The sequence below is a fragment of the Notothenia rossii genome (assembly GCF_949606895.1).
Source record: "Notothenia rossii genome assembly, chromosome: 3".
NCBI classification, from domain to species: Eukaryota; Metazoa; Chordata; class Actinopteri; order Perciformes; family Nototheniidae; genus Notothenia; species Notothenia rossii.
The window spans coordinates 26,570,854-26,641,562 of NC_136901.1; the positions used below are offsets into that span (position 1 = coordinate 26,570,854).

A 70,709-nucleotide genomic window follows, 5' to 3' on the forward strand; every position below is an offset into this window, starting at 1 on the left:
TTTAGACTATTTGAACAAAACAAGCCACTTGAATCTAGGGATGCACCGAATATTCGGCCGCCGAAAATTATCGGCCGAAAATGGTTAAAAAGGCCCTTTCGGCCGAAAGGGTTTTAGCACCGAAGAAATATCACCGAATGTCAGAGAACAGGGTTACGTTGGTAAGCTAACGTGTTGTTGTGATGCCGTAATCAAAACGCGGCGACAAGCACAGCGCGCGACCATGCTCGCGGCTGGCTCACAGCCAACATGTCTGGCGCTTGGAGATATTTAAAAATATCAGAGAAAGTGGTGCGGATTGCGATTTGTAAAACGTGTTCAGCTGATATTTCTCGAGGGGGTGTAACTGCAAAGACTTTCACCACTTCGGGATTACTCCACCACTTGAAATCAAAACACCCGGACAAATATGCGGAGTAAGATCAAATCACAAGCACTGATAGCGAGAGACTGTTCAGCGCTGCCTCTCATGTGCTTGATGAGTAGAGGAACAGACTTATGGCTGATAAAGCAGAGAAGCTACTGTTCATTAAAAAGAACCTCCCACTTTTCCTTAATAAGTAGACAAGGCTGGCTTATCATACGCTTATCTAGTTCTACATGTCTACTCTATACCCACTTTCCTGAACAATTTTCATTGTGAGTTATAATTCACCATCTCAGGTTATCATTAGGGGGAAATGACAGCAGCACAGTGTTCAATATATTGTACTTTCGGTATCTAAATGATACAATGTTGTTTACATTGCTCATGAGGACAGACCACCTTATTTGCAGATTCTTGAAATTGTAATTTAATTTGTAATTGATTGTGGATTTTGTGTTTTCACTTTATGTATCTTTATACAATGTTTACTACTTTGCTTATGAGGACAGACAGCCTTATTTACAGATTCTTGAAATTCAATTGTAATTTCATTTGTAAATAGTTACATTCATGTGGATTTATCCAGTTTGCACATTTGTGTGCATTTGTTGTTGTTGAAGGCCTGGCTGTTAGAGTCTTTATTTACACTATTTTGTTGTAGGCCTACTGGCCTAGATGTTTATGTAGTTTTAAAGCACCTTGGCTTTGTTCTGAATGCACTTTGTTGTAGTTATCCTACAGAGAAAAGAAAATGCACTTGACTTGGAATTAATGTACTGTATGCATTCAAAAGTGCTGAATAAATGTTTTATGGACCCATAATAGTGATTATTATTTAAGTTAAGTTTTGCCATAATCATGTCTTTTTCCATAATCAGGTAGCTGAACAACATTGGTTAAAAAATGTATACATTATATATATATATATATTTTATTTATTTTTTAAATCATTTTCGGCCTTTCGGCATTCGGTTTTTGGCCACCTGTTTCCTATTTTCGGTATCGGTTTCGGCCAAGAATTTTCCATTCGGTGCACCCCTACTCATCACCATGGGTTTGTCGTAAAAGGAAATCATCATTATTTTCTGACAAGTTATAGATTACACCATAAAGGCCTTAGCTGCTAAAAAATAGGATCAGTATTAAGAGGAATAAGAAATGGGGTGCAGCCCTATTATAGACTACAAAAAAGTATGAATCCATAATGATTAAGAATGACCATGTGATTCACCTTGTGAAATCAATTCCAAAAATTGAGTCACTGTAAACAAGCCTCTGCTCAGGGGACATAAGTGAAGATTGCGCAGCGTGTGAAACAGCATGAACAAGGAAAAGTGGAGATAGAGAGCACAGTGCCATTATGTACCGCATGTAGCACTTAACATGTTCATGTTGCATAACCATGTGTCGGTCACCATGTAATATTTAGTTAGCGGGTCCTAGCGTCTTCCATGCCTGGGAGCAGAGTGTGATCCAAACCGATTTGATGAGGGTGAAGGATACACAATGGAAAGGTAAAATGCTGCTCAGCAGTAATAGAAAGATAAACATAATTCAGAATATCAACAAATGGTGATGCGATTAAACACTAGTACCGAGTCAAATGGCATTGTCTTATTTAGCAAAAATATGTTTCTTGTGCATTTTGTTGCGAGCAGTTCATGTTTTTCTAATTGACACAGGTACAAACTATGCACTGACATTAGATTACAATAAAAGACATTCGTATTTTGATAACAAATTTGAGGTGTCTTTTGGTTTAAACGGAAGACAAAATTCTAAATATCACTATTAAAACACTCAACAATGGCAAATGTTTATGATCAACCAATCTTGGGATCAATTTGGCGAGTTGATGGTTTTAAACAACAAAAAAAGCAAGTTAAAATGTCACATTGGTCTCTGGGTCACTGTGATATTTTCACAAAGATTATTTTTGAATGTACAGTCTACATGAAAACTAAAAGAAAATCATATTTATTCAAAACAATTGTTGGTAGCCACCCTAAAAACACAGATTATTAATAGTTGGATATGGATATTTTTCACAATTTCTTTTATCTAGGCAGATTAATCGATGACCAAATTAATTGTAAGGCCTAGTTACAAAACTAGTACAAATACAGTCAAATGTTATGTTTTAAAAAAGACATGTGAAAAAGAAAAGTGGAAAGATAAAAGAAAAATAATCGATTGAACCACTGTTTTTGCTTAAAAACCAACTGATTTTTATAAAAAATAGTGGCTAATTATTTTACTGTCGATCTGAAACGACTAATCCATTGATCGTTTCGACCCTAGTTTATGCAATTAAATAAACTGTTCATAAAATGCGTTTTTAAGATCCCATGATAACCCGCCTCATAACAGATTATGTAATGTAACAGTTAGCACACCGTGTGTAATGGGATGTGTCGTAGTAGCTTATAGCATGCTAACAGCTAACAGGCTGAGCCAGGTGTACGGGCCTACCTGGAAAGTTGTGAAATGGCTGGGACGCTGTTAGCCGAGGTAATGCTAAGTGGCTAGCTCCCGGTAGCTGCGGATAGATAGATGCACATAGCGGTGCTGTCAATGCACGGGCCTAAGGTGAAAGCTATCCCACTAACAACAAAAGGGAAGCGGGATAGGGTGTTTACAGTAACGTGAAAAAGCCTGAAAACAGCTTAAATGGAAACAAGGCAATGAATAATAATTATACGATACGTTATTGCAACACTTTCACCGAGGTCAAACTCCGTCCCTGAGAGGATGCTTGACGCCAAACAAAGTGGGAGCTTCGCTATGAGCTAGCACGCTGCTACAGCATGGCAGCATCACTGAAGCAGGTCAACAAAACAAGCTCCGTGCGGGGATTACAACACACACAACACGAAGCGTACAGATGTTTTTAAAAGTCAAAGTTACCTGGCATCGTGCTCCTCTCAAAGTGTGACGTTACACAATGTTATTATAGCAACTATACAGCGAGGAGTGCGTGTCGTCGTTCCTCCGGTGGGATTACTCTGTGCTGCGATGCAACGTAGCTCAATTTAGCTAAATCCTGTTAGCCACCTTGCTAGCGTTAGAAAGCTGGGGCGGTCACGTGGGTTGGGGGCTGCATTCGTGTTCTTTCAGGAAAGTGGAATTTCTAAGTTAACTTCACATGAAACCAAGTGGAAAATATTGTAGCCATCTTTACAGCACAAATTAAACAAGCTTAAAAACTAAGGCTATAACATTACTCGAAATTATAGCCTAAATTAAAAAAGATAGGTGCTTAATTATCCTTTTAAAATACACAGAGCAAGGAGATCGGAGCTTAAGACATGTATTATTATTTTTTATTTACGTTTCTTAATGTAACATGGTTGTATTGTTAATATTAAAGTGTACATTTGTTTAACGTTTACAAAAGGAAGACATTCCCATCTGTAGTTTTGTGAGACAAATTAAGGAACATATAAAATAAATGCAGTGTTTGATCTGTTATAATCGAATAATCTAGCTAAGAATCCTAACCAAAAGAGTTTTATTCTGCACAGATATAAAACAGAAAAATCACATTAGCAGGGCTGGAAGAACATACATTTTAGTTTCTTATTAATAAATGGCTTAAAAACATAAATTAAAAGATCAATATTTCAATCAAACTGTAATTAAAAACTACCAAAATTGCTTGTTGAAGCTTTTCTTCTATAAACTAAGTATAAAAAGATTGGAAATTTGCTTGAAATCAGTCTGAGAGTTATATGTGTGATATTGCAAACATGTGGCGTTACATGATCTAAAGGGAAACTCAAAAATATTTACATAGCGTGCATGTGGAGAGCAAATTAATAACAAACTGACCAAAAGGGTCGTCAGAATTAATTGATGTGTGTTCAAATATTTGCAGTGATGCACAGAAACAGACGTGTCCCGAATGTGCAAGCAGCTCCATCATAACATCTGGTTGTATTCCACCACAGTTGTTCCCTTCCTATTCCCCCCAGGGGCTAACGCTGTGTGATTAGATGATGGATCCTCCAAGATTGAACAAAATCCAGCACTGATGCACTTTGAGCAGAAAAACACTGTAAATCACAAATCTCCTCTGAAAAATAGCCAGGAAACAAATATTACAACCTAAACACCATCAAGCATGCCTGAAATAGATCGTATTACTTTCTTCTCTGGTCATATGTCCTAGTGGTTATTAACGTTAGTTCATCGTTAGCTTTGAGTTACTGACATTGTGGTAGCCTGATTGATTCCTTTGCTTCTGAAAGCAACAACTTCTTATAATTATATAAGGCCAACCAAGTGCGACCAGTCAATATTTGGAAGTATAAGGAAGCTGCTCTCCAGAAATAAACAACATAATAAAACAGTTGATAGGAAATATAGAATAGGCTTTACATTGTTGACTGTTTATACTTTTTGCACATTGTGTGCACTTATAATGCTGAGGTTATAATGTTCAGATTTTGATGAGACTGTAAGAGAGAAGTTTAGATTATATTTTAAGGTCATTTCGGAGACTGTGCTTGCTGTGTTGTTGAGTCATTAACTGAGATAGGTTTCTAATATTTTGTCCACCATGTCTATGTAAATGAAGGTAGATTAAATATGATTAACAAGGCGCTACAAATCATATAATTCATCAGAAAAACAATTACCTTAGAGTCGATCCTTTACATTTAAATTATCTTCTCGAAAGAGGAGCCACATATCGTATCATATACAACTGGAGCCATTCTGCTTAAAATGACTTATGATCCCCCAAGGGGTTGCAGGATAAATGTGGAGAAATATCTGATGAATAAAAATCAAGTGACAAGAAAATAGATTCAACTATTTTTTCCATCATTTAATAAAATATTGCACTTCTAAAAGCTTTTTAGTTTAAACATCCCACAAGGAACATTCCATTTGGGTTACATGTTTGCAACATATGCAAACTAACATCACAAATAGACAATAAATAAAACAATAAATAATAAACCATAGACTCACAACATGTAATCGTTTCAGCCGTACACGTCACAGTAACATTGAGAGGGGAAACTCGGGGCTCACAAAGGGTCCTTGAACGCAACATGTGAACAAACATCCCTCCGCCACACGACCACTACACTTTTTAGACACATATGCCTGCGTGGCTTGAGAAATAAAAGCTTTTCTGCAAATAAATAACACATAACCAGCACTTAGTTCCCTTTTATTTTGAAGGTCAATTTAAGATATGATAAACAATCAGACTTTTAAAGATCAAGTCTGTTCTCTGAATCAGTGTATAAGTATAGTCTAGTAGCCTATCATAGCCTGTGTTACTTATCTAAGAATAGATAGCCTATAAATGCAACTTTTGAATACTGCATATGTTCCCTAACTTGACAGCGATCTCGTGTAACACTCTACTACATTACAGTTTTTTTTTTATTAAGAAACTTGTGTTTGTTTGCCTCCTTTTCATCGTTCTCATAAAAGTTTTTCTCTTCTTCTCATGCTGATATTTTAGTTGGTTCAACACCATAAGTAATGTTAACAGTCACGTTGATTCAATCTATTAATAAATAGACCTCTATAAGGGAATTTGCACATGGTAATTGCTTTTCTGAATAACATTGTTCGCACGGCTAGCGTTTCTTGATTCTTTCTTCTCGCTTTGTTGCTGCTCTTTCTTTCTTTTTGGTAGCAAACAGCTAGCATCCCCCTTCACTCCAGCAATAACAACAGACTCACCAACTTAAAGTGCTCACAGGGGGAATCTGCAAACCAGCTGTCGGGGGAAAACGTCTTTCCGGTCCCGGGCGTCAAAGGAAAACCACACAGTAAACCAATTCTTCTATTAATCTCCAATTTACAAAATAAACACGTGTTTCCTTTGTCAGTTTCTTAGCGGTTTTGTCTAAGAAAACCAGGAGAAATCCAGTGTTTCTCTGCCGAAACGTCGAGGGGGGAAAACGCTGTGTCGCGGGTCGCGTTTGTCCAGCTGTATAGCTCAGTCATTGGTTGAAATCTACGTCAGTCAACGCTTCCTAATTATGCTATTCGTCCAGATGACCATACGCCCCACCCACCACATTTTACGTAAGTAAACAAAATATAACCCATTTGCCTCGCTGCCTCTTTTTTTGTAATCAATGAACCCCGGTAATATTTGACAACGTGGCTGTATTCACTTGGTCTACAATTTCTTAAAAACATCACACTGTAGTTTTAATATTTTTAAAGCTGAAAAAGAGAAAAGTTGTCCACAGAAGATAAAGAATGTAATGTGTGAGTGTGAGCAGAGGCGTGCACATGCTTTTCAGGAGGAGAGGAAGACATCCACGATGTGTGTCACATGGTCTATTACCGTCACATAGAGTCTCATGTTCTTTAAGAAATACACATTTAGGAGGCCATTCATATTTCCATTTGTGTTCTTCTTCTCAACAGCTCTTTGGTATGAAGAAAGGAAATCGAGTTGTACTTGTTAAGTTAAGTTGTTCCATTATTTATCCATGATTTTTTTTTAAATCATTATAGGATACTTGTTTTTATATTGTGATATTACATTTTTTTTTATATTACATTTAGGAAACATTGCATTTGAGGCAAGGCAACTTTATATAGTATAAACATGACACTTTCCATACAGTGGTACATTCACTGTAGTACATTCCCTAACAAGGCAGATGCATATAATTGAAATTAGGTCTGGCAATAAGTAAAATGGTGATGCTAAATCTAGTCCACACTTGGAAATCAAAATGATAAAGGTGGGATATCCAGGTTGGATTGTGATCAAAATCTTACCGATCATACAGTGAATATTTATTATTTATTAATAGATAAAAACTAGTTACCCTCGACCTCTCAAAGGAACCTCAAGCCATCTTTTTGAATGGCTTTAAAAGGAACAAAGTCATAAGATCTGGCATCATTTCATGCTCTACTTTTTCTTGATGTTCTTTAATTACCCTGATGGCAATGAGTTGTTTCATCGGGAACTTCCACACAAACACAGTATTGTGGTTATTTGATAATTGATTGCTGACTGTCGCGAGTCAAAAGTAGCCTTTTAAAGCATATGCCTGGTGCTAATCATGTGTAAAGTACAAAAGGTACAGGTTACAGTAAAAAAGGTGTTGTATGCTTATAGATAAATAATGTATGTATTTCTAAACTAATGCTGGAATGATTTTTTTCTAATATTCTGTCTATTATCAATATAAATATGAAAGTTTCAATGATGTTTATGACAAATGGAAAAGTGCAATAAACCAGTGCTTCAGTGTAGAATCTTGTTGCCCTGGAGGATTTTGATGAACTAATTTCCAAACATTTAAGTGCCTTCCTATTAGTTACAGCAACAGACAGAGACATTTTTCTCTATGTGTTTTGACAGTAAAATTGGCAGTGGTATATCCTACAAAAAGGTCAAAGTTTCATCCGTTGGTTTGATTCGAAGCTGACACCTTGTTTGCATCAGAGCCTTTTACAGCCTCTTCTTTTAGATAAATCAAAATTATGAGTTTCTCCTGTTTCCATAATGCAGGTTTAGAGATCCGACAATGTTTTTAGTATTGACAGCTATTCATCAGAACCACTGTTTGGCATAAACAAGAGGACGACAGTGGTGTGTCTTCCTCACTCTTTGTTTGATATAACCTTCGTAGTTTAGTGAAAACAGTATTAAATTGCTCATTTAGTTCTGGGTTCTGGCACGTTAACACTCCTTTTCCAAGCCTGAACTGAAACCACACGGATTCAAATAATCCATGACGCGCTATTGTTTTCTAAACCCTCATTCAGCCTCTGTCCTTAATAACGACGCAGGTGGAATGAACAACACTACAACATTCACCAGCTGTTCTCTTGAAAGCTAAAGGAGAGGAGATTGAGCAGTAAATAGGAGGGTGCATTACCCTGACATCACAGTGGAGGGCGACTGTAACACACAGTGTGGCTCTTGGGCAATATGCTGTCAATGTGGAGCACAAATATGTACCGCTATGTACATGAGAAATACTGCACCACCATAACCAATAATACTTGTTGAAATTAGTACTAAACTCCATAAAAGTGGGACCAATCTAAAAGAGGGACTCTGTCATGCAACATTTGGGGATCTTTTCTGAAGCGGCTTAAGGACAGCTCACCAAATTCAGGTCTATTTTTATGCACATTGTTTTATATTTTAACAACAAGGCAGGTAAATATCACAGCTCCAGAGTTAAGTGCTGAATACTGATTGAAAAACAAGTGACTGTACTCTGTACATATACCACTCATTTTTTCTTTTTTAGGTGGTGGAGGAAGAACAAGATGTTTGCAAGAAGTCAAGGTTACACAAGGTTAGTAGCTAACATAGAAATTATAACTTTGGGGGTGAATTATTCTTTTAACACACTGCCTAGACCTTCATACTGTCACAGGAGATCAACTTTACCTAACCCTTTACACGTACCAACTCTTCTCACACTATTGGTTGTTTTTCATTCTCCACTCTGCTGTAACATGACGTCCCCTCCCTCTTTTCTCTCTCCCTTTCTATAATTTTCACCCTCTGTATTTGCTATTGAATCATAAATCATACATTCCCTTCCTGTGCCTCTCTCTCCGCTTTGCGCTGCCTCTCTTTTTATTACACGATAGCCCAGACCTGATGTCAGAGGTCAGTCATGTTTAATATGTGCGTGTATCTTCTACCCCAGCCTTTCCTGTGGCCCTGGGTCCCCACCCCAGACTTCACCGGTAAGTGGGTTTGTCCGATGCCAATACATGGACAAATGCACGCATACACTCGCTGAAACATACAACACCCCAAGCTTGAACACAAGCAGGAAATATCTCGTTAGCAAGCACACTAAGGTACAATATAGCCTTATTATTTCTAAATATGAGGCTACCACAAGCGTCAGGTTAGCTTAGCACAAAAGTTCTAGTCCGTTTTTGTTGCTGGTAAGTGCATTTTTAAAGAAAAACATTGTAACAAAGCCAGTCTGACTGTTCCACCATATTTCCACCCTAAATGAGCTGGTAGCTGGCTGTGGCCTTTAGCTTGGTGTACCAATATTAGCATCTAACCCTCTAAGCAAGCCTACAGGAAAAATGTATTACCCAAAATGTCAAACTAATGCTTTAACACGCAGTTGCATAAATGTTTGTTGTCACCATGTTGCTATCACCATGACATAAACAACTAAACTGCCTTTAGATCATGTGACTTCCGTGCTCGCTATCTTGAGGGGAAGTGACAGGTTCTCCTTGGTGCTGTGCTGGAGTTTGGGGTCTATTTAGAGCAGTTGGAGGAAGAACAGTATCTGTGTGTGTGTGTGTGTGTGTGTGTGTGTGTGTGTGTGTGTGTGTGTGTGTGTGTGTGTGTGTGTGTGTGTGTGTGTGTGTGTGTGTGTGTGTGTGTGTGTGTGTGTGTGTGTGTGTGTGTGTGTGTGTGTGTGTGTGTGTGTGTGTGTGTTTGAATGCCCTCTTGCGTGTGTGTTATGGGTGTGCTTTCATCGCTCTAGTCTAAGACTTCCAGGGTCCCAGAGATAATATGGAATTCATGAGAGGAATGCCGACAGGGGTTCCTTCCTGTCAGCTGACTCCATCACTTCCTGCGTTGGGCTTCCTGCGTCTGGACCTCCAAGGAGAAGGGAGAGGCTGCATTGACCACAACAAAGGACCTGTTTCATGATTTAGAGTCACTTAAGTGATGGAGAAGCTTGACTGCGGCCCCCATGGTGGTTTCAAGCAGGTCTAATACAGATTAGAATAAGAGTGTCATGCACAATTCCCACGTTTTGTAAAAGTTAACATTTGAAATGCTGCCAACCAATTGCTAATTGCAGTCATTCAAAAATGAATTGAAGCAAATGAATATGGGCGAAGGATCAAACAAAATTGATTAAACAAAGAAAGATGTAAATGACAAAAGCCCAAGAAACAAAGAAGGAACAAATGTAGAACAATAAAAGTTGTAGAATAATAAAAGATGTAGAACAATAAAAGAGGCAATAAAGCGAGAAGGAGAGAGAGAGAGGTGATGGCAAGAGCCATATGGGGCCTCTTGGTTTTTGGGCAGAAAGGGAGACTTGCCAGGTAATGGCTTCCAGACACACACACACACACACACACACACACACACACACACACACACACACACACACACACACACACACACACACCACACACACACACACAAAACCTAATTTGATTTGGAAATCTGACAGGACAAGGAGACTGAGTGAATGTGTGTATATACCAGGGGCCTTTTCTTTCAAATACTCAGGAGGTCTGACTTCCGCTGTCCATTGGGAGGGGGGCCAGCTAGTGTGTGTGTGTGTGTGTGTGTGTGTGTGTGTGTGTGTGTGTGTGTGTGTGTGTGTGTGTGTGTGTGTGTGTGTGTGTGTGTGTGTGTGTGTGTGTGTGTGTGTGTGTGTGTGTGTGTGTGTGTGTGTGTGTGTGTGTGTGTGTGTGTGTGTGTGTGTGTGTGTGTGTGTGTGTGTGCACGCAGGCACTGGGGGTTAATGTATGCTTTCAATCACAGCTCTAGTGGGTAGAACTCAGATCCCTGCAGGATCAATGTGGACCAATCCAAACACACACACACGAATCCGGGCAAGAAAGCAAATAAATGTTTTTTCAAAAAAGTGCAACTGTTTCTTTAAACTAGACCGAAACATTAACATTAAAGTGGACCTATCATGCTATATTTGAATAATATAGTGTAGGACCATACCTATAAAAGGCATATTTATACTTTTTATTTTTCGAAATACCAAACAGATCATGCATTTGAGCCATTCCTCATTTAGCTCAATTTAACACTGTCTTTGCATGGGCTGATTCTGTGAGAACAGCACCATCTACAGGCCTGGCATATGTACTACAGCATCTCCAGCGCTTTCGAACTGCAATGTCCGTGGCTGTCTCATCCTGATTGGTGGAGTTGGCCCAATAGCCGTAGTGCCACTTCTGTGACGTCATAGAAGTGTTCAAATCTGGATCAGTCTGTATCAGATCCGTTGCAGCCCCTTTTTAAGAGATTTGGGTATGGAGGAAAATAGAGAGGGTTGTGTTTTCTGACACTTGGTGAGTTCCCTGGAACAATGGGGACACATATTCATGTATAAAATACGTACAAAAGTGCATTTTGCTTGATAGGTCCCCTTTAAATATGGAAAAAAGTTATCACTTTTTTTTAGATTGAATCAACACCTGGCTGCTTCCTGCTTTTGTCTGCAAAGTTAGAAAGTTGTGCATACAGGGTCATAAAAAGGTCATGGGAGGAGGACAATGACAAAGAAGTAGAAGGAAAGATAATTGAAACAAAACAACAGCATGTGGGGAGAAATTGAGAGATGAAACGAGAAGCAATGAGGAAGACAGGAAGCGATAATTAAAGAGAGGAAGGAGGGTTGTGGAGGAGTGGCAGGCTAGGGAGAGGGCAAGATAACTTTGGTTACACCGCCTGCTCAGGAATACTCCACCCTCAGCCTCCAACACAATATCTCAGTGAGGTAGATCCCCTAGCATTCCCCCCATATGTGCTGTCACAGCCCTCCCACTCCTGCAACGTGTGTGTGTGTGTGTGTGTGTGTGTGTGTGTGTGTGTGTGTGTGTGTGTGTGTGTGTGTGTGTGTGTGTGTGTGTGTGTGTGTGTGTGTGTGTGTGTGTGTGTGTGTGTGTGTGTGTGTGTGTGTGTGTGTGTGTGTGTGTGTGTGTGTGTGTGTGTGTGTGTGTGTGTGTGTGTGTCACTGCTTTTCTCTGACATTCCTACACAGAGCGGAGAGGAGGAGAGCAGGAGAGCGCGGCTGAAGAGAGAAAGAACTTTAAATCAGACGTTTCTTTCTCATACAAAGAAGTAAAAGAGAAACGTTGCAACTTATTTCTCCATCCATAGGGATTTGAAGTTCGGGAAATCTGCCTGCAAGTGGGAAAGTCTTTCATTTTTAACAAGGGTTTTCTGGAGAAGCATCCTCTTGAATCCAGTCCCAGTTTCCTCCTGTTCCTCTCCATCTCACTGCCTGGAAACGGACTCCAAACTTTGGACGGTGGATTTTTGGAACACTTATTTGGAGAGGCAACAAAGGACAAGAGTACAGTGTTTCAACAGCACACAAGGAGGTGAGTTAACATTGAAAGGGGACAAAAAGGGACTTATAATTGTAAGCTTTTGTAAGTTTAGTGCACTTTTTATCAACTTTTTTTGGACGAAAGTATCAGCACTTGATTTGTCTGAAGTCTTATGAGTTTTCCTTTAACTGTCTGGAGGCAAAGCTGCACTTCTAAAGGCTGCCACGCCAGAATAACTACCATATACACTATTGTTAATGGTGCATACAAGTGGAGTGTGTTGCACAATCCGTGCTTAATGCAACGTCTCCAGGGACTCAGAGTTGCTTGTTCTGCTGATCCCCTGCTAGATCTGAGTCGTGCATCTGCGAAAAGAGAGTGAGAAGGAAATAAATGAGGGGCAAGAGGGGCTGTAAATCCTTCGCTGTGCATTGATCTGAAAAGAGATGACGTGTTTGAAGGAGAGAAGAAGGAAAGAAAAACGTTTGTGCAGGAGAGATGAAGCTGGGAAGAGATGTGAGGATCAAGCTCTTTCTGGGTTTATCATCAAATAGCAAGGACAGGCATGGGAAAGAAAGCCAATCATACTCAAGAACACATTCAAATGTTTCAGGGTCATGCATGAATACATGTGCCCAGATGTTGCATGCATTGTAGGCAAAGAAAAATATGTCAAACTAACTTATGGTCTCTCTCTCGCTCTTACTTTCTAAAACACACACACACATAAACAGAAAGACATTTAAACAAACACATCTTTGTTTCATTGCTCTCGTCTGTTTAGTTTGCATGTGGCTCAGATCCCAGTCTTATCCAATGATTTCCACGGCTGCAAAACACACACACACACACACACACACACACACACACACACACACACACACACACACACACACACACACATAACAATATAAAAACGCACAAACATATGCACAAAGTCACAAAGTAAATGCTTGTACAGGAAGGCATACATTCAGTATAGAGACAGCTCAATGAAAAGGATTATACTACTAAAACAAATGAAATTCTCACACACACACATCATGAATTAGTTAATTTATAGTACTAATGCTTTTACACACCTCGTCTTCCATGATTCCCTTTTCCATCACAGTGCCCTCAAATTCATATAAATGTGAATAAGTCTTTAAATAAGTGCACAACATTCCTCAAGTGACCTTGAATGACTTTTTCCAGGTTATATTGTTTGTTCAACCCATCCAATAACTTATATAGCATTTAAATAAAGTGCTGACAGTTGCTGTGAATGATGGTTAGGGAGTATCTGAAGAATACGTGTTTCCAAATGTCTGGCTTTCTATTGCACAATATTTATTTTTGCATGATGTTGGTGTGTTCCTCTGCAGACCCTGGCTCCTGCAAAGATGGCTGACGAGGCGCAGCCTGACCCCGACAGCCTGCAGATTCCCGGTGAGAAACACACTCTCTCCTCCACAGTTTATACACATGCTTCAACACTATGGAAACCTGGTCAAAATGACTCACCTCCCGTTATCTTTTGGAGTGTGAACGCGCTGACCTTTCCATGTTCTTCTCCCACTTGGAAATTACCCTACTCAGATTCCAGTGACATTCCAGTCATTCCGGTTCATTAAAAATATTCAATATAGAGAGCTTCAGGTCAAGTGTGTGAAAGATAAGGTGTTGCCTGCATTTGTGCTCGTATGTTAGTGTAATAATCACTCTTTCCTTATGATAAGAAGCTGCATGTTCTTTGGCTATTTTGTTCAGTACGTGTCGCACTATTCCAATGCTTTAATGTGTTTATAATTCCCTTAATCCGCTAATTCACAGGTGATCATTTATCAGCCCCTCCATCGCCTGCCGCAGCTCGAAATGACTGCAGCATCACACCCCTCACACCTTCGCCCTCACCGGTAACTATGCACTAACACAAACACACATCCACCACAGACACTACAGTGAGGTGTCGAACTAAAGTGAGTACCCTATAAAAACACATTATCTCCACTAGAGGAGAGGAATGAAGGGAAGTCCTTGAAAAACAACAGATTTCTAAGCCAACCTGCTAATTTCCACTCTTCAAAACAATTTATGTCTGAAATGTGAGAGGCATGTGTTTTAAATTCCTTCCTCTCCAGACAGAAATGATCGCCTGCATTAGATCATGGACTGTGATATTTGTAGCAGACTATGAGGATTTATTCCTTTTTAGTGTTGAACCTTAAACAAGAGAACATGCTAACATGCTAATGTTTAGCAGGTAGACTATACTATGTTACACATTTTTACAGCATGAATACTTAGGCTAAACATTAGGAGAAAGAAACAAATGTGTTTCAAGGAACAAATTTGCCTTACGACCCAAGGTTGTATCATACTAGTTTTCACCGATTTCTCCTGAGGTAGATATGAATGTCTGTACCAATTTTCATAGCCACACAAATGTCCTTGTCTTTCTCTTAGAGGGTGGAGGTCAGACCCCGGATGTCCTGTCCTTTCTCAGTTGTCGTGGCGATAGACTTTGGGACGACCTCCAGCGGCTACGCCTTTAGCTTCACTCAGGACTCAGAGGCCATACACATGATGAAGTAAGACTCTGTTTTTGTTTCCTTGAACAAATTCAGTTTTATTATTGCCTTACCCTTGACCTCTTTTTCCTCCGATCCCTGTAGGCGCTGGGAGGGAGGGGACCCCGGTGTAGCCAATCAGAAGAGCCCAACGTGTCTGCTTCTGACTCCTGAATTGAAGTTCCACAGTTTTGGGTTTGCGGCCCGGGACTTTTACCACGACCTGGACCCGGAGGAGGCTCGACACTGGCTCTACTTCGATAAGTTCAAGATGAAGATCCACAGCACAAGTGTAAGAGGGATCAGGAGAATCTGAGAAGATGGGTGGAATCTGTGGGTGGCAATGACAGAAGAACTATTTTCATAAACTATCCAGAACAAAAGGGTTCAATTTACACATCCAGACCAGGATGCATTGTGGGAAGTGTAGGATCTTAGCCTCTGCAGCTTCCAATTGGGCAGTTTCTTTTCTTGAACTGTCTTTTGCAATTGTTATGACTTTGTTGTTGTAAGAATCAGACTTGTTCTTGCAGCAGTTTTTCAACAGTTGGGGTTGTGTTTGCTGCAGGACCTCACCATGGAGACGGAGCTGGAGGCGGTCAGCGGGCGGAAGGTCAGGGCCATCGAGGTGTTTGCTCACGCCCTGCACTTCTTCAGGGAACATGCTCTAAAGGTGCATTATGAAACCCCAAATAATTGCAGTATGGAACCTCATATTTATGTTTTTTATGTGTAGTCTAAAAGACAAGGTCCACAGATGAGCTCAAGTGCTTTGCTTTGACAGAAGCTCATAACTTGAATTCGGTTTTGAGTGTGTTTACCAAAGACGATGTTTCTTTGATTGGTTTTAGGAGGTGAAGGACCAGTCGTCATCAGTGCTGGAGGGAGAGGACATCCGATGGGTGATCACCGTCCCTGCTGTGTGGAGACAACCCGCCAAACAGTTCATGAGAGAGGCTGCATACCTGGTAGGAACATGAGCCAGGAGGGTCTCTACATCTAATATGTCTCCTGATCCATCCATTCTCGTAAAAACATGTACTGTATATAGGTCCTGTGAAAGAAAAACATTTGACCTATCTCAATATTTGGTGACACAACAGCATGAGATTAAGGCTCTTTAATGAATGTTCCCATGGAAGATCCCCTGCTATGCACACACACTCTGCACTTTTCCTTTATCCTCCCTGTATAGCTTCCCACCAACACACACACTCCTCCTTTGGTGCACTGCATTTGTCCCAATGACTTGTAGGAAGTGTGCGTACATGGACAGGAATGCAAGGGGGCCTATCACAATACACATCAATGAGAATGGACTGACCCATGAGTATAATTGTTAATTAATTAGCAACAGTCCATGGAAATGACTGTACTACTTTTACATTCAATATCATGCTTTATTCCTTATTCCCTCTCTGCAAAATGTTAAATGTTTCACGCACACACATTTGTTCACCTTTTCTCCTTTGCCCTTTATTTACCGGGGTACATACATAAATAGTCTAATGGACACACACTTTTACATGCACGCTGGCATATACACTGACATATACACACACCCTATGCTGGCTCCGGCTCTTGGCTGTCAGGGTGTGTGTGCTTCCTGCTGGCGATGATGTCATCTCAAGCGAACAATGAGGGAGACCGGCATACAAACACAGGAAGAGGTGTCCAGACCCCCGCCCTGCACACACACACCTAAAAACACAGGCTGTTCTCATACGCTGTTATAATTATCAAAAGTAATGCACGATTATTGTGCAAAAGTCTGCATAGGCAGGGGTCAGGGTGCATGGGTGAGTCAAACAAACACTTTCACACAAGACACCGCTGTTTGTGTGCAGAGTGAAAACAAAAGTCAACATTGACTCATTCGTTATGTATCTTCCGTACTCAAGCAACGCCACTTCCGTATTTGAACCCAAGCTACAATATTTTGCTAAACCTAGCCAAGTAATGGGGCCAGGTTATAAACTAATGTAATGTTGATATTGCCACAATATTTTAAGATTGAGGATTCCTTTTGTTCTAAATTTCACCAAATAATTCCAATATATTTATTAATCCCAAACTACGATCTTTCTTTCTTGAACCTAATTTATATATACTTTAACCAATTTCCCCTGGGATTTTTTAAAGTATTGGTGATTCTGATTCAAATTTTGTTGCACATTCTGAACCATACTCTTTTGTGGGAACACTGATCACTTGTGTTGCTGAACATTCATAGGCCAAAGAAGAATACAATAACTTTTGTAAAATATCCTACAAACCATTATATGAGGATGTTTGAGAACTTATTTTTCCAATATTTTTCCAATACTAATATGTCCTCAGTGTCTTAATACAATGGATAATGTTTCAGGGAAATAACACCTGTAATGTTCCTCTCCCTCTCTGTAGGCTGGTCTGGTGTCTCCTGATTGTCCGGAGCAGCTCCTCATCGCTCTGGAGCCGGAGGCCGCGTCCATTTACTGCCGCAAGCTCCGCCTCCACCAGGTGCTCGACCTGAGCTTACAGCCAATCACAAACGGCTTCGACCAGGAAGGCTCCAGACCCTTCGAATCCAGCTTCAGACAAGGTAGTGTGTGTGTGTGTGTGTGTGTGTGTGTGTGTGTGTGTGTGTGTGTGTGTGTGTGTGTGTGTGTGTGTGTGTGTGTGTGTGTGTGTGTGTGTGTGTGTGTGTGTGTGTGTGTGTGTGTGTGTGTGTGGGTGTGGGTGTGGGTGTGTGTGTGTGTGTGTGTGTGTGTGTGTGTGTGTGGGCTGGCGGGCGGGCGGGCGGGCGCGTGTGAGTGTTCTCTTGTGGACTTGGTCATTAGCATAAGCATGAAACCACAGCATGTTACTGGAAATGATGTTGTTGGATGTCACTTGATGATTGTGGTTTCATGCAAAGGATGAACTGGGGGGTGTGTGTGTGTGTGTGTGTGTGTGTGTGTGTGTGTGTGTGTGTGTGTGTGTGTGTGTGTGTGTGTGTGTGTGTGTGTGTGTGTGTGTGTGTGTGTGTGTGTGTGTGTGTGTGTGTGTGTGTGTGTGTGTGTGTGTGTGTGTGTGTGTGTGTGTGTGTGTGTGTGTGTAAAAAAAAGAGATTTGACCTCAGATACTACTTGTGGTTTTTCCTCAGATGACTTTGCAGTTGTGGATATAGTTCTGAGTCAATAGCTATGGCACAGAGTTATTTTCCTGATAGCACAGTTTAAAGAATGTTGTATATGCTAAAGCTCACTAAGTTACTTTTTTCTTCAACGCAAAATTGGAATATTATCATGTTATAAAGTTGCTGTTGTGAGCATGTAGGCAAACTGTTCCCTCTTAGAAGATACAGAGAACATTAGCATTTATTTTAAGCTTGGTTTCCAAGTCCAAGTTTCATCCTTATTTTGAGCTCTTCTCTCGAGGGAAACACCTGTTTCATTAGATGCTAACTGCTCCTTGCTTGTTAGCTTTCTGTCGGGCAGGTTGCGTAGAATTGGATTATCAGAGTTTTTGGTTCAAACGAAATAAGGTCTTCTATTAAGCCTGAAATGTAAGCTGATTTAAGTGGCAAGAGTGAACCAAAACAGTAAAGCTGCGAGCAGAAAACTAAAAATAAAGAACTGAAAGATGCTAAATCACTCCTTAGAACTGAGGGGAATTTGGTGATTACTCTCTGCAGTTTCAGGGAAAGACAATTTCCAGAACCACAAACTCTTTTCACTTTGCAACTCTATAGTATTTGAAAGGGTGAATAACTTTTACATTTTCCCGAAAATGCTGCCAATTTGCAGCCAAGAAACAAAGAGCGATTTCATGCTGAGAAAAAGGACAATGGTGCATTATTCAGCACACCAACATGCCGTCCAACAGCCCCTGCACAGGCCCACTTATACATATGCAGCCCCTCACACACACACACACACACACACACACACACACACACACACACACACACACACACACACACACACACACACACACACACACACACACACACACACACACACTAAACACAGGATATTGTAATTGGAACAAGGTGCAGTGAGACTATGATCTCACCACCCCCCCCCCCCCCCCCCCCGGCCTGTCATTCTCCCTCTCCTTCCCTGCATTCATTTTTCTTTCTTTTCCTTCTGTCTTGCTAACATTTCCTCCCCCTCTAACTTTTCCTTTTTGCCAGGACCTACACTTGGGAAAGACTCTGCAGAAACCGAACACCACACACACACACACACACACACACATACACACACACACACACACACACACACACACACACACACACACACACACACACACACACACACACACACACACACACACACACACACATTTTCTATTTTGCTGTTTCATGTAAATGCTTTCCAGACTTGCATTACATTCATCACCCCCATCCAAATGAACACACCAAAATACACACGCACACACACACACACATATTCCATACCCCCTAGATCCAGAGCCTTAAAACAATTGTTCGAGTCTTTGCTTTCAGGAAAATATGTTGCTCTTCAATCTTTGTTCTTTCTTTTCCTTTCTTGTATTTTCTTTGTTTGTTTCTGTCTTTGTTTCGAATACCTTTCTCTTATTCAAATGATCGTGGAGTGAAGAAACATGGGGTTTGAGGGAACCCTAGTAAAAACCACTTTGACCTAAATGATACAAACACTTCACTCCAGACTGTCAAACAAATCACACACACTGACACACACGTTTACATCAGGGCCGCAGCTTCACCAAAACCCTGTCAAAGTTGTTGAAAGACAAAAAAAGCGACCTTTCCTTAAAACTTCCTCCCTTAATCTTTAGATGTTCATCTTAAATCCATGATGTCTTTTTATGGGTCTACTTGCATGTATGGAGGCCCATTAAGTGTATCTGCTCTGTCAAAGGCTGTCAGGAGTTTTGTATTTCTGTCAGCTGCGCCCTGTTTTCCTTGGCCTCCCTCCGTACTCATAACCTGCCAGTCAGACGGTTAGCATGTCGAGAGCGGGGAGAAAGCTGAAATGTGAGAGCATTTCCAACATATTTCTTCTGTCATGCAAAAACATGATGACTCTGGTTTTGGTATGTTTTTCTTGTTTCACTTAGTGTGAAAGATTTGGGGTAAATGTCATGACTTCATGGGTTGTGAAACGTACTTTATGTTGTATAGATTAAAAGCATTCATCCTCATTAGGTTGAAAGTGTAAGTTATGGCATTAAACACTAGCTTAGTTTGTTTATACAGGCAGACTGTTTGGATGTTGGCAATGGTGAAAGGTGGAAATGATCCTTGGGTCCCAGAGCTGAAGAGAGTCCATCAAACCTTGTTGAATTGAAAAGGGCCCAGAGCATTGTTTCAGGGGGACAATAACTAATTTTCGAACCTGAGGGACCCAGAAATCCTTGCTTTGCCCCTGAAGAACTGCACAGCATAGAGGGGGCTTCAAACTGTATGGCTGAAAACAGCTGCCTGCTGAAGCTAAAAAACAATGTGAACTGATGTGCTGACCTAAATCATCTCACACAAGAGCATGTGCAGCATCCTATCCAAGTAAAAAACTGAAGTATGTTTTGTTTGTTGCAGCGAGGGAGCAGTTGAGGCGATCCAGACACAGCAGAACCTTCCTGGTGGAGAGTGGAACCGGAGAGCTGTGGTCGGAGCTGCAGACTGGTGAGAGACTGTGTGTGTGTGTGTGTGTGTGTGTGTGTGGGGGGGGGGGGGGGGTGTCGGAGTGTGTGTCAGACCCCACATGTTGGAGATATTGATGATTTTGACTTTTCACCCCAGCAGAAGCAAACCCACCTACTTACTCATTTATAGAAACCCTCTGTAACCTTTCCTTCCTGCTTAAAGTCATCTCATTCTGCACTTACTCTGTTCTTAATTCATGTTATTACTAATGTAAAGTTGTAACCTTACAAGAATACAATTAAAATATGAATATAAGGGCCAAGGATCAAGGGGCATGTCACCCTAAACTGCAGGATATATTTAGACCCTCTACTTATGTTAAAGCCCACATTTAAAATGTACTTTGGTGAAGGTATGTCAGTATTTAAAAGTAAAAGCAACCAGATCCAAAAGTTACACACAGTCCATAAATAGTAGTGTAACAAATGTATTAAAGACGTTAAAAAAATGAAAGGAGAATCAGCAAATCTTCAAACATGACAAGTTGGAATCACTATTATCAAAGTTAAACTCACAGACAAAATATCATTTTGTGAAGCTGTCAGGTTAATGTAGTGCAATAAGTACAGTATCCCTCTGAAATGTAATGGAGTTGTATTAGAGTAGCATGAAAAGAAAAATACTCAGGTCAAGTACCTCAAACTTGCACTTAAGTACTTGACTTCCACGCACAACCACAAAGTGTGAATCCACAGTGTCCAGTGTTGCCTGAGAGGATCCTACAGGACCAATACATCTACTTCTCCAGTTTTACACATGACAACCATCTGAGGAGCCACGCGTCCCTGCTGACCCTATCTGCTCCGTTTCCTGTCCCCACACACACACACACACACACACACACACACACACACACACACACACACACACACACACACACACACACACACACACACACACACACACACACACACACACACACACACACACACCCACAGGAAGGACCCAGCCCATGGGACTCTACATCTGCACTGTAAATAAACCAAAGGAGTAGAAGCCAGTTTTATTCGCCTCCTCCTTTCACATTTTCTTCTCTCATCCTCCATTTATTGTTCTTTTTGTGTAGCTTCTCTTTTCCTCACTCACTCATACGTGTCAAGGAGGGGTTCATCTAAACTCAGGGTAACTAAGTCAAAACCGGCTCTTATCGCAGAGCAGATTGTAAACACACAAGAGCAGAGGGCAGCAATCACAGCCTGGAGATTGTTTATGTTTGATGGTCTGCTGGTTGAAGAGTTTCAGGGGAAACACACACACATTAAGACATTCCACAAAAAAGAAGACACACTATCAATCCACTGTTTCCTTCTACAACTTATGGAGTGGAATTTGCACTGCAGTTATTAATGGTGTGTGTGTGCTCTCTCTTGCAGGGGACAGGTATATCGTTGCAGACTGTGGAGGTGGGACAGTGGACCTGACGGTGCATCAGATCGAGCAGCCACAGGGAACACTCAAAGAGCTCTACAAAGCTTCAGGTACTTTCACAATCTGCTAAAACACACACACAACTTCCTATGATTTAGTGCCTTCATAAGCTTAAACATCTGTTTGCAATGTCACATATTTATTTACGACTACAGGAAGCAGTATTTTAGTCCCCTGTACAGTATTTCATTTTACATTCAGTTTTTAGCTTATCTTCATTTATTTTACATGTATACACTTGCAACATTATCTTGCATTGTTTTATTTCTATTCTGTTTATTATTGCACTACTTTTATTGTTTTTATTGTTATGTCTTATATCAATCAATCAATCAATGTTTATTTATATAGCCCAATATCACAAATGTTACATTTGTCTCAGTGGACTTCACAGTTTGTACAGAATATCAGTATGACAATACGACATCCTCTGTCCTTAGACCCTCACATCGTACAAGGAAAAACTTCCAGAGAAAACCCACAGTTTAAAGGGAAAAATGGGAGAAACCTCAGGGAGAGCAACAGAGGAGGGATCCCTCTCCCAGGACGGACAGACGTGCAATAGATGCCGTGTGTAAATTGAAAAGATAATACATTTGCAACATAGGTAGTCCAAATGTTTGGAAATGCATGTGTGTATAATAGGAAGATGAATCCACGAGGATATCCATCCAGGACTTATGATCCAGGACCACAGCCACGACTCAAGATCCAGGACTCGCGATCCATGACACAGGACCGCAGGATCATCCATGACTCCGGATCCCGGCGTATATAGACACCAAAAAGAAAGACATTTGGGGAAGCTGGGTTAATCGGAACATGAGAGTACACAGGTATAGACAGAGAGAAGGAAGAAGTAAGATGTCCCCCGACAAACTAAGCCTATATCAGCAAAACTAGGGGCTGAATCTAATCAGCCCTAACTATAAGCTTTATCAAAAAGGAAGGTCTTAAGCGCACTCTTAAAAACGGATAGGGTGTCTGCCGCCCGAACACAAACTGGAAGCTGATTCCACAAAAGTGGAGCTTGATAAGAAAAGGCTCTGGCTCCCATTGTACTTTTAGAGACTCTAGGAACAACCAACAACCCTGCATTCTTGGAACGCAATGCCCTAGTAGGACAGTAGGGTATAATGAGTTTTTTAAGGTAAGATGGCGCCTGCCCATTAAGGGCTTTGTAGGCGAGAAGAAGAATTTTAAATTCTATCCTGTGTTCTATAGGGAGCCAGTGTAAGGCAGCCAGAACAGGAGTAATGTGGTCCCTTTTCCTAACTCTGGTTAGTACACGAGCTGCAGCATTTTGAATCAGCTGAAGCGACTTGACTGACTTATTGGTAAACCCTGATAATAAGGAGTTACGATAATCCAGCCTTGAAGTAAAAAATGCATGGACTAGTTTCTCTGCATCGTTTTGAGGCAAGATATGCCTGATTTTTGCAATGTTACGTAGATGGAAGTAGGCAGTCCTTGAAATTGATTTTATGTGGGTGTTAAAGGATAAATCCTGATCAAATATAAAACCAAGATTCCTTACAGTCTCACTGGAGGCCAAATTAATGCCATCCATAGTTAATATATCTTTAGATAATTTGTTTCGTAGATTCTTCGGGCCAAGTACAATAACTTCAGTTTTGGTCGTGTTTAACATCAAAAAATGTAACGTCATCCACGTTTTTAAGTCCTTGAGGCAGTCTTGAATTTTATTTAGATGATTAATTTCATCAGGCTTGATTGATAAATATAGTTGAGTATCATCCGCATAACAATGAAAGTTTACAGAATGATTCCTTATAATATTGCCTAACGGAAGCATAACTTATATATGTTTATGTTGGATTGTCAAAGGAGATCTTCATTGCTATAATTACAATGTAGCTACTGTGTATGACAATGAAACCTTTGAATTTGAATCTTTAAATCTTTTTTTTTTTGTAATTCAAATTTGGTTAGAATTCTTCACATAGAACAGTGAAATACTGGCGGCACACTTCATCAACAAATCCATCTCCCTCAGGGTCCTGGCACTGACATTACAAGACATGGCATACAATCAAATAAATAAATATAGAATAAGAAATTAAGTACATCAGCAATGTAAAAGAAAAGGTTTGCGATCCTTGATTAACTTTCAAATGAATAAACTCTATCAGCCCAAGGAGTATCCTCATCACTTTCTGAATCTTTGTATCTTTAAAGCTGCCGTTTCTCTTCCAGGCGGTCCGTACGGTGCGGTCGGAGTGGACCTGGCCTTTGAAGCCATGCTGTGTCAGATCTTCGGGGAGGACTTCATCAAGAGCTTCAAGGCCAAGCGTCCGGCGGCCTGGGTGGACCTCACCATCGCGTTCGAGGCGAGGAAACGGACTGCGGCGCCTGGCAGAGCCAACGCCCTCAACATCTCCCTGCCCTTCTCTTTCATCGACTTCTACAAGAGACAACGAGGGCAGAGTGTGGAGGCCGCCCTGAGGAGGAGCAAGTGAGCGGGGACTGGGAGAAGGGGGGGGTGTGTGTTTAATTAAACAATGGACGGATTTATGTGTGACATTAAAGACTCTCTCCTCAGTATGAACATCGTGAAGTGGTCGTCCCAGGGGATGCTGCGGCTCACGCAGGAAGCCATGAACGAGCTCTTCCAGCCCACCATCAGCAATATAGTCAAACACATCGGTGAGAAGCACAAAGACACGAGATCAGAGCAGAGCAGATTTGTTTTGAATAGCCCAAACCTCTGACTTTACAGGATGAGTTGCCCAAACTGGTGAGCTAATTCAGGGCAGCGCCAGTCCAAACCGTAAAAAGGCAAATACTCCACGCTCAGAGCAAACTATAGGCCCAAGAGCTTTCTTTGTATCCTTATTCTAGGTGCTAGTGACCTTACTGTTTGTTTTCCAGCCTTGTTCATTCTTAAAAAACTTGAGTGTCTGTTTTTAATCAGTCGCATTCCAGTGGTACAAAGCACTTAGATCTGCTGGCTTTTGTTGGATCAACATAAGACCAAGAGTGGATGTGTCAAATTGTTATAAAAAGAATACAACCCATTCTAACTTCCAGAGTCCTGCACCAGATGTGGTAACGGCCTATTTGCGTGGAAAGAAAACGTGTGTAAATGGGGCAAAAGCAAATGAGAGCAACCATATGTTGTCTTTTGTCAAAAGAAATCTGAAATGAAGACAACGGTTGACCATTTGTTACATCCAAAGCAGCTAATATTATCGAGTATAATTTGTCGACATGATTTTTCCATCTGTGAATGCGTTGCACTGATTGAGGGAATGAGTTGCGTACACTGGCATCAACCAAAGCCAGTTAAAGAGACTTTTTCTTGGATGGATTTGTGATTTAAGAACGGGGAGAATCCAGCTTAAACTGGGGTTAACATAAAGCACTTCAAAATCACCGACTGTGTAGCAGCCTGTTCGTTTATCCCAGGTTGGGCTTATTGGTCGCATCAGATTTCACGTGGATACCATTGCTAGTAAAGTGTAGGAAGTTAACGGAAGTGGATGAATGAAGTGAAATCATTCTGAAGGCTTTTTCCCATGTTCCTCCCGTGACAGAGGAGCTGGTGGCAAAGCCTGAGTTGCAAGGCGTGCGTTTCCTCTTCCTGGTCGGTGGTTTTGCCGAGTCGCCCATGCTGCAGAAAGCTGTCCAGAGAGCAGTGGGGCGGACGTGTCGCATCATCATCCCCCATGACGTGGGACTGACCATTCTGAAGGGGGCCGTGCTCTTTGGGCTGGATCCCACCGTGGTGAGTAATCAGGAGCAGCTTTTAGTGATGGAGGTCTTTGACAAGTTCTAACAGAATCTGTCTCTCAGGTCAGAGTGCGTCGCTGCCCCCTCATCTACGGCGTCGGCGTCCTGAACCGCTTCGTGGAGGGGCGCCACCCTCGGGACAAACTCCTCATCAAGGACGGCCGTGAGTGGTGCACCGACATCCTGGACCGCTTCGTCTGCGTGGACCAATCGGTGGCTCTGGGCGAGGTCGTGAAGCGGAGCTACACCCCCGCTCGTCTGGGGCAGCGCAAGATCATCATCAACATCTACTGCAGCCCCTCGGAGGATGTCACCTACATCTCAGACCCCGGGGTCAGGAAGTGCGGGACGATTACTTTAGACCTACCGGAGCCGCTACCGCTACCGGGAGCAGTGGGAGGAGAAGGCGGAGGAGGAGAAGCAGGAGGTGCTGGAGGAGGAGGAGGAGGACCGGAGAGGAGAGAGATCAGAGCCACTATGCAGTTTGGAGACACGGAGATCAAAGTCACAGCGGTTGACGTCATGTCTAACCGCTCCGTCCGGGCTTCCATAGACTTCCTGGCTAATTGAGGAGGAGCAGGAAGTGGAGAACAGGAAAAAACGGATTCTTGGGATGATAATTGTAGAATAATAAACGGTACTTTGGGAGTGGGAGACAGGTTTGTTTGGACTTCTAAGACTCACATCCTGTGATTAAGACATTTAGGCTTTACATTTACTCATTAAAGTAGAGAATAAAAATGTATTCAAACTTAGCCTTTTTTATTTTTTTTACTCAGCATCTCCTCAACTGGAGGGTAGGGCACCCTTTATTAACAAGAGGAGAAGAAAGTGTCTACTGTCTTCAGTCACCTTATAATGCTGTCACACGCATTTCCTGCCCCTTTCCTTTTGTATGACCTCTGTAAAGCCATAATGGAAGCTGGAGCAGTACACATCCCTTCTCCAATAAACGGATACCTTCTAATAAATCAACCTGTCCGTATTATACTACCTGGAGTGAGACTCACTCACGTTAATTAATTAATAGGAAGACCGTTTCCTTTTCCCTCATACAATGAATCACACAGGGATGTCAAAAGGGTCCGATACCTCATTCATATTTTTCTGTCCATATATGAGCTATTCACATCTACCTGGATTGCAGCTTTGTTCCCGATGTGACTGTGGTTGAGCGTGACCTAGTGGTGAAAGACTGAACTACAAGCTAAAAATCATCATTGAAGTAGAAACTAAGGACCCTTTAAAAGGAAGGACTGTGGCATTATTGCAAGATTTGCAAGTTACTTAAACCTTACATCACTATTCAGTTGTATGGTTTAGTATTAGACGTTTTTCACATCACATTACTTGAGTAAACTTGTCTTTAAAATATAAGTCTGCTCCTTTGGGGGCTTTATCCTTGATCATGCTGTGCCACATTAAATGTCTATCTGTATGCTGTAATGAACCGTATTCGTATGCATGTAAAGTAAGATTAAGAACCTGTGTACTCTGTTCAACATGAGACAATCTCATTTTTGTGCAGTTTGTAAAGCACAATCCTGTTATTATCATAATGATTAATCCATGGCCCTACATTTTACAATAAAATAACACATTTTACTAATTTTTCCCACAGTAAAATCTTTATTTGCATTTTTTTTTTTAAATACCTTAACAATCTTCTGTCCCCACCCTTGAACATAAGACACAAGTCAGCAGTATGATTTCAGCTGTGCATTTATTGATAAGAATGGTCCAATAAATAGTTTCACACAGCCTAAACAATGAATGGTTCAGAACTCTTTAACATCAGTGCTTTCCTTCCCATGTTACACATCAGTTTGTCAGGTAACACAAGCACAGATTAGAGCTGATGGAACAGCTGCTTCAGAGAGGAGAGCTCACTTTGAGGGGACAGGAGTGTTTCATCAAACCAAGGGGGGAACTACTTTCATTCTTGTATTGCATCATCACTTTTTCAGCAAAATGGCTACACATGGAAAGATACAGTGCTTGAAATGTTAAACAGACGTGACCTAGTGAAAGCTTCAGTAAGAAAAAACTACAGGTGACAAAGAAAAACAGACGTCAGCCATCTTTGACAAAAGTCTAACAATCCATCTTGAAATTGCTTCCCCTTTTTTGTTTCACTACACCTGCCAAATGCAATGTGTGTACGGCTGTTGAAACGCCAAATGTTCAACTACAATTACAATCTAAATGCAGATCAAACATGAACACCGTCCTCTATCTGCATTTGGGTTGTAATTCCAGTTTAGAAATGGGCTTCCGTTCCTGCGTCTCTTAGTGAGCATGGGGTCTGCCCATGCCGCGGCCCCGGCCCCTGCCGCCCCCTGGTGGTCCGTCCATGCTGCTGCGGGGGTTCTTGATGGTCTCGTCCACAGACAGGATGAGACAGGCTGCCTCTGATGCTGCTGTCAGAGCGTTGATCCTCACGATGGAGGGCTCCCAGACGCAGGCGATGTAGTTATCTGCAATATCCTCGTTGTTGATATCTACACCGTACCACATACCACCCTGCAGGGAGACAAAGTCAAGAAGAATTTAACAAATGTTCTGGGACAATCCCAAATCCTTATTGGAAGTCTGATTTAGGACTAGCATGGTTGACTTCCTACCTGTGCGTGTTTGGCGCGCAGTTTGTTCAGGATGTTGGTGGCGTCGAAGCCAGCGTTGTCACACAGCTGTCTGGGGATGATCTCCAGGGCCTTGGCGTACGCTCCGATCAGCAGCTGCTGTTTTCCAGGGATGGTCCTGGAATAATCCCTCAGGTACTTGGACAGCTCCATCTCTATCGCTCCTCCACCTGCTACAACTGAGTCATTCTGAAAACAGGTGAAGGAGGGTCAGATAACTGCGATAAGAGTACAGGGACCGGTTCTCCGTAACAATCCCATGCGTGTACTAACCTTGATGGCTCTGCGTACGATCATGATGGCGTCGTGCAGTGATCGCTCCGTCTCCTCTGTGAACTGCTCCGCTCCACCCCTCAGGATGATGGTGCAGGTCTTTGCCTTGGGGCAGCCCTTAAGGAAGTTATACCTGCAAACACAGAGAAGATGGGTGTGAGCGTTCGTAGAGAATAATAGAGCTTTATTTATTCTAAAGAGTAATACCCAGAAGAAGACGGACAAAAGCTTTTAACTTGTGCCTTTAACCTTCTTACCTGTCTCCTCCAACCTGGACCTCCTCAAAGTGTTCACACAGTCCCAGGACGTTGTCTGTCAGGGCCGTCACCGACGTCTGGATGGAGCCGCCGCACGCCTGGAAGACACATGACACAGTTTTAAAAGCTACTTCAAACATACAAGTGGCCACTAATAAATGTAACATTCCTCTATAGAATAGATTTACTTTAATCAATGTTAATAATTGTAATGTTGTATAGTTTGTCTGTTTCCTACCATCATGGTCCTCTTCATGTCCTCCTCCTGCACCCTGCCGGCACAGAACAGGTCTCTGTCAGCAAAGTACTGCGTGGCCACATCACCGATGGGCAGCTTGGACAGAACCACCTTGGCTCCTGACAGATGGATCTTCTCCAGTTTGTCGTACAGGATGGTCCACTCGGCGTCCACGATGGCCTGATACTCCTGCAGGAAGGTGGGAGGTAACAAAAAAAGGGGAGAGATTAACAACATTTTTGGGCACTTACTGCTCTCAATCATTATGTTATGTTTTAGTCTTCATACCTCGACATTTTTTACGCGAATCTCGGCGTTATCCTTCTCAGCCTTCAGCTCCAACTCCACGTTGAGCAAAGCAATCCTTGGGTTGTCATAACGTTTAGGCTGCATCTCAAACCCGGCATAGGAGAAAGTCTTCTTGAACGCAACTCCAGAGATCATATGGGAATCCTGTAGAAAATTTTAAATGTGAAATGAGGTTTCAAAGTCAAACTAAAATATTAAAACCCTTTGTTCACTCTGGTGTTTGAATAAAATAAAAATAAAAAATGTACAAACCTCAAGGGCTCCTCCAGGGACCTTCTTGATACCGATCAACTTGAGAGGCAGCAGGATGTCCAGAGACATGACGGCATCCACCACCATTTTGGAGAAGAAGTCCTTCTGACCAGCAATGAGCTTGGAATTCAGGGCGGTGGCTGCACACTTCTCCAGCAGCTGCCTCATCTCTCTGAGAGGAAAGATGGGATGGGAAAGTTCATTTCAAAAGTACAAAACAAGATTTAAAAAAAAGTTCTCTTCAACTCCAACCATGTCTTGTGAATAACCTGTTGGTTAAAGTGAGCACTTACTGCTTGTCGCCTTTCTTCACAGGCACGGCAATCTCCTTGATCTTGCTGACAGCGAGGTGGGTGGCGGTGCGGAAGGCTCTGATGATGGTCTGAGGGTGGAGACCCTCCTCCACATACGGCTTGAGCTGCTTCAGGAACTCAGCAGCCAGGAGGGTAACAGAGGTGGTGCCATCACCAACCTAAAATGGTGCAAGTAATGAAGAACATTTAAGAACTATTTGAGGATGTGGCTAAAACAAATCTAAGTAACCAGTTGCCTCAACATAATCCATTGTTAGAGCCACAATGTAGTCAGGGTTATTATTTCGAGTCATAATTTGATAAATGATTTAGTGATGGAGGGGTGATTTGTGTTGCCGTAGTGAATATGTTTTGATGAAGTGATTGTTTATTTTATATCGTAAATATGATCTGTTTCCGTGTACCTTCCGGTGTGTATTTAAGTGAGGTAATTGAGGACTGCCGGGGTGCTCGGAGACCTGATGAGACGGGGAGCGGAACTGTTTTTCGACCGCAAATTGCCGACAGAAATTAGTGTTGCAAATTGGACTGCAAACAAAGTATAGTTTAGTTTATATAGGAAAGTATACCGCCGAAATATTGTTTAAAGATTTGTTATTTTGAGACTATTTAAGTCAATACTTTTTTGTTAATAAATTACATTTTTTTGACTGAAAACCTTCGGCTGCTTATTGTTTTGGATGCGTGTCGTCAACCCCGCTCTATAGTGGCAAGAGTAAACCCTTGATGCATTAACATCCATGCTTAAACACTTCTCACCTCAGCATCCTGGGAGCGGGCGATGTCCACCAGGGTCTTGGCTGCAGGGTGAACCACATCCAGCAGTTTCAGGATGGTGGCTCCATCATTGGAGATGGTGGCCTTACCTGAAAAACACAATCACACATTTTCAGTAAGAAAATAGTACTCATCACTTAATCCATTCCTCCATCCTTGTCTTCCCATTTCTCCTCACCTCTGCCATCCACCATCAGTTTGTCCATGCCCCTTGGACCAAGGGTGGTCCGGACAGCCTCAGCAATAACCTGGAGAGACACAACAGGGGTATTTAGACTGACCAATTCAAAAAGGGTAAGAAAACAAATACAGGGGGGGGAATTAAAGTTTTGCTGACCTGGCAGGCATTGATGTTGCTGACGAGCTGGGGAACGCCCTGAGACGTGTCTGTCCCCTCCTTCAGCAGGATAACTGGTGTGGGCTGGAGAGAGAAAGGGATAAAAGGAATTGAGAAGAAAGCGTGGTTGCTGTTTAAAAAAAATAATAATTAAATGCATAATTATGCCATGTGTAAAAAGTGCAGCATGTTTCACATAATTGATAAGCATTGGGATCTTCCTTATCCCAAAAATATTTGACATTATTACTATGGTATTGTCACTCAGCTTGGGTAAAAACTAGAAGTTGTATTGCTTTACCATTTAAGGCAATAACCTAAAGTGTTAACACACAGGCTGTGGCTACTTCTTGTAGCTGCAGGGTGTGATGCTTTTGTTACACACACATGATGTGCGACACTGTCAAAAGCATGCAGTCTGTACTTCATGTTGTTTTCTGCTTCATATAGTCTGCTAATAATAATGCTCATTGTAGCAGACTTAAGTTACATGTAAAAAAAAAAACACATTCAACACACTTTAGATACTGTTTTCTGTTCATTAGCTAGCAGGAATTAGCAAATGACTTAGCAAGAGTCACTTGTCTTTGTTGCTCTGCGTCATTCTCTTTCAGACAGCTATGTCTCATAAATATACAGACACATACGAATGCTACTTGACCAATAGCACTAACAAAACCAGAAATAGATTTAACTTAATTTAATAGGCTCTTCCGTTAGCTTCCTATGCAGCCACTCATACAAAGAAGCTTAACACACAGCAGATAACATGACAATAACCAGACTAACAATGACCATTTCAAAAGCTGTTAACAATTTATATACAGACATATACTTAAATTAAATTTAGAGACCAAAAGGTAACCAGCTGAGCGTACTATATATTTTATTCAATAGCATCACCGTTAGCTTCGTAAACGCCCATTGGTAGCATACGAGGCTAACAGTCTGGCTAAAAATAAAGCCGTTTTACAATCATTTTCCAATAAATCGTTGTTTCTTTAGACCGACAAAGGGATGCCACATAAATGATGAGTTATCTAGATACAGATGCCCGCTGAGAAACTGAAGGATGGACACGGATTAAACATTTGATTTCGGGCATGAATGCTAACTCACTCACCATCATCTTTGCAGTTCCTTCGAGAAGCTTTCCACCGGCGTCCCTTCCCAGAATGCTGTTCGACTCAAAAAGCAGTCGGTGCTGCGTTCAAGAACATGCTGCAACGAATTTTTTAATTGTATGAATTGTACCTAAATACAGATTTATTGATAAACAACTCCTTTTTTGCAAATGCTGTTAGTGTAAAAACAATAATATGAAGTGTTTAGTATAGTAATGCACACAGATGACATTTTGAAAAAACAATAATATGAATACATTGTGTACAAACATATGATATCACACTATGACACAAATAGGTATGTGTAGATTGTTCATTAAAATCTCTTACATTATTATTACATTTGTACTGAATTAAAACATATATATATATATATATATTATTTAAATGTGTATTTATATGTCTGTCTGTTTTTATTTATTTACTACCAAAGGATTTCGTTTTTTGTCTTAAGTGTGAGACAAACTATACTCAAATGTAATCTTTTTTTTATTCATGGCAGGTTTTATCATATTAGGCAAAGTTTCCGAAAGACACCTGCATGGAAAACTTTCATCAACACACAAACCTGCAAAGAGATCAGGTGAGTTCATTTTCATGTCACCATACATTAACACATCATATTGAGCATGCAAGCTGTTTCTTTGCATAGTGGGATGGAAATTGCTCTGGAATTTTGCATTTTATAAAACAACAATGCAGTTGTCTTTTTTTTCTGTCCATATCATAGAGAAAACACTGCAGACTAGATGTTTTTTTATTCAGAGAGTTAAAAATAAATTTTCCAGTAGAACCAAGTGCAAGAAATGTTGGGCTTTGAGGGGATTGTTAGGATTCTTATGAAATGGCATTAGGCTATATGAAGTATTAATCTATACTACAGCATAGTCAGTTTTACAAAATGGCGATTGACCACCGCTACAGGTTTGGAGGAGGGAACAGAAGTACTAATAAGGAAGTTAAGCAATCCACCCTCAGATATTTTTGATGAAAGACAAAATATGTTTTGCTGCTGCCTTCCAACGATATGAATGTGCTTTAGAAATGTATAAGCTTCTGGTTGTTATCCCTCTATACAGCAGAGATGGGAATTAAAGTGGACCTATCATGCTATATTTGAATAATATAGTGTAGGACCATACCTATATAATGCACATTTATACTTTTTATTTTTCAAAATACCAAACAGATCATGCATTTTAGCCATTCCTCATTTCGCTCAATTTAACACTGCCTTTCATGCTCGGATTCAGTGAGAACAGCATCATCTACAGGCCTGAAATATGTACTACAGCGTCTCCAGCGCTTTCGAACGGCAATGTCCGTGGCTGTCTCCTCCTGATTGGTGGAGTTGGCCCAATAGCCGTAGCGCCACTTCTGTGACGTCATAGAAGTGTTCAAATCTGGATCAGTCTGTATCAGATCCGTTGCATCCCCTTTTTAAGAGATTTGGGTATGGAGGAAAATAGAGAGGGTTGTGTTTTCTGACATTTGGTGAGTTCCCTGGAACAACGGGGACACATATTCATGTATAACAGTGCAATTTGCATGATAGGTCACCTTTAAGTAACCATTTAAGGTAACCCTGTTGAGATATTGGGGGTTTCAGCGGGTGTTTCCTGAGCACGGCAGCCGGCCCAGTCGGTGCAGGTAGAGCAGCGGCTGCAGGTAGCTACAGCTGGCGGCAGCAGCCAGACCAGAGGTCCGGTACTGACACTTCATCACAACAGCTGAAAACCTCCCCTCCATCATCATGGTGATGATGAGGGGGAGGTAGTTGAGAGAGAGGACGGCCTGGATGATGACAAAGGTCACAAAGGCTTTCTTCTTCATGGAATTCATCTTTCCTTTTTCCCTCGGCTTGCTACCTCCAACTTCCTTTTCCTCCGCCCTTTCTTCTTCCCTCTCCTCCATCCTCACAACTTGACCCCCGGATTTCTGAGTCTTTCTCTCTTCTTCCCCTTTCTTCTTCTTCTTCTTCTTCTCCTCCTCCTTCCCCTCAGTGTCCCCCGGGGGAGGTTTTTTTAATTCTCTGAGAACATGCAGGGTGCAGAAGGTGTCTATGATGAACGTAGGGAGGAACACCAGGCACAGGGTGAAGATGGAGCGCTGGACAATAGAAGAGATCGCCAGGATGATGTAAATGCACCAGCAGACACCCAAACATGGCCACCTGTACCCACGCTCCTTGATCCTAAAAGAAGGGGAAGTAGGAAGGAGCACAGGTATTGATGTTCTCCAGCACTTCCAGAAATTCATCAGGTCCGAAGATTGTTCCTTTCTTCAGGTTCACTTACCATCATGTTCAAATAATCATCTTTAAAGATATAAAGATGTGTACACATCTACAGCTTTTTATAAAGTAATTACCGAAGACATAAAATGAAAATCAGGTGTCTTTCTTTTGAGATAAATACATTTGATAAAACAAACAAAAGAAGGACGATTTGGAGAAATGTTCGACTTCTTCCAGATTTCTAGATACATTTCCTGAATCATTCTGAATTTGTTATACCAGTCCTTAGCCGGACGGCTAAAATTATTGTTCGTGCTTTTTACAGTACTACGGCTTCCACACATTTTTCTATGGATTTTTTGTCAAAGCACTTAAGATATTCATTACTATCGGGATGTTAAGAGCATTCCATGGAATATAACAAAAAATGTATCTCGAGCCTGTTTCTCAAACTTACCTACCCAACTTTTGTGTGAAGTCACAATGAATATGGTGTTATGTCTTTACTGCTATTACTCTAAGGCCCATTATTAGACAGTGTTATCAACCGTTATCAACCCCAGAGCCACTCTAAAATAAGCAAATAGGTCTTACATCTCTAAGGACATCATCATGTGTGTGGTCTTACCGTAGATATAGGATGGGTCGCACCACAGCGACATACCTCTCCACACACGACAGGCAGAGCAGCAGAGGCTTCATGATGAGCACCATGGAGGACAGGAAGGTCACGACAGCCAGCACATTAACGCTACGCCACAGCCAATGATTGATAAAAAACAGAGGAATAGCCATGAAGAAGATCAGCTGGGCGATGGTCAGGTGGAGCGGGAAGAAGTCTGCATGAAGGACACCGCTAACCTTTGACCTTTGAATTGAGCAAATAATAAAAAGTTTATTTAACCCTTTTTTGTATTCCCTAACTAGATCAAGTTAAGGTTTTACATACTATGTCACTGCATAAAACATATTTACCTTTGGCCGAGGATGTGGAACATGAGCCAAAGGTTTAACGGACCACCAACGAGGAATTCAAAGCAGTAAGTGGTGAGGAGGATGATGAAGCCAGCAGAAGGACCCCCTAATTTGCCAGCACCATCATTGTCATCATCATAATAAGGATCACAGTCATTCCAAATATATCCTTTGGAGGAAAAAGAGTTTACAGTGGATCCGTTCATACTGCAGAGAGAGAAAGACATGGTCCAGGGAATACATCAAAACCTCTTATTGGAGGACAATAAAGACAGTTAAACCTGGAGAAGGGTAATTTGTTCAGTGTATTAATAAGTAGCTGTAACATACCTTTTAGTGTGAGTGGCGCTCACAGGCAGCTTGGTTTGCTCTTTAAGTTGCTTAAAGTTGATTTGATGGAAATTTGAAAAAGCTGCTACCTTTACGGAACATTTAGCACAACAGATTTGCATAAAATGGAAATCAACCACAGGGCTTCAGTGGATCCATCTGTAGGCTTTGAGCCAATTGCCAACACCACCTCTCAAGCGTGGTCTGCCGCAAGCGAGCGGCAGGAGCGGGGCTGTCAGCATCAGCTGTGTGCTTGGCTTGCTGTTTAAAAGACCTTTTTTGTATCCATATCTCTCACTAGAATCTCCCACCATCCAACTAACAACAATAACAACAACAACAACATCAAGCCTTTGGGCTCTGAAACTACGGGGCGTGCCGAGGATCAATACACATTTGCACGTTAAAATAATTTGTGGCGTTAAAAAGGTTTTGCGTTATTAACGCGTTAACTTGACAGCCCTAATATATATATATATATTAAATGTGTATTTATATGTCTTTCTGTTTTTATTTATTTACTACTAAAGGATTTCGTTGTTTTGTCTTAAGTGTGAGAAAAACTATACTCAAATGTAATCTTCTTTTTATTCATGGCAGGTTTTATCATATTAGGCAAAGTTTCCGAAAGACACCTGCATGGAAAACTTTCATCAACACACAAACCTGCAAAGAGATCAGGTGAGTTCATTTTCATGTCAACATACATTAACACATCATATTGAGCATGCAAGCTGTTTCTTTGCATAGTGGGATGGAAATTGCTCTGGAATTTTGCATTTTATAAAACAACAATGTAGTTGTCTTTTTTTCTGTCCATATCATAGAGAAAACAATGCAGTCAGGAAAGTTACAACTAGATGTTTTTTATTCAGAGAGTTAAAAATACATTTTCCAGTAGAACCAAATACAAGAAATGTTGGGCTTGGAGGGGTTGTTAGGATTCTTATGAATTGGTATTATATGAAGTATTAATCTACAGCATAGTCAGTTTTACAAAATGGCGATTGACCACCGCTACAGGTTTGGAGGAGGAAACAGAAGTACTAATAAAGAAGTTAAGCAATCCACCCTCAGATGTTTTTATGAAAGACAAAATATGTTTTGCTGCTGCCTTCCAACGATATGACTGTGCTTTAGAAATGTATAAGCTTCTGGTTGTTATCCCTCTATACAGCAGAGATGGGAATTAAGTAACCATTTAAGGTAACCCTGTTGAGATATTGGGGGTTTCAGCGGGTGTTTCCTGAGCACGGCAGCCGGCCCAGTCGGTGCAGGTAGAGCAGCGGCTGCAGGTAGCTACAGCTGGCGGCAGCAGCCAGACCAGAGGTCCGGTACTGACACTTCATCACAACAGCTGAAAACCTCCCCTCCATCGTCATGGTGATGATGAGGGGGAGGTAGTTGAGAGAGACGACGGCCTGGATGATGACAAAGGTCACAAAGGCTTTCTTCTTCATGGAATTCATCTTTCCTTTTTCCCTCGGCTTGCTACCTCCAACTTCCTTTTCCTTTTCCTCCGCCCTTCCTTCTTCCCTCTCCTCCATCCTCACAACTTGTGAAGACGGGGGAGTTTTTTTTAATTCTCTGAGAACATACAGGGTGCAGAAGGTGTCTATGATGAACGTAGGGAGGAACACCAGGCACAGGGTCAAGATGGAGCGCTGAACAATAGAAGAGATCGCCAGGATGATGTAAATGCACCAGCAGACACCCAAACATGGCCACCTGTACCCACGCTCCTTGATCCTAAAAGAAGGGGAAGTAGGAAGGAGCACAGGTATTATTGATGTTCTACAGCACTTCAAGAAATTCATCAGGTCCGAAGATTGTTCCTTTTGTTCAGGTTCATCATGTTCAAATAATCATCTTTAGAGATATAAAGATGTGTACACATCCACAGCTTTTTATAAAGTAATTACCGGAGACATAAAAGGAAAATCAGGTGTCTTTCTTTTGAGATAAATACATTTGATAAAAGAAACAAAAGAAGGGCGATTTGGAGAAATGTTCGACTTCTTCCAGATTTCTACAGAAAACATTTCCTGAATCATTCTGAATTTCTTGTCATACCAGTCCTCTATAGACTGTATAAATGGCCATATAATATATAAACGCCATTAGGATCTCCAACTGTTTCTGTTATGGCTTACCTGAAAAAATCTAAAATGACAGTCATTATTTTTTAACCCTATAACCCATGTTGTCAATCCAATATCTGACAATAATTCAGTGTCCACTGATAAAAAACGTCAGATTTTTTGCATATTCCAAGGGAAGGTGCACAGGTTCCTCATAGTAACACAGGCCATTTAACAACAACATAAATATACTTATCAGCTCTGATTCTCTTGCTTAAGTGAATTCACAATGAATATGGTGTCATGTCTTTACTGCTATTACTCTATAAGGCCCATTATTAGACTGTGTTATCAACCGTTATCAACCGCAGAGCCACTCTAAAATAAACAAATAGGTCTTATGTTACATCTCTAAGGACATCCTCGTGGTCTTACCGTAGATATAGGATGGGTCGCACCACAGCGACGTACCCCTCCACACACGACAGGCAGAGCAGCAGAGGCTTCATGATGAGCACCATGGAGGACAGGAAGGTCACGACAGCCAGCACATTAACGCTACGCCACAACCAGTGATTGATAAAAAACAGAGGAATAGCCATGAAGAAGATCAGCTGGGCGACGGTCAGGTGGAGCGGGAATAAGTCTGCATGAAGGACACCGCTAACCTTTGACCTTTGAATTGAGCAAATAATAAATCGTTTATTTAACCCTTTTTTTATTCCCTAACTAGATCAAGTTAAGGTTTTACATACTATGTCACTGCATAAAACATATTTACCTTTGGCCGAGGATGTGGAACATGAGCCAAAGGTTTAACGGACCACCAACGAGGAATTCAAAGCAGTAAGTGGTGAGGAGGATGATGAAGCCAGCAGAAGGACCCCCTAATTTGCCAGCACCATCATTGTCATCATCATAATAAGGATCACAGTCATTCCAAATATATCCTTTGGAGGAAAAAGAGTTTACAGTGGATCCGTTCATACTGCAGAGAGAGAAAGACATGGTCCAGGGAATGCATCAAAACTTCTTATTGGAGGATAATAAAGACAGTTAAACCTGGAGAAGGGTAATTTGTTCAATGTATTAATAAGTAGCTGTAACATACCTTTTAGTGTGAGTGGCGCTCACAGGCAGCTTGGTTTGCTCTTTAAGTTGCTTAAAGTTGATTTGATGGAAATTTCCACCACCTCAGACATTAGTAACACAAAAAATGACAAGATCAGAGATAAGAGAGCTCATATTGTAATAATCTTGTCTGAAAAAGTTAAGTGCAGAACGTAGAGGAATTCCATTGGGTTCCCCTGGTCCCTGACGTAAAAAAATAATAATGAGACACAAGGTTACTTTAGATTATGACATAAAGAGGCATTAAGACAAATCTTAAAACAATTAATACAAACTGCCTTTCATTGTTGAATCCTGTATAAGTTTAAGTTTTACAAAAAAAAAACAAGAGAAACGGAATTAAATATGATGAAAGAATAATTAAAAGCAGTGCAAACCATGCAACGTAAGCTTTTGAGGGACAAGTGCTCTTGAACGCAGCTTTTTGTGACGTCTGGCAGCGGTACTGAATGCAGGGCTTTCATTGGCTTGAGGGTAGTGCGTTGCAACGTTTGCAACCTAAAGTATGCTCGATTGTAGTATCAGCGTGCACCGCATAGGCGGGTTTTTAGATCTGCTGAATGCTCAACAACGCAGACTTCACCCGACAGACACCGTCAGCAATAAAACAAGCGCTCCCAATTGTTTACTGAGAACTCGCGCAGAGTTTAGATATTGTACACCAGGGCCGAATTCACCATATACATTGGGGGGGGGGGACATCCCCCCAATATTCAGATACGCTCAAAATGTCCCCCCCAATATATAGCCTAACTAACTTTTTTAATTTTGGCTATTTGTATACTTGAAAATCTTTATTTTCTGTTATTGTGAACTCCACCAAAAAGATATATTCTTTTCATATGTAAATTGATTCCGCCTTTGTTTGTTTATGCATATCTTTATTTTGTACCCAGTGGGTGTATTTAGCTGTCGCGCGTTCGAGTCCAGCTTCAGTTAGCGTTGATGCTCCAAGCAGGTCAGTCATGTTTTAATTTGCCCTCCATAAGTTCTGGTATCTTTTTCTAGTTAGCTCTAAAGTAATATATATTATTTTCTATCGTAATGATAATGTTAATGAAACCTCCGGTTTAGCTTCTTTGTGTAAATAACTTGTAGTTCTGATGTTAAAACCGAACTTTTCAGGAATAGTAGCTAGGGGAGTGATTAGTCAAATATGCATTAAGAAAAAGTAAATCTGTTTACAGTTCTGTTTCATATGGGCGTTGAGAGATGTATCCATAGATTTAGTGCCTATTTTGCACCAGATTGATGCATTTAGCTTCAACATTTAAAAAAAAAAATCTTCCCAGGGGAGCATGCCCTCGGACCCCCCTACTGAGGTCTACCACCTGCCTATACACCCCCCGTCAAATTGTCCCACCGATATTGAGGATGCTTCCTACACCTACGCCTGTACAGTTTCGTGAATATAGTTGTTTTTATGAGGTTTAACAGGTTTTAAAGTGTCCCATGTGTTAGTGAATTTTTATATATTTTCCTTTAGAATAGCAGCAAATTAGTATTCAAATTTTGATTTAATTTTTGGTCCCCCCTAATGTTGACTCCAGGGTTACGGCCTTGTTGTACACACATCAGTGGCGGGAGATGCCGTACAGAGGAAGGTACAGACATATCCTTGTTTTGTTACTTAAACTTGTGCAAAATAAAGAAGCATAGCAATAAGAGCTCTGACAATTAAACGTCTTTCAGAGGCTGTCGAGGTAACGAAATGATTGTAACCCTCTCCCCACACACACACACACTCTCTCACCAGTCTGCAGCTCCGACCACAGCTCTCCGGTTCCACTCTCCACCAGGGAGGTTCTGCTGTGTCTGGATCGCCTCAACTGCTCCCTCGCTGCAACAAACATAAAACATACTTCAGTTTTTTATTTGGATAGGATGCTGCACATGCTCTTGTGTGAGATGATTTGGGTCAGCACATCAGTTCACATTGTTTTTTTAGTTTCAGCAGGCAGCTGTTTTCAGCCATAAAGTGTGAAGCCCCCTCTATGCTGTGCAGTTCTTCAGGGGCAAAGCAAGGATTTCTGGGTCCCTCAGGTTAGAAATTGAGTTATTATCCCCCAAAAACATCGGAGGCGTGTGGCGCAGTGGGCAGAGCCTTGGTGTTTGGATCAGGGGGTCACAGGTTCAAACCCCACTGCAGTCAGCATGTCGTTGTGTCCCTGGGCAAGACACTTCGCCTAAAATTGCTCCTGTGGGGATTGCCCACAGTACTGAGTATGTAAGTTGCTTTGGATAAAAGCATCCAACAACATGTAATGTAATGCTCTGGGCCCTTTCTAATTCAACAAGACTTTTGATGGACTCTATTCAGCTCTGGGACCCAAGGATCATTACCACCTTTCACCATTGCCAAGATCCAAACAGTCTGCCTGTATAAACAAACTAAGCTAGTGTTTAATGCCATAACATAAACTTTCAACCTAATGAGGATGAATGCTTTTATCTATACAACATAATGTGTGTGTGTGTTAGGGATGCTCAATTAATCGTATTTTAATCGCAATTACGATTTTGGCTTACAACTATTATGAAAACAACATCATCGAAATAAAACGATTATTTATTTTATTTTTAAAATTATTTTTGTATTGGTTTTTCAGTTGAATTATACTTAAAGTTCAGGGTAATCAACTGTTAAAAACATACTGTTCATTTTTTTTCAATAAATGGATGTTTTCAAAGTAAATGGATAATCGTTTTTAATAATCGTGATATCAATTATTGACCCAAATAATCGAGATTATGATTTTTGCCATAATCGAGCGGCCCTAGTGTGTGTGTGTGTGTGTGTGTGTGTGTGTGTGTGTGTGTGTGTGTGTGTGTGTGTGTGTGTGTGTGTGCCTACCTGCCTGCCTGCCTTCCTGCCTAACCCTGTCTTGACCTTCACTGTCCTCAATGTCAGACGGAATAGCCCTAACAGCCTGATCGTGTCCCTTCTGCCCATAACATGTTTTGGGGTCCATTTCCTGTAAATATTAGGGATGGGAACGATTAATAGAATATTCGAAATTATTCAGGTATTAATATTAATTTTTTTTTTTTTTTTGGGGTGGGGTGCCTAAGTTGATTACATATTATCAAATGGAATAATTCAATGTATACAACAGTGCCATAGCTAAATGTGTTAGGTCTAAAGGTGTGTTTTGCTCTGCTCACCGGTCCCTAACAGCGGGCAGAGCTGCAGGTGCAGATCTCTCTCTCGCGCGTCCGGTTATGCTTCACTCGCGTTTATGTCCAAATCCATCAGAAAACCAAGTTATGTTTTAAGCATGAAAGCTATGGCTAGCTGTCAACTGTTCAAACTGTGATCACCAGTTCAATACATTTGACAAATTGGACTTGGTCTCTATACTTATTTGAACATGTATTTATTTATTTTTCCAAATTAAATATATATATATATTTTTTGTAACTTTTTTCCCACATTTTTTTTTTATAGGATATTTTGGTTAATCGGTTAACCTTTTTTTGGGGGGTCGAATATTCGAATATACATTTGCTTTCAAATTCCTATCCCTATACCAGCAGATTGTAAAATGGTCAAGTAAAAACATTGACTAGGTTTATCATTTTACAGCTGAGCACATTTGCACACTTGCATGATATTGCCTGGAAAAAAGTGTTGCCCTGAGGCAACGAACAAAAAAACATAGTTTTAGCTAATTAATAAATACATAATAATTCTTTAAACAATCAAATATACTTCTTTCCGAATTCATGCATATATATTTTATTTTAAGTTGTGTACATTTCTAATATGTTACAAAGTTAAATGTATCTTACCAAGTGGTGGCCCCGAGTCCCCTGCAGCTTTGCGTGCAGAAAAGACCCAGACAAAATGCCACACCCATATAGTTCCCTCATTTTATTGGACACCAGCATGTCAGGTGACATTGTGCATATTTAAAAAAAATAAAAATATTTAGAGGGCCAGTGTGAGGTCAACAAAAGTGGTTTGTTGCCTGAGGGCAATGTATTGTTATAGCCAGTATTTTGATTTTATATAAGAAAGGCCACCTAATTGTGACGTCTGTTGTCAACGCACTATAAAGGACTACATTTCCCACGCCGCCTGTGCTAGAGCTACAGTGATGGGCAACCTGTTGAGAGACGCCGTCGAGGAACAGTTTTTAACCGTACACGTACACATACAAATCGTACAAGTACCCTTTAAGTTATGAAGTTATATAAGCATTATCAAGAAAGAAAGAATACCTAAGTTGTTTGTTATTTTATTTGAGTTGTGCTTATTTCTTTTGAATATTGTAAAGGCCTATATTCTTTGTTGCATGTGCAAAAGTTTTTTATTTTATTTTGAGCAAACACATCGCAACATCATCTAACCATCGGAGGCCAAGCAACACAAGTAACTGAGTTCAGTAAAGTTAGAACGATATTGGCAGATTCGGATTTCACTGATCAATAACTCATGAACAAGACGTTGTTCAGACACAAATTACGTCTCCTAAGTACCGTAAGGTTGAAAACGAACTACAATCACATTTTCATTAAAAAAAAGCCAATACGTGCCATGACGTCCTTCAAGCCGGACCGAGCTGGACACATTAGATTGGTCTCTATCTGCAGCCGGAGAAGAAACGAGTGCTCAGGGACCGTCTGCAAAGTGCAACTCCGAAAAAAGAAAATACAATAATATTCAATCACTATTATACAGCTTATTACTACCAAACTGACTACACACATCAATAGTCTCCTGGTGGTCATACTACAGCAAGAAGTTTGGAAGAATATGCTTTTGAATCATTTTGGTGAATATTTATTATGTAAAATCTTCAATAAACATGGCATCATCTTCAATAACTTTACTATTATACAGTATATTTCTACCAAACTCACTACACACATCAATAGTCTCCTGGTGGTCACACTACAGCAAGAAGTTTGGAAGAATGTGCTTTTGAATAATTTTGGTGAATATATATTTTAAAAAGTTGCTAAAGATTTTGGGCAACTGAAGTAATGATTAATAATCACCTGTCCATAGTTTTACATTTTTATATTCTTAATTAAGATGTTAAATGTATTTTCCCTTACAGATTAAAGTAGTCACAGATGTTCATGATGTTTTCCATGTCAGACATTAGATTGTAGATTTGTTCATCAACATTGTACAATAAGATAGGTGAAAAGCCTGAAGTGTTTTATTTTTCAATTTTAACTTTATTTGACTGTTTCATAGCTAATAAAAAAGTTGTTTCTTGTCTTAATTTATACTGTATGTGTAACATATATATGTAATATATCAGTGTGTGTGATGTCTAGTTTATTGAAGATTAAAAGACTGTTCTACTTTTGATGGATCTTGCTTTGATGTAGGTGATACCATGTATATATTCAGTCTGTAAGTTAATTAATGAAAGAACAATAAAACAGTGTTATGGTTTTTGAATAAAGAGGAGATTTTCTTTTGAGTTACATTTCAATAGCTTCTGGTTAAAATGAAGGGGTCTCCTGTTTGACAGTAATGTATACCACCAATACACTTTATTTTTAAAATAACATAACAATCATTAAAATACATTTTCAAATACACTTTCGTAGTCTAGCAAGTTAGAGACCATTAATGTCTGAGGTGAGTTTGGTAGCATTGAAGATTTTCCGTTACAGATATTCACAAAGATTATTCAAAACCATATTCTTCCAAACTCTCTGCTATGACTACCAGGAGACTATTGATATGTGTAGTGAGTTTGGTAGAAACTTACTGTATAATAGTAAAGTTATTGAAGATGATGCCATATTTATTGAAGATTTTACATTATAAATATTCACCAAAATTATTCAAAAGCATATTCTTCCAAACTCTCTGCTGTAGTATGACCACCAGGAGACTATTGATGTGTGTGGTGAGTTTGGTATAATATAATGTATAGTGAAGTGATTGAATATTATTGTATTTTGTTTTTTCGGAGTTGCAGGAGACGTAATTTGTGTCTGAATAACGTTTTGTTCATCAGTTATTGATCCATGAAATCCGAATCTGACAATATCGTTCCAACTTTGTGAGTAATTTAAAGGAAAGAAACGAGTTAGAAGAACTGTCTGTAAGGCGTCTACACTGAAAAAAAGGGGAAAGTATTGTTCAATTTGCAAATATCCAGTTAATATATGAGACATAATTTATTCATGTTTCTCGTCAAAAAATGAATCAATCATGTAGAACTATTTTAATCTTGAGGGCTGTAGGCTACGTTCTATAAGTCTCAATCATGTTAAGAAATAAGAAAAAAGTTATGTTTATCTCTGTAACTCCGCCCACTGAGCACATACGTCAGCAGCTTGCTCTGCAGCCGATTACTTAGCTTCTAATTATTATTTACAAATATTTTATTCACAAATTAATATGGTCGGACTCAAACAAGTACTTTAATAGTTTCGTAATTGGACCTGAACAATATGGCCCTTTAATGGACAAGATGTAAAGCAGAAAAAAATTGCAAAATATATTTATTTTTAAAAATGTGAAGCTTTTTATTTTTAAAACAAAGGAGGAGGGGGGGGGGGGGGGGGGGGGGAGGCGGGGAGGGGTTCTACCATATTTTCTTCCTGTATCGGAGGAGTAAGCTGGTTCTGTCAAAGTAAGGTAAAAGTTATTTAAAGTTATTTAATTTCATCAAATATTCGTCATAGTTACAGGTTATCACAAGACGCATTGTTTGCAAAAAGCAGAGTTCACATTTGCCGTTACAACGAGCAACCTAATACAGCTGTCAATTTGTAAACATTGTCATTCCAACCCAGTCTCATGGCATTTCGTGTTCACCAACACGATTTTTAATCTATTGATTCGTGTTCACCAACACGATTTTCCCCTTTTTTTCGTGTTGCACATCACGATTTTAAAAGCAATATATTTCTATTGGTCGTCTCACGGCATTACGTGTTATAGGAAGACCGGAAGCTGTGTAGTTCATAAAAGCATGTTCTGGAAAATGAATGGGGCTGAGAGCCTCAGGATACTGAAATCTGTATTTTTTCAATCTTTTTTTCCTTCTAATTTGTTATTCTTTTCAAAATTACACACTGTTATTTACTCACCAATAACACACAATTATCCTTGTTTTTATTTATTTGTTTAATTCCATAATCTCCGGCTTTTTTGGCGTCCGTCAGGAACTGAATTTCAAAATAAAAATAACCGGAAACAGACGTAGGCTTCTAGGAGTTTAGGATGGCCGAAGACTACACTACCCATAATCCCCAGCTATCGTTTAGGACTACAGTCCCCGTGATTCATCTTCAAACTCTGGGATTGGATGTTGGAGTGGCAGTGCGCCAAGGTTACGCCGAGTGTCAAACAGCTGTTTGAAATGGAACGAAACCACGCCAGACTATCCAAAACTGGAATCCAACGGCCCCCCAGAACCACACATGCTGGCTATTGTGTTTCGCAAAATGTTCTATGGGACGTCTCTACTGAACGTTTTCGTTTTTCCCACAATTAGAAGTTGCCATGACATTGGTGTTATCAAATGTAAAACATATAATTAATAAATGGGTGAAATCGCTTGTGTCCATAATGCGCAGCATATACCCACATGACAGCTCATTGTTACTTTGTAATTCTACTCCACTACAATTCAGAGGTTAACCTGGTATTTTTACTCCACTACACTTATTTGAGTTACTTTGCAGATTCTGATTAATGATGTGAAATATAAACAACCTTTAAATCCGACTTTAGTTACACCTGAGTAAAATTCAGGGAAGGTGATTGTCAAGTGCCAACAATCAGGACAGGAGAGATATTTGATAGTGCTTGAGAAGACTACACATGTATCTGCAATTGACATGAATGGAAACAAGTAATAAATTATATTCATTTCTCGTTATTCTCTACCAATAGTAATAGTTAATTAAAGACTGTATATTATGGATATTTTGCACATCCCTTTCAAGATTTCAAGATTTTCAAAGGTTTATTGACATATCATATAAACAACTGTGTATGCAATGAATGAAAATCTTGGGTCACAGGTTCCTCAACAGCGCATTACAAGACATCTATCAATATGTGTGTACCACCACCATTAAACTGTCATATTCTGCACATTTCTTATACTATTTACATACATAAGAGTATAATGTATAATATCAGTTAAAATAAGTGCTTCAACATAGTTAACATTGCAGGAAAGCAATATATTAGACGTTTAGTACTTTGTCAGGCTTAATATTTATCTGTAGATACCCCCAAAGCTTTTTTCTTATTTAAAAGAAGACCTTAATCTAAAGTATTATTTAATGTTTGAATAAAGGTTAATTCGTTTTTCTGTTTTGCGCGTTCCTCCTATTAATATCTTTGTACATCCTGCACTAAACTGTTTTATTGTAGAGATCACTTATAGTATCTTCTTGATTTTTTATATTCTATATTTCTATCATTGACCTTCTACTTTCCCCCTATGAAAGTATGTACTCTTAATATATTTTTAATCAAATATAACACATAAAAACAATAATTCAATAACGTGCTTTAACCACTAGGCGGTGCACACAAGGTACACACAGCCATAATAACTTTGTATTATTAGTGTAGGTGTATGTATGTACAACATCTGAAGATGTGTAGTTTTATTCATGTTTCACATAATTTTAATGCATATTGCTATACTATTTAAGACACACTCAGTATTTACATTCTTATATTCAAAGAAAATCAGTAATATCTTTAAAAAGTCATTTTATATCAGCTGTGCACTGTTATGGTGTAAATATAACCTGAATTAGATCAAATGTAAAAGTCAGCCGAATTAGTGCTGATACTGCGAGGAGACGTATTGTGTGAAGAGAAATTGAAGATGTTGTTTAATTGTTGATATATTTATGAGTATTCAGTTTCGGCGGCATTTCTTCCAGTTTTTCCAAAGGTCTCCTCATCAGGGCCCTATAAATAAAGAACTACGGCAGATCTGTAATATGTAATGCAGCCGAACCTTGAATTGCAATGCCGTTATGTGATGACTTTCAAAGAGAAAAGCAAGAACACTCGGAATTAAGTATTATTTTATTATTTTAAAATGTTTTTCCCAATTTCATATCATATATACACCAAATCCCAACATGCATCGCGGCTAAAACATCCAATCAGCGAGCTTAAACCATAGCTGAGGATCTTGGGTAATAGCTCGAAATGCCTCTGTTTCCGGTTATTTTTATTTTGAAATTCAGTTCCTGACGGACGCCAAAAAAGCCGGAGATTATGGAATTAAACGAATAAATAAAAACAAGGATAATTGTGTGTTATTGGTGAGTAAATAACAGTGTGTTATTTTGAAAAGAATAAAAAATTAGAAGGAAAAAAAGATTTAAAAAATACAGATTTCAGTGTCCTGAGGCTCTCAGCCCCATTTATTTTCCTCACAAACGGCAACAAAAGTCAGAAATTATACGGTTTAAAATAAAAAGCAATAATTGTGGCTTGATATTGAGTAAGAATATGCTTTTATCAACCACACAGCTTCCGGTCTTCCTATAACACGTAATAGAGAACCGCAGTGACGCGTCGTAAAACCCGGAAGTAAACTTCTTCCGGTTCCTTCGTCGAAAACCAATGCAAATTCTCCATAGGATTTTGGAAAATAGCTCGAAATAAGGTCTGTGGTTGACACACATTTAAGAGAGGGATCACGTTTTGTTCAGCCGGATAATCTCCACATGTCAACCCTACTCTTATAATTTTTGAATCATAAATGTAGTCGCCAAAAGCTAAATGCTAACGTTATGCTATAAACGAACTACAAGCCAGTACAGCAGCAGGGTCGCACGACTTCAACGTCACGCCAACTTAAGATCGTTTCAACTGACTTGCACTGAAACTGCACTTTGAACACTTTAAATTAAATATATTAACATTTTAAACTGTATACCCCAGTTATCTAGGCCCTTTTTGTTTTGTTTAATGTATACCAAGTTTATCTAGGCCCTTTTTGTTTTGTTTTATGTATACATGTCACACTGTGGGAAACGATATTTCGATATTTCTGGATGTATAACACATGTAGAATTTTTGACAATAAAGCTGAATTTGACTTTCGCGTGCTTGCATATTTTAACAAAGCTTTTCATTTTAGCCACACTGAATTTAACTAGAAGTCATGGCTGTGTTAATTACCAGTCTGATATCGTTTTACAAAGATGACAAGAAGAGTGTAGATAGAGGAGAGAACCACTACAAGTCAGGACACGTGACAGTGCAGCCTAGATGAAGGTGTGCTTACCGGTGTTTTCAGGGCTAGCATGAGGGACAAGGTTTATAGTGTCGGTGAGTAGTGATAGCAAGAGTACCGTTAACCTAGAGTTAATTTATTCACATTAATTCCCATCAACAAATCAATTGTATGTGTCACATGAAATCTTTATCAGACAAGGCAAGGCAAGTTTATTTATATAGCACTTTTCAACACAAGGCAATTCAAAGTGCTTTACAAAAAATGAAAGACATTAAGAAAATGGCATTTAAAATCAGTCATTAAAAAGAAAAGCTAATAAAATAAACATTAAAAGAAAAAATACATGGATAAAAGTTACAGTGCAGTCTAAGATATGAATAGTTCAATTAAAAGCAGCGACAAAAAGAAAAGTCTTCAGCCTGGATTTAAAAGTAGTAAGTTGCAGCGGACCTGCAGGTTTCTGGGAGTTTGTTCCAGATATTTGGAGCATAATAACTGAACGCTGCTTTACCATGTTTAGTTCTGACTCTGGGGACAGAAAGCTGATCAGTCCCTGAAGACCTGAGAGATCTGGATGGTTCATCATTTAGCAGGAGGTCAGAAATGCATTTTGGTCCTAAACCATTCAGTGCTTTATAAACAGCAGCAGTATTTTGAAATCTATTCTTTGACACACAGGAAGCCAGTGTAAAGACTTCAGAACAGGAGTGATGTTATCCACTTTCTTAGTGTTGGTAAGGACTCGAGCAGCGGTGTTCTGAATCAGCTGCAGCTTTCTAATAGATTTTTTAGTGAGACCTGTGAAGACACCATTGTAGTAGTCCAGTCTACTGAAGATAAAAGCATGGACACGTTTTTCCAAATCCTGCTGTGACATTAGTCTTTTAATCCTAGATATGTTCTTTAGGTGATAGTAAGCTGATTTAGTAACTGTTTTAATGTGACTGTTGAAACCAATAACTAATTTAACCCGCTGACAAGAGAGCCCACCTCCGAAGATCGTGACTGGCTGAGGGACAGACTCGGGGGCAGGTTTTCAGGAATTTCTTGGCTTTCTCCCCCGAGCCAGAAGAGGAACACTACAGCTTGGAAACACTTACTGTTCCTGAAATTATCAAATATGTTGGGCATCAGGGACCTGAGGCAATTGTGGCAAGCATGACATTGTCTGAAGAGCAACAGAGGGCAATTCAGGTGGCTACCACTGGTCAGCGAACCAACCCAAACTGGCATTTGTTCAGGAAAGGAAGGTTGTCTGCCAGCAACTTTGGAGCTGTCCTGAGGTCAAAGCGTGTGACTGCTTCCTTTATTGCCAGGGTGCTAGGGCAACAACAGGCCCTTGATGGTGTTTTGTCTGTACAGTGGGGGACTATGAATGAATGTGAGGGCGTCAGGGCATTCACCACTGCAACCCAGATGCAGGTCCATGAGTCAGATTTGTGGCTCTCCCTATCAGGATTGTTGGGGGCATCTCCAGATGGTCTGGTAGGGTCTTCCGCTGTGCTGGAGGTAAAGTGTCCCTACGGAGCCAGGGAAATGACAATTAGTGAAGCATTGCAAATCAAGGGCTTCTGTGTCAGTAAGGAAGGAGAAACATTCAGCCTGCGTGAGGAACATCCTTACTGGCACCAAGTGCAAGGTCAGCTTCACCTCACTGCAAGGAAGAAGAAATAAAAAAATTGTGAATTGTTTTTAATTTACATTTACTCGCCTTTGCAATGTTGTGGTTGTTAGAGTGTTAGGTTTCCTGTCAGCTCGTCTGTTGGGATTGGGGAGATATAAAATATTAGTTTCATGGAAGTCACACCGTCACATAATACTGTAAGAGCATTAAGAAATACAGTACATAGGCTAAAACAAAACATCTAAAGATATAACCTTGCACTTTGATAAGTCTCGTGAACATTTTCACTATTTTGACATTTTTATAGATGAAAATTGAACTAAAGAAATAAATGATAGATTAATCCATATTGAAAATAGGTGTCAGCTGCTACACTAATTATAATAGTTATATTTCTTAATTAATTAAGATATTACTGTATTGATCCCAATTTGGGAAATGTTTGTGTTGCAGCAGCATAACAAGAAAAACAAAATATAAGTTATTATATATACAAAAGTATGTGAGGGATGGAATATTAAATTGAATATAAATGTAATTTTACGTCCAAGAGAAGCTATGGAGCAGAGAGTTCTCTGCCAGCCAGAGGTGATTTGTTATTAGTTCAATATGTCAAACTGATTTTCCTGACTACAATCTTTAGTTACATGGTGAAACGTTATGCTACTTGTACTAATTAGACTTATCATATAAGCCACACAGGTTTTAATAGGATGCATTCATTATCTTATTCTTTACTTATGTTGCGGTCTTTTCAGCAGCGCCATCTCTAAAATGGCGATACAGTCACTACCCATCATTTACATTTCACCGTAACATGGACAAAAATGTAACGTCAGCTTACCTCATGGCACGAATCCAGACTCTCCTTTGGAAAACATTGGCCGGGAAACGATAGAACAAGCACGTTTCATGCGAAGACCTGTGGCTGCAACCCGGAGCAAAGCAACAAACCATTGCGTAGCTAACTAGTAGCGCTAGCTTTAGCTAACTTTAGCTAACGAAACGAACTGCCGAGTAAAATTGGAAAACACTGGTAATTAATTATTCTATAATTTGTAAAACTACGGTGTTAAAAACGACAATTTCAAAAATACAGATTCTAATGGTCAGATATAGATATACAGATAGTAAAGATAGGCAGGTACTTGCTTTCAAGCAGAACACAGGGGAAAACAAACTTAGCGGGAGTGTTTACGTGTTCGGCGTAATGACGTACAACGGCCTCGACAATTTATGTAGTCCTATTCAGCGACTCGGTAACTACCATCGTTTTTCAGACACGTAAACTCTTCAAAAATCCTCAGTGGGGTCACTGCTGATGTATTTAATGTCGTAGAAAAAAACGTGATTTATCTCTTAAATTTGTGTCAACCACAGACCTTATTTCGAGCTATTTTCCAAAACCCTATGGAAAAAATGCATTGCTTTTTGAGGAAGGAACCGGAAGTGCTAAAAATGCTAACTTACTTCCGGGTTTTACGACGCGTCACTGCGGTTCTCTATGCCGTGAGACTACCAATAGATATACATTGCTTTTAAAATCGTGCTGTGCAACACGGAAAAAAGGGGAAAATCGTGTTGGTGAACACAAATCAATAGATTAAAACTTGTGTTGGTGAACACGTAATGCGGGGGTGGGGTGAGCAGTATGACACTGGTCAGCCAGCTGAAAATGATGATATCCAGGATGAAGAGAACCAAGGAAAACCTGTGGAGAAGGATAATAAAAAGAGTTTCATATACTTCAATTCAATGAACTCAATTCATGAAGCTCCTAGTGGTCATGTCCAAGTATTACAACCAGGGCCCACAACAAGGACAGCAGCAACAGCACAGCAGCATCACTCCATCCAAGTCAGACAAAGCTCTCGGACAGAAAGCAATGACTTTATTCAAGTAATGCAGCGACAAAACGAAATCACTGAAATGCTAATGAAGGAGCAACGCTTAACATTACTCCCATCCAGAGAAATACCTATCTTTAAAGGAGATCCATTACAGTACCTTTCATTCATCAGAATGTTCGAACATACAATATAGATACAACTGACAATTACAAAGACAGGCTGTTCTTTCTAGAGCAGTATACAGAAGGCCAAGCTAAAGACTTGGTAAAAAGTTGCCAATACATGGATTCTAAAAAGGGCTTTTTGGAAGCCAAAAGACAGCTCCAAGAGAACTATGGACATCAACTCTTAATCGCAACAGCTTTTTTGGACAAAATGTTGAACTGGAATGCCATAAAGAGTGAAGATAGAAAGGCACTGCATTCTTATGCTATCTTTCTTCGTGGATGTTGCAACACAATGGAAGATGTTGAGTTTTTGGATGAAATGAATAGCACATCAAACATGAGAAATGTGATCATGAAACTCCCATTTAAACTTAGGGAAAAGTGGAGAACAACTGCATATGCATATTATGAACACAATAAGACAAGAGCAAAGTTTCCAATATTGGTCGACTTCATTGAAAAGCATGCACGCATTGTGATCAGACCCCATGTTTGGAGACATACAGGGTGTCATGCCGAAAACGGATATTAAAGTGTACAAATCACCCAGCAATAAGCCTGCTCATGGTTGTAAGGGAAGTCGTTTTGTTACTGTGATAAGCCCAGGAATCAATGAAGAGCAAGAAACCTTTCCAAAACATAAAATCAGACCATAAAGGCATTACTGTTCAGAAGCGCTGTGTATTTTGTGCAGGAGAACACACCTCTGAAACATGTAAGATAAACAAAAAATCTCACAATGAAAAGATTGATTGCTTAAAAGCACAATGAATATGCTTTGGCTGTCTAACGAAAGGACATCTAAGCAAAGACTGTCAGAAAAGACTGAAATGTGAAGTTTGTTCAATGAAACATCTAACAACACTGCACATCTGCAAGAAAAGGATTGAACAAAAAGACAACTCTGATAAATACACCCACATTTTAAAACAATTCATACAAACTGCCATTCATTGTTGAATAAGTTTAAGTTTTCCAAAAAAACAACAAGAGAAACGGAATTAATTATGATGAAAGAATAATTAAAAGTAGTGCAAACCATGCAACGTAAGCTGTTGAGGGACAAGTGCTCTTGAACGCAGCTTTTCGTGACGTCTGGCAGCGTGTCAACCTAAAGTATGCTCGATTGTTGTATGAGCGTGCACCGCATAGGCGGGTTTTTAGATCTGCTGAATGCTCAACAACGCAGACTTCACCCGACAGACACAGTCAGCAATAAAACAAGCGCTCCCAATTGTTTACTGAGAACTCGCGCGGAGTTTATTTTATACACATCAGTGGCGGGAGATGCCGTACAGAGGAAGGTACGGACATATCCTTGTTTTGTTACTTAAACTTGTGCGAAAATAAAGAAGCATAGCAATAAGAGCTCTGACATTAAACGTCTTTGCTGGACGACAGAACAAAGATGGAAGACTTCGGAATATATGCGGTTTTCGGAGTAAACGGTCCCCCTCAGAGGCTGTTGAGGTAACGAAATGATTTTAATAATATTAGTGTTAACATCTTTAGCTTGTTGCTGTCTTTAGAACATTGTGTATGTTAGCTTCAATGTGTTTGAACTGTTTGAACAGCACCTCTATAGTTGTTAAATAATGTTATATAAACGTCATAAACCTTTTTATATGTTGCATTTTAGTAAAACTGTGTAAAAAGAGAATAATACTGATAGCTTCATGCTGATAATAACGCCCCATATCGAAGCAAAACAACCCAAATTCAATAATGACTTTATATATTTTTCGCCGTGATAGCCCTGAAGGGTCGTGCAGGGTGTGTGTTGCAGTTCCACCAAGTGTCCGCCAGGTCGTGCTGTTCAGCAGCGGGCCGTGGGGGCAGCGTGTCTGCGTCAACGCCGAGCTCAACGATGCTGACCGCTTCCCCATCACTATCGGGAAACTGACCCCGTATAACAAGTAGGGTGACTCTGACCATGTCCCTTTTAATTACAATCTGACCAATAACTTTGTACAGTAAATGTGTCTGGTTGTCCCTTGCATCTGCTGTCCTCCAGTGATTTCCAATCTGAATTGAAATGATCTGATTTATTGATTTACATCTTGCAGGTGTCTGTCATGGGAGCAGTGGGAGGAGGAGACCTGGACGGACAGCGTTACATTGGATGTCACTCTGGAAGGAGGAAACCTGGTATGTATTGTAACCATATATAGAATGTGGTATAAACCCTAAGATTCAGGACTAAATTGCATACAGACAAAAACTGTCATGTCCATCACAAAGCCATCACAAAGCAAAGAGGAGTCTCTCGGATGCTGAACAAATTATTTATTCGTTTGTTACTTGACTTATTGAATACTGTAACGCTCTACCTTTTACTTAAAGCATCCTTTGTTCCCCCCTCAGGTAAAAGCAGATTGGTCCAAGCCAGAGATCATGTCTGTGAAGGAATACACACCAAAGGTAATGAATTATATACCATTATTATTATTATATGCAATATTTACCAATACAACCATCAGAAACGGATTCAGACAACATCTTATATCCAGATGCGGCTGTCATATTTAAAACATAAAATAAATGTTTCTTAACACTTGTCAATGCCTCTCAGCAAGTAGTTTGTACAGTCAGTGGGTGTTTCTGTTGTGACCTGAAACCAGTGCAGATTGGGACTTCATAAAAATCATCATGTCCCCTTCAAAGCTAAACATGTCTGTGTTGCATTGCAATCTGGTCTTTTGATGCTAATATCAGCTTTTTTTTTTTTTTAATCTAACCCACATATTTCAAACAATGTATTCATTTGAAACGATAAATGACACCAAGTGTTGACCCTCTCAGGGCATCGTGGCTCCCCTCGCAGCCCGGGAGATCAAGGGCAAGAAGAGAGACAGAGAGTCAGAGGAAGACTGTGATGAACATAAGACGACCACGACAGGGGAGCTGGAGAACATTTGTCCCAATGGCGGCGTGGAGAAGACCACTCCTTTGAGAAAGGCCAGAGGTCAATCTAAAAGGGCCCAGAAGCTGTTCAGCAGTGGAGCAGATGCAACAAAGATTAAGGGAACAGGTGAAAGAGACCGCATGTTGTGCAAGGAGAAGTGTAATTATATTGCATTAATTGTCCTGATGTCAAATCCAAAACTTCCCATGTAGCATTGAACCAAATCCATCAAAAATCATTCTTAATCTCTTCGTTAAATAGTTTTACAGAAGGAATGGCACTAAAAAGGTGTCTTAATGCCTGTTTCTGTATATTCTAGTCTTTGTAAAGAAAGCATTATTTATCCATTTGTGTTATTGGTAATGATAATTGCTAAAGACACTTGGTGTGGAGGAGTTCTCTGTGTCCTCTAATAAAATGTCTTTTAACTTTCCACAGCTAATGGAGCAGGAGAGGCGCAGGGGATTGTGGGTAGAATGCAGAGTGCAGCCAGGACGAAGAGTAGGCAGGCCAAGACTCCCACACAGACCTGTGAGTCTGCATACACATTACATAACGTTTCAGATGTGTTTCATCTTGTGTTTATTCACCTTTCAGTCCCATACCTGGTACATTAGTCCACACCACCCACCAAAGATTTTCTGTAACTTTAACTTAGACAGGCCGTGATTAGTGCTGCGTACCGGTACGCCGAACCGGTACTGGACTTGTAAAAAGTTTCGGTTCAAGTCCGGTTAAAACCGGAACGTCGAGAACCGGTTCTTACGTATATTCTCCTTTTTGTTCTAAACCATCTAAAACCTTCCATAGATCGAGAAATTTGCGCTGAGAAAAGACGAAAAACATTGTTTTGGCTTCTGATATGGCGGCCATTACTGAGCTCACGAAGTCTCGCAAAATATCGCAACTGCTCGCGAGATCAGTGTGACGTCAAGGGAAGCTGGACACTGACAGCGTGGGATGCTGGTTGCCATATTTGGTAGTGTAGCTAAGCTAACTCCTTTGTATGTATGGTGATATAGTGTCTGCCGAAAGAGCAACACTTCACCCAGACAATGTCAATATGTTGTTGTTCTTGAACAAGAACACATAGACTTGTACTCTTGCATATTGAGTCTTGTATGTACATCACTATGTATGTAGTTGTGTTGTGTAGTTAGTAAGTAACACATGTAGAGTTCTAGACATGGTGTAGACACAAGTTGGAAGGGGGCACAATAAACCTGACGAGTTTGAATTTGAGTTGATTATGAGTTTATTTTCAATTGATAATTAGCTCACAGTAAGTTCACTTTAGTTACTCACACCACTTGACACAAGTCCGGACTTATAAGTCCGGACTTGAACCTGAACCTCTGGACTTGAGTCCGGACCTGAACCTGAATGTGAGTCCAGGTACACTAGCCGTGATGTATCTAGGTATTTGAACGTTACAGCTACAGTTGGAAAATACACATATTCTCCTTCTTTCCAACAGTAAGACATCTCAATGCCTTTCTTATACCTGTTCATCATATATGGAACTTGTACCAGGAAATGCTTAGCTTAGCATAAGACTGAAAACATGGAGAGTGGTTAGCTTCATGGAGGGTTTATCGAACAGGCCCAAGTAGCTTTCACCTGTTTTTAAAATATCCCAAAGAAACACATACCCTACCAAAAAGAGGTGTAAAATAACCTTAAGGAAAATAAGAATGACAAAGTGTGAAAAGCCTCAACAAAGAGACACACAATTATACAACAAAAAAGAGGGGAAACAACTATAACATTTTATAGATAAAGAGAGATGTGATGGGGTCTTTTCCATCTGAGGTCTCTTGTCCCTTTTAATGTTTGAACTTTGATGTCCTTTGTTAACATATTATATCTATCCTGATCTTTGGTTTTCCTACAGCCCCATTGGTCAGCCCGTCAGGCCGCTGGGGTCAGACTCTGTGTCCTATAGATGCTCAGACAGCGATTCTGATTGGAGGACAGGGAGCCAGGATGCAGTTCTGCAAGGACCCCATGTGGAAGCTCTGCACAGGTCTGTGGACCATTCACGGCTACAGATATCCTTGAAGCTGTTTTAGATCTGGCAGGGGTCTAATTTCCCGTGGATTAATGTCTAAGAGTTCTTGTCTCTGCCAAACAGAGGACATGTCCTGGGTGGCAGCGGAGACTCTGGCAGAGGGTCCCACCCCCGAGACCAGGATCGGCCACACCGCCGTCTATGACCCGGACTCCAGGCGGATCTTTGTCTTCGGAGGCTCCAAGAACAAGAAATGGTTCAACGACGTCCACATCCTGGACACACGGAGCTGGAAGTGGACCATGGTGGAGGTGTGTGTTGCTAGTTTGAACTCCATATTGCCTTTTTTTGCTGCCTGTCCTGTTTCTTGAAGTCTTCCTCTCTCCTCAGGCTCAGGGGAAGGTTCCTCCTCTGGCCTACCACAGCTGCAGCATGTTTCGGGGCGAGCTGTTTGTGCTCGGTGGAGTTTTCCCGTGTCCGAACCCAGAGCCTGACGGTTGCAGCGACTCGCTCTACATCTTCGATCCCAACCTCTCCATCTGGTATCAGCCTATTGTGACCGGTAACAAGCCCTCCCCCCGCTCAGGGTAAGATGGTTCGATCCATTACATCCATTACATGCTTTTTTCCAACATCCCTTTCTCCCCGTCTCATCCTCGTTCCTTGTTGTTCTTCCAGCCATTCTGCATGTGTGATGCAGCAGATGAAGATCTATGTGTTTGGAGGATGGGACACCCCCGTCTGCTACAATGACATGTACATGCTGGACCTCGGTAAGCCGCACAGCTGGGTATTATTAGAAATGTATGCAAAAGCCTTGCATTTATTTGTAGGCACAAACAAGACACAATGATCTGGATGAGGTATAAAAACATTGCCTGGTTCATTTATTTTGACCTTTTTATAATTATATATATATTTTTTCAAGACAAATGTATCCCCCCAACTCCATCTCTCTGGTTTCTTAATCTTACTCAGCTACCCAAAAATAAATCAAATAAAAAGAGCAATAATACACTTAACATAGGAACTGTTTAGAAAACTATCAAATACAATAATAATACCAGTGAAACATAAACGAATCCCAATTAACAGTAGTCATTTTCCCAAAAGTTTTTTCTTCCATTTTTATAAAAGGCATCAGACCTTCCTCTGATAGCCAAGGTTAATGTATCTAATGCAGGACATTGAGAGAGTTGAATCCACTGATAGACAGATCGAATTACTGGGTTTTTACCAAGAATAGACATTGTATTTTGAGTTTTAAAATAAAAGTTTTCCAGGTATTATCAAGCCTTTAAATCTCTGAGGTCTGTGGTTTTTCTGATGAAGCTACGCTAAATGCCTAATGATAAAAATAACAATTATATTTTTGTTTTGCTTAGGTCTGATGGAGTTCTCTGCTGTGAAAACATCTGGGAAAGCCCCCTCTCCACGAAGGTACAGCAAAACACACACAGTTGGGGGGGAAGATGTATCAAAAGCACATATGTTAAGTCTTATTTTCATATATTTTCGATGTAATATAACCTCTCTGTGTGTGTTCCAGCTGGCATGGCAGTGCAGTGCTCTCGGACACAAAGTTCCTGATCCACGGAGGCTACAACGGGAACAACGCTCTCACTGACGCCTTCGTCTTCGATATCGGTGAGAGGCAGCTCAAAAATAAGAACAAAATAAATGAACCAGGCAATGTTTTTTTAAAAGAAAGAAACAAGTGACTTAATTTAAAGAGGAAGTGGTCCAATGGACTGAAAAGCAAATAATTAAGTTAACTTCATGAATAATGAAACAAGGCTTACGTGTATGTTTTCCTTTTTTTATGTATTTATTTGTCTCTTTGTTTGATTTTTGTCAGACACCAACAGCTGGACGAAGGTGACGCTCCCTCAGCTGTCCCTACCCAGGGCGGGACACTCCATCGTCACCATGGAGACAGACGCTCTCTTCAAGGAGGATGGAGACGTGGATATGGACGCGGGCTCCATCGGCAGAAACCTGCTGGTGTTCGGAGGCGGAGACAACGAGAGAAACTTCTACTCCGACCTGACTACGGTCACCGTGGAGGATCTGCTCGCTGCCGTTTGAAGAGCGTGAGTCAGAGGTGATCCTCACTCCCTGACTGCAGCTATTTGTACACCTCCACACATCCTTTATTATTTATATTCCTTCAGAGTGTCTTCGTTTCCTTTGGTTGTGTGAGCCCTCTTCTTCCCGTTATGTTTTTAACGGGTTTTTAAAATGTTGGGATTGAATATGGTACAGTTTGGACATTTGTAGAATTCAGATGTAGCAATCACATTTTAAAATACTCCTAAACAAACATCAAAGAAAAGTTATCTCTCAGTCTCTGTTGATTCAAAAATAATAACAACAACGATCTCTGTTTGAAATTGTTCAGATGATTCTATTTTTGTATGTACATAGTTTAAAGTTTTTTTCCTCAGGTAAAATGTATATTTTGTATTTCTGATACATTCAACTTTATTGTTTTTTCTTTACAAATGAATAACAGGGACTATATATTTGGATTTTGAATTTGTTAAACTCAAAATCACAGTATTGTCATTTCCAAAATCTCATGTTGCAGCTATTATTCTGTAAAATACTTAATAAACATTTCATTTTCTTAACTCTATTTTATTCACTATCTTCATTTTGAATTTGAGTTGCATCTGATAGTAGGCCACATGTGAACACAGCTTGAACACGCTTTTCCATTTGCAGAATAATTGACCCACTAGGTTTGAGACTTAAAACAGAACAACACATTAATAACATCCCTGTTGGCCCGGTAACCAGCACTAACATGAGCTAATGTGACCCTCTGATGCTCTCTTCAAAGAGCCACAGTTAAATGGAGACATTTGAATAAAAGGTAAATGGAGCTCAAGAAGGATTATCTTCAATTCTGAAGAAAGGCTGATAATGGAGTCATGAATGTGGCTGGTAAGGTTAATACACTTTTAGTATAGCAGCTTTCACACAAGAAATGACAAACTGCAAAAAATGCAAAACCATTTATACATAAAATGTTCAAAAAAATAAAATAAGTAGCCATATTTGCAGCATGCACATATACACAATATTCACTGCAGCAGCAAAGATAATGTGCTTAGATTCATATATTTTTATATATTTCTATAAGGATTTATTTTATGATATGACTAACTCTTGCTCTCAAGGTGATTGTAGCCGTCTATACAGATTCAGCCTATTTTTGGTCTTGTTCTGTAATTCAGCCCACGCTGCTGTGACTCAGCACCTGCTAAATTGCTGGGTTTATAAAGGATTTCAATCTAGGCCAGGAACAAAGTAGGAGAAGGATGATCCGTAGAGTTTGCACACTCATTCATTTTATGTGTGTTTGTACTCTTTTTGTACTTCTCTTGATTGTCTCCTCTTCCATAGTCAATTCAATGCTGCACTGTAAGGCAATACTATTAACACAGAGTGAGCTAGATTCATGTTGAAATGCAAAAAGGCTGCAGAGACAGCCTGCTAGTGATGCATCAACAGTCTGCTGTACAGGATGGAGGAATGATTGGCCACATATAAAAAAAAACATTACAGCCTCAATCTGGCAGGATACAGTTGGCAGCCTGAGGTAGGAGACTGGAGATAAAAAGCATGCTATGTCTTGTAATGTTCGTCCAATGAGACTAACAAATACTCTCATATCAGATGTAATTAGCGGTTTCCAGTTCAAACTCCCACTCAGTGCGGCATTTTTCCTCCACAGAAGAAGTATGGCAGCCAAAAAATGCATTTTCATCCAAATATTTACGAGACACACAGCAGGAAGTAGTCTCTCAACGATAGGCTATGGGATCTGTTTATTTATTTCAATAGATAGTGTTCTGTAATATATACAGGCATCCTGTAGGTGGCGACACTTCCGCACATTTTCACAATCAACAACCTTGAGCTTTTTCCCTTTTTTACCCTTTTTTTCAACAATTCCTGCAAACACAGGCAGATCATTTAGACAAATTAACTAATACAAAGGGAACAACAGATGCTATGGATTTACAGAACATAAAAGGATACAGATAACAACAAGGGACAGCATGTTAAATGTAAACATCGCAGCCATAACAAATTGACATTAGTAGTAAATAAATAAAATATAAGGCAGAAAAAAAGAAGATGGAAGGAATAAAGTATGAATGTAGGGTTTGATCTGATTGCTTAAAGGTGGATTATTTTTTTACATTTTTTGCTGAATAAAACAACATTAGGTCGGTGAGCTTTGTGACGGTTTGGTTTAGTATTACTAATTAAAACTAGATTCATACAGCTCGTGAAAAACCTGTACAAAAATATCTTAAAAAATTAAATACGGTCTCTTGTGATCGAAAAAAAGGACATATTCTGCCAAGTCAGTTGGATTAGTGTGTGAGTGTTTAATGATTGATAAGTCACAAGAAAGGCCCAGTGATTCCCTCTGGTACAGGATATTAATTATTATATGAATACTGTTCAATGCACTGAAAACTGAGTTGTTTTTCTCCTATAACAGTGTTCGTGTACCCCTGCGTTTGCACTCCTTCCATCATCAGGGATGTGATTTTTCCCTCGATTCACTGGGAAATCCTGCCAGTTGGACGCTCTCCCAGTCAAGCCTCTCATACCCCTTGATTTCCTGATTTTTAAATTGTATTTCTCCATAACATCCTTGCATTGTGCAGATGGTGAACACTGGTGACTAGTCTCTGCGGACCTCCTGATTGACAGAGTTCTGACATCACCACTTCTAATGGAAGCCATATTTCTTCGTCAGTCCATGGCTGTTGCTAAGTAACTTGAAAAATGTCTGTGCCAGCTGTCATCATCTCACGTCACATTTATGGACACATTTTTACAAAAATCTCATTACTACAGCTGTGCGAAGAAGACACATATTCGACACCAAGGGCAACAGCAGAGCAAAAATAAGAGATACTAGGTCTTTAAAATGTGACCTCAGTCTATTCTTTCAATGAATATTGACACATTCATTTGTTTGACGGCACCAGGGTTAACATTTTGAACTAGATTTGGACATAGAGCCCCTTTACAAATTAGGGCAACAGGATTAATTAATAAAGCGAGACTTAGATTGAATTGAATTTGTACACATTTTCACAAATGACCAGAAGCAACTGTCAAAAGAGTGGATTATTGTTGGTGACCCTGGGGTTCTATCAACCAATCATTACTGTATTGGCCTATAGACTCAAGAAAAAAACACAACACATAATAAATAAAATACAATTGACAATACAAAAAATAAACATTTAATTTCTATAACTATCTTAGACAAGATGCCATTAATGGAGGTTTATTCTGTTCAATTGGAAATCTTGCACCTAAAAAAAACTGTTGAAATCAGGTTGAAATGCATCTTTGCCTCAGCTGTGATTGCTTCTGAAGCATTCAAAGCAGACATCTGGGGACCCCATAACAATGTCATATGTACATCTCAAATTGATTTTGCTTTTCAAACTTAAGTTGTACAAAGAATATCCTGCTGCACCTGCCATTTAATAAACTAAGTCAACAGTAAAGACTCGGAAGAAGCCGATTGGAGCCGAGTGCAGTACGAACCCCCTCCCTCTCTAATCGTTTCGTGGTGCAAGCAGCCATGTTGCCGCGAGCTTGTTCCGGTATCAGGGCAGGATCGTGCGCATAGACTGCAATCGGGCGCAGCTCCTCGCCTCTCTCCCCCTGTCGCCCGTGACACGCACCTCCTAACGAGAAAACCCCAGTATACCAATAATGGATTTTACAACCTGATGATCCCTTTTTGAGTCGGCGGGTCTTGGGAATAACAGCAGTCGGTGTAACGACAGGACGAGCTGGTAAATCGCCACACTGCAGTGCAGCACTGTTGAGCGACCTTATTCCAAACACGCAACACAAGGAAGAGCGCCGGTGATTTCCGTGGATTTAGAGTTTTGTGGGCTGCTCTGTGGCAGTCAGCAGCACCGCCGCGGCCGCAGGAGGAGCAGCTAACTAGCTAACTTTACTTCGAAAGAAACACTCAATTCGCTACATGGGCTAATTTTGGCCAGCCTGTAAGCTAGTGCAACAGATTAATTCGTGTTTTTCACCTGCCATTTGACCAGTTTACATGGTGCTGCTTTTATTTTTTGGATACCCTTACCCTGGATATCTCGCTGGGAACATTTTGAATAGTTTTGTGGGAGTTAGGAAGGTCGAGCCCTCGCCGGGAATAACTTTGGCCTGAAAGTTTGCAGAACCAGGACCTGGCTTCAAACCTGAAAGGAAACATCCCTGCCACAAAAAAAGAAAAAAAGAAGCGTCGACACTGTTTTATGAAACCGACTCTGGATAAACGTTTGTTGTAGATTTGGGCGACAGTTGACGCTTCCTCGGACGTTAGTTAGCAACCTTACAGGTTAGCATGCTAGCCACCTAATTGAACCTTGTCTCGTCCAATACAACCAACTTTTCTTCGTGCTAGCACAAGTAGCTAGCCGGCCAAAACGTCATTAGGTTGGTAGCTCCCTGGTCACAATTGACACTGCTAACTGGAAACTGAATGCATTCACAACAAGACCGAAGCTGAAGAAGACATTTAGCTTTTTCCTGTTTTGTGCTTGTTGACAAACATGGGACGTGCGGTTGCTGCTAGTTGGGTTCAGCTAGCTGGCTAACTCGGCTAGCCACTGATGTGGGTTTCAACTTGTTGATTCACGGGCTATCTGTCGTGCTGCTAGCTGGCTAGCGCTGGACTTCTGCTGGACATTTTCCTCCGCCCTCAGCTAGACAGATCTTAAATGTACAATAGACACTGAAGAATCGTTTTTGTTTCATTGTTTCCTTCCCCCTTTTTGGCAACTTAAAGTCTTCAAAAAATGTCAACAAGGACCCCACTGGTGCAAGTCATTGAAAATACAGCTGGGCAGGTAAGACTCTAAGATCATTCTCCATATTACTGTTGATATTTGTTTACCATTAACTCTACTTCAGTATGATATTCCTATATGCTGTGGAGAGAGGCCCTGTTTGGCCTTCTCCACAGTCTCTGGTTGTCTCTTTGCTTTTTCTCTCTGTTGTCTTTGCCACACAGCAGTGATTCACCAGCCTTGCCTACGCACTCACACTGGATTTCCCACTCTTTGCAGAATAGAAGAATACATTTAGGTTTATGTTTAGTCTGTGTCTTGGGCTTGTCCTCCTACTTGACTTTTCAGTACTTTGACCTGTTGCAATGCAGACAGGCAGTCAGACAGTTCCAAATAATTGCTATATTGTACAGTACAGAAACCCTATAATGTGTAACATATATTGTTTAATGCAATCTTGTGTGACTTGCGCCTCACAGCTTTATGTTTATATGCTCAGTAAAAATGTATTGAAGCCATCATCAATACGTTTTGTATATTGCTAGGTTTTGTGTTTGGGTGGTGTTTGAGAAACTTTTCTATTAGAATGTGGACTTTTGTTGAAGGCTTGATACCTTGTATGTATGTATGTTTTTTGCAGGAAATATTGATTTGCAAATTCTGTTGTGCAGGCAAAGCTTAAAAAATCCCAAAGGAGATTTGGAATTGTATTTATACAGGACAATATTGGAAACCTTGAATATGCAACAAATCTTTAATGAGAAAAAGAAGCATTTGGGGCTGTGTGATAAAAGTAAAAAGGGTTTTAAGGTTTTTGATGCAAACTTGTAAGAAACAAGACTCATCATTTCTAGGTGCTGGTACAGGGGGTGATTCTCAAACTCACTCAAAAAACATATCCGATTTTGACCTAAATCTACTGACCCTTAAGCAGAGGCCAGAGGGATTCTAAAAACACTATAAATACCTTTCAAATATGCAAAGGCTTTTCAGAGCTGGAGATTGAAGAAGTATACATTTCTATTAACTAGATTAGACAAACACACTGGTAGTGTGTGCTGTAAAGATTAAAAAACAAAAAGACCCCTGAACTGTGCTCTGAAAAACATTATTAGAGGGCCGGAAAACAGCCCTTTTCCAAGACGGTATCTGTCTTAATCTTGACAGTTTTATCTGGAGATTCATTGTAATTGGGACAAAGATCCACATTCTCACATGAAAACCATTATAGTTTCCGATACAGAGCATGACATGCATTACTTGGGGCAGCTGTTGACAAACATCAACGGATTGAAAAAAAATCTCTTTTGAGTGATGGATGGAAACATTGTCCGTCTACATGTTGAAAGACTAGCCAGTGGGTGATGTCACCCCGAGTGCGAGCTAAACCAAGTTCTATATTTGTGACGCTTAAGTGTCTATAGGTAGGTCAATGTAGCTGTGGTGACAATTCAGTGTGATGGATTGTTTGAGCAGTTGTTCAGTAGCTTTGATAAGTATAGCAACATAAATAAAGCAGATGAACACAGAAGAAAAAATCTGTGGTTAAAACCCTTGAACAGTTTTTTACAACCGTGGCTATTTGAAAAACATAAACAATAGGTTGCAAGAGCTGCACCCTCTGTCAAACTGTTTTCTACCTGAAATTATGAAAGCCAATCACAGGTGTGTAAAATCAGCTGCACAGCCTTCCAGACTGCAGATATGATCCTACCAGCCAATATGGAAACCTCTTGGTATTGGAGACTCAATGGTTAAAAAATGTAGGCTGTGTTTGCTTCTTGCACAAATAAAATGCTGACAGAAATTGTCTGTTGATACCTTGATCTAGCTGCGAGTGTATAATGGATCCCAGCTTCCATTACAATCCAAGCAGACAGCTAAACTGGTAGATCTAGGCAAATAAGTACACACATACATATTCCTACAGGGCTACACCCTTACCTGGAACAGAGGTCAGAAACAATACAATTCATTACATAACCCTTTGACTGTAGCAGCTTTAAACACACACTGAGTACAAAACCAAAGTGCAGTAGCTTGGTGATAAATAACGCTCACTCTTGACTTCCTGGTTTGCCCCTGTTTGTGTACCCTTTAGTGAAGTGCCTGAAGCAATACAACCTCCTGTGTGTAGATTTGTTGTAGTGCTAATGTTGGTCAGAATGCACGGTTTACTCTTCCTGCAGCAACTATTGGGGATTTAGGGGTTTTAGGAAAAAAGTTTGGGGTCATGGCTAGTCCGAAACTGTGTTAATAGGCAAAAGGTCACAGATGAATACGCCCACACAAACACAGTCTGTTTTAAAAGGCCATGTATAGAAAGCCTTTGGTGTCGGGTCTCAAGATACAGGACAAAATGGCACCGGACATGAAGACGGGTTGAGTATTGACATGACTGTCCCTGGTCCCTGTCATAGATGTATATTTCGATCTGAATAGTCAATGTGTCGCCAGGTAAATAACAAATTATCTCAAAATTTCCTCACCTTGTCTCTGCCATAAAGACTGTTTGAGTACAGGGCTGTAACCAGTATTGCAGATGATTGTTGACTTGTTTGGTCTATAAAATGGTGAGCAATGTAGATCAGTGCTGCTCACAACCTAAGATGATGTCTTCAAATATTGTGGTTTGTCGACAACACGAGTAAAGAAACCATAAATATTCATATTTAAGAAGATGGATTCATTTAATTTGACTAAATAACAACAAATGTTATCGATTATCAATGAAGTTGTAAAATACAAATTCATCTTTTCATCTTAAGTCCCTTACACGCCAAGCCGATTTCGGCCATCGATGGATGTTGGGCCGTCGATGACCGTCATGTCGCCCTACTCAAATTGGTGTGTCCCGCACCGTCGTGTCTTTTCGGCCGTGCCGACACCTTCCGCCGCTGATTCGACATGTTGAATCGGGAGGCTAAAGGCCGTGGGCCAAATAAATCACTCTGATTGGCTGTTCAGCTTAGCGAATCAGTGCATGAGAAGCGAAACGGAAGCGAGGGACCCAAACAAAACAAACTATTAAGAAGGTTTAGATTTAACTCCAGCTCTCGACACAGGTTCGGGAAAGCCCCATGAGCTTCTCGCTGTAGAGTGAAAATGGAACGCACACGCTATTTGTTGTTTGTTTAAAATCACGCAGTCTGTTCTTCTTCTCTCGGTGTATCACTCAGTCTGTCTTCCGGTTGTTGCCTCTTTTGAATGATGAATACACTCTACCACCGCCTGCTGGTAAGGAGAGTTATTGCCACTCACGCATGCGCAGTTCGTACGTGCAACTTGGCCGTTGGCTGGAGTCTTTGCGGTGTGTTCCAGTGCGAAACATAAGACGCAGGAGACGTGACGCGACGTTCCGTCGGGACGTGTTCTTTGGTGTCAGTTTGGTGTGTAAGGACCTTTAACCTAACTGAAATTAACAGACAAAGCTTTTAAAAGTTTATTTTTACATACAATTATGATAATGGTGATTTCCTTGATGATAATAATCAAGCGTTTGGAAGCCATTTTTGCACACATTCATTGAACTCGGCTGTTCAAGGTTATAAAAGATTTTTTGGGTAGTGTTGTAGAAGTAGCTGACCAAGCCAACCTCCATCCTGGCTGTCACTATAAACAGTCGCTGGGCACGTATCATAAGAGAGCTGTCAAATGTAGTAAAGTGACTTGTGACATCTTTCTGACGGTGTTAAATAGCAGATACAGTGGGGCAAAAAAGTATTTAGTCAGCCACCAAATGTGCAAGTTCTCCCACTTAAAAAGATGAAAGAGGTCTGTAATTTTCATCCTAGGTATACCTCAACTATGAGACAAAATGAGAGAAAAAAAAATCCAGAAAATCAAATTGTCTGATTTTTAAAGAATTTATTTGCAAATGATGGTGGAAAATAAGTATTTGGTCAATAACAAAAGTTCATCTCAATACTTTGTTATATACCCTTTGTTGGCAATGACAGAGGTCAAACGTTTTTTGTAAGTCTTCACAAGGTTTTCACACACTGTTGCTGGTATTTTGGCCCATTCCTCCATGCAGATCTCCTCTAGAGCAGTGATGTTTTGGGGCTGTCGCTGGGCAACACAGACTTTCAACTCCCTCCAAAGATTTTCTATGGGGTTGAGATCTGGAGACTGACTAGGCCACTCTAGGACCTTGAAATGCTTCTTACGAAGCCACTCCTTCGTTGCCCGGGCGGTGTGTTTGGGATCATTGTCATGCTGAAAGACCCAGCCACGTTTCATCTTCAATGCCCTTGCTGATTGAAGGAGTTTGTCACTCAAAATCTCACGATACATGGCCCCATTCATTCTTTCCTTTACACGGATCAGTCGTCCTGGTCCCTTTGCAGAAAAACAGCCCCAAAGCATGATGTTTCCACCCCCATGTTTCACAGTAGGTATGGTGTTCTTTGGATGCAACTCAGCATTCTTTCTCCTCCAAACACGTCTAGTTGAGTTTTTACCAAAAAGTTATATTTTGGTTTCATCTGACCATATGACATTCTCCCAATCCTCTTCTGGATCATCTAAATGCTCTCTAGCAAACTTCAGACGGGCCTGGCTTAAGCAGGGGGACACGTCTGGCACTGCAGGATTTGAGTCCCTGGCGGCGTAGTGTGTTACTGATGGTAGCCTTTGTTAGTTTGTTCCCAGCTCTCTGCAGGTCATTGACTAGGTCCCCCCGTGTGGTTCTGGGATTTTTGCTCACCGTTCTTGTGATCATTTTGACACCACGGGGTGAGATCTTGCTTGGAGCCCCAGATCGAGGGAGATTATCAGTGGTCTTGTATGTCTTCCATTTTCTAATAATTGCTCCCACAGTTGATTTTTTCACACCAAGCTGCTTACCTATTGCAGATTCAGTCTTCCCAGCCTGGTGCAGGTCTACAATTTTGTTTCTGGTGTCCTTTGACAGCCCTTTGGTCTTGGCCATAGTGGAGTTCGGAGTGTGACTGTTTGAGGTTGTGGACAGGTGTCTTTTATACTGATAACGAGTTCAAACAGGTGCCATTAATACAGTTAACAAGTGGAGGACAGAGGAGGCTCTTAAAGAAGAAGTTACAGGTCTGTGAGAGCCAGAAATCTTGTTTGTTTGTAGGTAACCAAATACTTATTTTACAGAGGAATTTACCAATTAATTCATTAAAAATCCTACAATGTGATTTCCTGGATTCTTTCACCCAATTCTGTCTCTCATAGTTGAGGTATACCTAGGAAGAAAATTACAGGTCTCATCTTTTTAAGTGGGAGAACTTGCACAATTGGTGGCAGACTAAATACTTTTTTGCCCCACTCTATGTTGAGGGGCTCTGATCTGACCTGTTGCCACATAAGGTTCTGTCCTGGCTGTTAGGTATGACACTCTTCGGTGTGACAATAGTTTAACCTTGAGTACCTGGATTTGTTTTGCGCATTATGGTGATGAAACTGATATAATAAATTAAAAAGCCTGAGGGTTTTGTTTCAGTATCTATGTGATCTAAGAATGGTGGCTTATTAGTCCAAAAGGGGGAATTGGATAGCTTGTGTTTGCTGTAGGTTCTCACTCTGTGCCCACTTCCCCAGACATGATCAGTTGATTGTCTGATTTCCTGTTTTACAATGTTCCCTCTCTATTCATTGAGTCACATCTTCTGAAAAGACAGAGTAAAGCATCCAGAAATACTGGTCTGCCTCTTCAATTGTTACTTCATCCTCCATTTCATTGTTTAGGTAGTTGCACACTAGCCAAGCAAGCTGGATCCTCCCCGCATTGAAGTGTAATGGATTTGAAACATTTATTTGTCCGAATGATATTTCCCATACGTCTAAATGAACTAAAGTGCATTTAGGGCTTGATTGTAATATTTTCATTGGGTTTACTCAAGGTTTATTCATACAACACCGTCCATCTCTAAAGGAAATAAAACAAGGAAGAAGGAAATAAAGAACACATTTACAACATGATATGAAGTCATTTAAGGTCTGAATTATTCCAAACCTGATTTGTTGAATTAAGGCGTTGACAAGCTCCCACCAAATCTTGACATGAATACAG

The 70,709-nt window shown here is 40.3% G+C and overlaps 5 protein-coding genes and 1 long non-coding RNA gene across 27 annotated transcripts in view; 3 read left to right on the forward strand and 3 right to left on the reverse strand.

The window, feature by feature from the left end:
- Positions 1-8,625: 8,625 nt before the first annotated feature.
- On the forward strand, positions 8,626-27,741 carry hspa12b (heat shock protein 12B). 2 transcript variants are annotated; one of them, XM_079670770.1, is made up of 16 exons: positions 8,626-8,673; positions 9,034-9,073; positions 12,222-12,445; positions 13,762-13,825; positions 14,210-14,292; positions 14,843-14,967; positions 15,052-15,238; positions 15,515-15,619; positions 15,798-15,914; positions 17,353-17,530; positions 20,495-20,581; positions 21,976-22,080; positions 24,248-24,506; positions 24,594-24,697; positions 25,588-25,778; positions 25,847-27,741. In XM_079670770.1, exons 4-16 carry the CDS (start codon positions 13,780-13,782, stop codon positions 26,351-26,353), a joined length of 2,094 nt encoding a protein of 697 aa, XP_079526896.1. In that variant the 5' UTR covers positions 8,626-8,673; positions 9,034-9,073; positions 12,222-12,445; positions 13,762-13,779; the 3' UTR covers positions 26,354-27,741. The 2 variants fall into 2 exon arrangements, with proteins under 2 accessions (XP_079526896.1, XP_079526897.1); XM_079670771.1 differs by lacking the exon at positions 9,034-9,073.
- cct7 (chaperonin containing TCP1, subunit 7 (eta)) lies at positions 27,488-32,377 on the reverse strand. The gene is made up of 12 exons (XM_079670784.1): positions 32,306-32,377; positions 31,183-31,266; positions 31,024-31,093; positions 30,828-30,934; positions 30,048-30,226; positions 29,755-29,926; positions 29,482-29,646; positions 29,194-29,382; positions 28,956-29,053; positions 28,699-28,831; positions 28,408-28,614; positions 27,488-28,306 (listed from the first exon to the last, which is right to left on the reverse strand). The coding sequence occupies exons 1-12, from the start codon at positions 32,309-32,311 to the stop codon at positions 28,073-28,075; spliced, it is 1,644 nt and encodes a 547-aa protein (XP_079526910.1). The 5' UTR covers positions 32,312-32,377; the 3' UTR covers positions 27,488-28,072.
- A 4,349-nt stretch (positions 32,378-36,726) lies between these two features.
- LOC307032650 (uncharacterized protein) lies at positions 36,727-42,873 on the reverse strand. Of its 3 annotated transcripts, XM_079670792.1 has the most exons (8): positions 42,852-42,873; positions 42,225-42,284; positions 41,914-42,034; positions 40,813-40,899; positions 39,040-39,121; positions 38,710-38,916; positions 38,364-38,603; positions 36,727-37,596 (listed from the first exon to the last, which is right to left on the reverse strand). In XM_079670792.1, the coding sequence occupies exons 3-8, from the start codon at positions 42,029-42,031 to the stop codon at positions 37,080-37,082; spliced, it is 1,251 nt and encodes a 416-aa protein (XP_079526918.1). In that variant the 5' UTR covers positions 42,032-42,034; positions 42,225-42,284; positions 42,852-42,873; the 3' UTR covers positions 36,727-37,079. The 3 variants fall into 3 exon arrangements, with proteins under 3 accessions (XP_079526918.1, XP_079526919.1, XP_079526917.1); XM_079670793.1 differs by lacking the exon at positions 42,852-42,873 and having other exon boundaries at positions 38,364-38,486; positions 42,225-42,419; XM_079670791.1 differs by lacking the exon at positions 42,852-42,873 and having other exon boundaries at positions 42,225-42,419.
- A 6,580-nt stretch (positions 42,874-49,453) lies between these two features.
- LOC307032665 lies at positions 49,454-52,168 on the reverse strand. The gene is made up of 2 exons (XR_013806345.1): positions 51,730-52,168; positions 49,454-51,020 (listed from the first exon to the last, which is right to left on the reverse strand). It is a non-coding gene; the product is annotated as an uncharacterized lncRNA (long non-coding RNA).
- Positions 52,169-54,129: 1,961 nt separating this feature from the next.
- On the forward strand, positions 54,130-60,456 carry krcp (kelch repeat-containing protein). 2 transcript variants are annotated; one of them, XM_079670774.1, is made up of 13 exons: positions 54,131-54,372; positions 54,657-54,818; positions 54,969-55,050; positions 55,267-55,323; positions 55,705-55,933; positions 56,246-56,338; positions 57,702-57,833; positions 57,942-58,129; positions 58,209-58,405; positions 58,497-58,591; positions 59,204-59,258; positions 59,368-59,465; positions 59,677-60,456. In XM_079670774.1, the coding sequence occupies exons 1-13, from the start codon at positions 54,311-54,313 to the stop codon at positions 59,904-59,906; spliced, it is 1,680 nt and encodes a 559-aa protein (XP_079526900.1). In that variant the 5' UTR covers positions 54,131-54,310; the 3' UTR covers positions 59,907-60,456. The 2 variants fall into 2 exon arrangements, with proteins under 2 accessions (XP_079526901.1, XP_079526900.1); XM_079670775.1 differs by lacking the exon at positions 54,657-54,818 and having other exon boundaries at positions 54,130-54,372.
- A 2,956-nt stretch (positions 60,457-63,412) lies between these two features.
- The window catches only part of mark2b (MAP/microtubule affinity-regulating kinase 2b), a 68,708-nt gene continuing 61,411 nt past the window's right edge, over positions 63,413-70,709 (forward strand). For 6 of the 18 annotated variants that reach the window (XM_079670751.1, XM_079670763.1, XM_079670766.1 and 3 more), the window contains exon 1: positions 63,414-64,732. In XM_079670751.1, coding sequence (XP_079526877.1) covers positions 64,682-64,732 — 51 coding nt within the window. In that variant the 5' untranslated portion in view covers positions 63,414-64,681. Of the gene's footprint in view, positions 64,733-70,709 lie in introns of all 18 variants that reach the window. The other 12 variants (XM_079670761.1, XM_079670764.1, XM_079670752.1 and 9 more) reach the window with 5 other exon arrangements.

Excerpts from the sequence above, each read along its gene's own strand:
- krcp (XM_079670774.1), top strand. The coding sequence starts at position 54,311 with ATGGAAGACTTCGGAATATATGCGGTTTTCGGAGTAAACGGTCCCCCT. Across the intron at positions 58,130-58,208 it reads GGAAGTGGACCATGGTGGAG|GCTCAGGGGAAGGTTCCTCC; the intron begins GTGTGTGTTGCT and ends CTCTCTCCTCAG. Across the intron at positions 59,259-59,367 it reads AAAGCCCCCTCTCCACGAAG|CTGGCATGGCAGTGCAGTGC; the intron begins GTACAGCAAAAC and ends TGTGTGTTCCAG.
- cct7 (XM_079670784.1), bottom strand. Across the intron at positions 29,927-30,047 it reads GTGAAGAAAGGCGACAAGCA|AGAGATGAGGCAGCTGCTGG; the intron begins GTAAGTGCTCAC and ends CTTTCCTCTCAG. Across the intron at positions 29,383-29,481 it reads TTCGCGTAAAAAATGTCGAG|GAGTATCAGGCCATCGTGGA; the intron begins GTATGAAGACTA and ends ACCTTCCTGCAG.
- LOC307032650 (XM_079670792.1), bottom strand. The coding sequence starts at position 42,031 with ATGGACCCCAAAACATGTTATGGGCAGAAGGGACACGATCAGGCTGTT. Across the intron at positions 39,122-40,812 it reads GTGGTCGGAGCTGCAGACTG|GTGGTGGAAATTTCCATCAA; the intron begins GTGAGAGAGTGT and ends CTAATGTCTGAG. Across the intron at positions 38,604-38,709 it reads TTCCACATCCTCGGCCAAAG|GTCAAAGGTTAGCGGTGTCC; the intron begins GTAAATATGTTT and ends CTCAATTCAAAG.
- hspa12b (XM_079670770.1), top strand. The coding sequence starts at position 13,780 with ATGGCTGACGAGGCGCAGCCTGACCCCGACAGCCTGCAGATTCCCG. Across the intron at positions 15,239-15,514 it reads TGAAGATCCACAGCACAAGT|GACCTCACCATGGAGACGGA; the intron begins GTAAGAGGGATC and ends TGTTTGCTGCAG. Across the intron at positions 20,582-21,975 it reads GTGGTCGGAGCTGCAGACTG|GGGACAGGTATATCGTTGCA; the intron begins GTGAGAGACTGT and ends TCTCTCTTGCAG.